Genomic DNA, 72,089 nt, shown 5'->3' with positions numbered 1-72,089 from the left:
GGGGGCACCTCGAAATGAGGATGAGATGCTTCCGGCATGGTGGTTGGATCTCGCCAACCTGGAGGGTACACTAATTGGTGGGGGATCTGACTCCTCCTATCGATGACGGGACGTACTTCCTTCGGGGAGGCTTATACCGTGGCCGGTGACGGCCCTTAGGACTCAACCACAGTTCCCGCCAATGTTGCTGTTGCGGCGGTCCGGTCATTCAGTTTTATGGTTTAAATCCGTGTGCCTTCATGGCGGGTCGGAGAGTTAGATGGTTGACTTACTTCATAAACGGGAAAATCAAAAGTGGCCTGTCATGTACTGAGGTTTTGTTAACACAGCGCTCTCTAAGACTGGCACCTGGGATATCTGCACTCTTGCATTCTCATTCGTGCTTACATATTTTAACTTTTTTGTATTCGAAGTGTACTTAGAAAGTATTAATTGCCGAAAAATTCGAATTCGAGATCTTGATGCTTTTCCGGTTTCCGATCACCTCGAACACATATTTAAGATCTGAAATGTAGATATGTACTATCAAATTTGTAACCAGATCTGTCAAGGGTTTTATCCTTTATCGGTTTGTTCTTTTTATACCCACACAAAAGCAATAACTCAAAAACGTAACAACACAGACAAATGGAATCTGATTCGCAGTGTTATCATTTAAAGTAAGATCTTTATCAAATTTTAAACCATGTCTGTCAGATGATCGTCCGTCTGTTGGTCAATACTTTCACATTCTTTTTTAAAAGGTCCAATATACATATTCGGTTTTCTGGTACTTGCATATTAACCGCATTCCAAGGTTTTAACAGTTTCGACCTCTTCGGAAAATGCGCATCTAAATTACGTTACAAAAATATAGCGACGACGAGTAAACTCGTCGAATACAGACAGAATACGTATTATATGAAATTAAGTGGTAATGAAATGATTTTTTATTTCAATAATCCCAATTATTTATTTACTTAAACTATCATGCACTTTTTGCATAGGAACGAAAAGAAACATAAAAAAATTAATTTATTATTTATTTTGTTGTTAGAGTATGATATTGAACAAAGCATGGTACAAAAGGATCATCGTCCCTATTTTTATTACCTGGTACGCCACTTATTGATTAGTCTAAAACAATTTATGGTTGTCTAATTGCTTCTGGGATAACTAATACAGCACAGCGATACATTTGTGAAAAACAATTCATATTATATACATGATTTTATAACAATTATTAATGATCTTTTATTTGTTCCTTTGATTTCGACTTGGCCTCAAAATATTTTACACATCTTTAAATTTACAAATATGTTTGAGCTTTTACGAAAATGCAATTCAAACTGCTAATGGTCACTTGTTATTACTCCTAAACGAATAAACTCGTCATAACGCAAAATGCTGTATGTGGTTAATAATACACTCATTCATTTATTAGAGCGTATGCAAGTAAGTTTCTAAAAACAATCTCCCCCATTTGGTATTATGGGTAATTTCTTTGGAAATATTCGTTAAAAATTAATATTAAAATACGCGTAAATATTCAGTTGAGTAGAATTGTTGATTCAACATAATGAAAATATCTATTTTTCACTTTGTCTTTTTTTACTTAGTGACAAAACGTGCGGACAAAGTCCAGAAAGCGGCGTGAATAGTCCCATAACAGCGAAGGAAAAGGTCATTGAAGTGTTCGAACGCGAGTAATCACCGATTCCAAGAGTGATTCCGTTCTAGGAATATCTCAACTGCGAGCGATAGTGACAGGTAAACACGAGGCTTTCAAAGTACCTCTCCGAAAAACAACCAGCCTTATCAGTTAATAATGTCTAAAGCGCAGAAAGCAAATCGAATTAAAAGAACAAAACAAAAAGAACCGTTCGAAATTGATGGATCGGAAAGCTTACGTCAGAGCACTTGGGCAGGTGTTTTGTAATTCAAATCTCGTTCTCAATATCCTGTCAACTGACGACATTTTTTATTTTTTCACCCTGATCTTGAACAGCAAGTAGCTTGTGAGTAGAAAAATAATCGGATCTGGATTCGTGTTTGGTAATTTAATAATAATTAGGGTTAAAAAAAATAGGAATTCAACATTTGATAGGAGTTTCATTTGCATGCTGATGACGCATATATTCATAAACTTATTTAGAATGAATAAGAATTTTTTCTTTTTTAAATTCTTGTTTATTTAGAACTGTTTTTTTTTTTATTCTTATTCTGGAACACATTTTAATAAATTATTTTTCAATCTAAACATAGTTAGTTATTTAGTTCCTTATTTTCGAATAATTCTTACACGATTTTTTTCGGGTTGTTTCTGTTAAAAGGAAGATTTACTATATAACCTAAATAGAATTATCTACTGGTAAAACATTCTTTCACATTTTAGAAAGCATAAATTAGTTCAAATACTTTTATCTATGCAAATAAAAGTGAGACTCAGAAACAATTCGTAAGAGATAAAAAGCAAAAAAATTGAATATATTTTCTTCAAATTTTGGAATAAAAATGCTGTGAAGAGTGATATAAGTTGCAGTTGCAGTTTCATGTCAGTTAAATCAAGATTTATTTTGTTATGAATTAAAGATTATGTTTCTATTTCAGCTCCGACATCAAACATGTAAGAAGAACAAGAAAGATTATGCTCGTATAAATAAGGATGCTCCATTGATTATTATTGTTGCCATTCTTATCAAATAAAAATATTATTAAATAATTATTAAATATTTTTTTAAAAAAATCATTTATTTATTTGCTTCCAAGTTGCCAGTTGCAATCTTTAAAAACTTTGCATCCTAGTTTAAAAATTATCAATTAGCTTTCAGCGTTAAAAAAAAATCATTTGCTGCAATTGATTCTTTTATTTTAATTTTAAAAATTGTTTTCAATGATCGAAAAAAAATTGTGTTTTATAATATTTAATCTGAGAGAACTTTTTTTTTTTTTTTTAATATTATAAATATTTTCATCTCGAATGACGCTCGATGTATTAGTTAATAATCGACGAAAGCTAAAATTAGTTAATGATTGCATCATCCTTAAATAACGTTATACGTGTTTTTACGTTCAATAGAACTTCAGAAAGAGCCGCAAAAAATTAAATTTTAAAAATTCATTTTTACTTTCTCTTATACATAGGATAAAGTATACTCTAATCGTCAAAAAATTCAAACTCGAGATTTTGATGAATTTCCATTTTTTTAGAACTCCTTGAGCTCGAAAAATACATTTTTGAAAAAAGTCGTCTGTCTGTGACAAAAATTACTAAAAAACACTTTGAGCTAGATGGATGAAATTTGGTATGCGGTCTTCAAGTCAAATGAGTAAGTAGATTTCTGTCAAATTTTTTGACCAAAATCTGCTCAGTGGGAGTCTGTCTGTCAGGCTGCATATAAGTTAACACGATAACTGTAAAACGAAGAGAGCTAGATGGATAAAATTAGGTATACATATTTACCATCTATAGTATAGACACTTAAAAAACTATGAGCCACATCTAACAACGGATTGACCATCTGTCCCTCTGTACTTTCAGAAACATGTAAAAGCGATAATTCAAAAATATAATGACTTAAATATATCAAATTTGGTATGAGATTTTATGATTACAAGTGCAGTTTTGTGTCAAATTTTCTTTTCAATCGGCTGGTGAAAAACGTGTCCTAAATACAAATTCGGTTTTTGCATACCAAGGATACCAAGGTTTTTGCATACCAAGGATTGATCGCCAAAAAAGCTTGCCAAGGATAGCAAGAAATATTTAGTAAAAATGCTAAATTCACGCCAAATATTAACATTTTGTAACTATTGTATGCCCATGCCATACAAGGCGTATTCTCTGGAACATCAGCTTTATTACAAACTATGCGAGAAAGCTTTGGAATAATCACCGCCTCTGGCTTGACAAGATGTCCCAAATTGATCATTTCTATTTATAAAAATAAGTCCATAGGGCCATGTATTTATTAGCTCATTAAGTAATTAAATATACATATACTTGAAAAGGTTAAGAAAATATATTCGAAATATAAAAAACAATTCAAACTATTTTAATCAACCACTTAACTGTTTTACCCGATTGCCATACGTGCATTGATGTATAGAATTTTGATAGTTGTAAGCAAAAAATAAACCATTCATAACGATTATAATTCAATATAAAAATTACTTCGAATACATAGATAAGTCAAGTATTCAATGGATTTCCATTGGAATCAAAATAAGAAAATATTCACCAAATAGAAGGTATCATCTTATTAGATAGTAAAGAAAATAAAACATTTAAGTGGTTAAACCTTCCATATTCAACTATAATTGCAATTTTTATTATAGATCTCAGTATCACACATTTTATTTATAGCTAGCTATATTAGGAAGAAAAACAGAAACCTCGGATCCAGTGTCAAATGGCAGCTGTAAAAAAAACTAGTACCTATATTCAATGATTGCAAAATTTATCACTCGTGAGGCTTCGGTGTCAAGTTCCAAAATAAGGTTTCTTTACATTAAAAAAAAATGTAATCGACTTTTGTAATTACGGCTGTTTATCAGGAAATAAGTGTTAGCTTTTAACAACACCAAAGATAACAGTCATGCGCGAAATAAATCTGGGATTTTTTTTTCTTTTTCTTTTTTGACTATTTTTAAGCCAAATTTTTGCGCAGTAGTTTCTGAGGGTAAAGACCCCTGAGCACCCGAGGGCAGAGGTCTGACTTCTAGCTCAAATGAAGATAGCACACACACAATCACTTGCACAACCCCTTTTTACAGGGGGGCTCATTCACGCACCTCACAGATAGAACACAAAGAAGAGAACAACCATGCCCGAACCAGGACTCGAACGCCTAGACACGGGGAAAACGCGCTACCCATAGGCCAGAGCGCCGGCATAAATCTGGGATATCAGCAATATTAGAGTGTATGCGAGAAAGTTTTGGGGAGACCATTCGGTTTGGGTAGTAATTATCGTGTGTATTTGCACTTGGACAAATAGACTGAAACATTTTCTTTGGATAGATTTCGTTAAGAAAGTTTCTAATTTGCTTTAATATCACACACTATATTTTATCTTCTAACTCTGAGCAGTTTTTAACAACTGTGTTCATAACAGATAACATAATTTTAAAAGTATATTTTTGGGATTCAGATTATAAGTATGTGTAGCAAATGTAGCAAATTTTATACCTCCACATCTCTTCATCTTATAGTTATTGTCTTAACTAATTTTAGGATATTCAAGCACATAGACTTCTTCAGAATAGATTTAGTTCATAACTTGATGACGATGTACATTTGGTGTGAAGATAAAACTCCAAATTTCATCAGACTAGTTCAAAAACATTTTTAATTTATCGTGTTCGAATATATTGACGATTACAACACCTTTTTGTTTGTATACGAAAAAATAACCAGTGGGTGTAGTCTCCTCAAAACTTTCTCACTTCTTCTCTAACAATGCTGATATCCCAGAGAACACCTTACATGGCATTGGCGTACAATAGTTACGAAATATTAACTTTTGGCGTGAATTTAGACTTTTTTCTGAATCCATCATGCCAATCGTGGCTAGTTATTTGGCGATTAATCCCTGGCAGGCGATAAATATTATCCGAAAATCGAATTTCTATTTAGATACGCTTTGCTCAACCGATTAAAATCAAAATTTGAACCAAAACTGCAATGGCAGTCACAAAATCCAATACCAAATTTGATATATTTAAATCATTTCGTTTTTTGGGTTATCGTGTTTACATGTTTCTAAAAGTACAGACCAACAGACGGCAAACCACTTGTTGGATTTGGCTCAAAATGAGAGAGATGTCCACATTATAGATGTTAAATCTGTATACCGAATTTTATACATCTAGCTCTCTTCGTTCTGTAGTTATAATTAATTGTAGAGTTTACTCAAACTTTCATAGAAACTTTCAAATTTGGTGTGAAAATCGTATACCGAATTTCATCCGTCTAGCTCAAAGCGTTTTTAAGTCATCTTTGTCATAGACAGACAGATGCACATTTTCCAAAAATGAGTTTTTCAAACAGAAAGAGATCTAAAACATGGAAATTTGTCAAAATCTTGAGTGTGAATTTTTTGACGATTAATAAAGATACTTTCTCTGTACTAGAAATAGAATTACTTTGGTTTGGTTTTATATTACAAAAACCAAATTTGATCTATGATTCACTCACAAACTTTCATATTCTTTTCATATACTTGAATATTTCACAAAACATCCATACACAAAAATGTAACACTTCCTTCAATTATATAAAATTTCTTTAGACAAATATTTAAAAAACACTATCATTTCCTCCTCCCCTCCTTTATTTTTTGGAGATTGAAAAAACTATGCAAAACAGTTTATTTACAAAGATATTCATTAAATAATATTTTAACAAATACAAAGTAAAATAATAATTTACTTCAAATTTTTGTCTGAATTTTCTGTAATGAGTTGTACATCCAAGCAATATCCTGAAACTAAGTCATGACTTTCAAGAATAACTAATATTGTCACCAAGTCATTTATAAATAAAATTTATTTTAACTTTATTTACAATATTTGTAATACTTGAAGAGTTTGAAATGTCTAAAAATCCACACACATTTATATAAATATTATATATATACATAATTGAATTTTCTGCTACATATAAAGAATGTTACATAAACATTTCTTTAGGTTCACTTTCCCTTTTCCTACATAGAGAATAGAAATTTTTCCATATAGAATAGAAATTTTTAAATGGTATAAAATTTTCTCCCTTTATATTTTATATACAAGAAAATAACAAACATCTGGCATTTAAAAAAATTATCACAAATTCGTCAAATTTTATCACAAATTATCACAAATTGATGACATTATACGCTGATGAAGAGAAATAAATATAAATTGAAGGATTTAGTTCCGAATAACAATATTGAGTAAACCGACGAAGATAAAGAGTACTTAGTCGTCACAGCATCCTTAAGGAACCATGAAATGGTCAGTGAGTCATATTTATTGTTTGAGATAGCCGATAATACTGATGTAGTCTAACATGAATGCGATGAAAGCTATTTCCCAGAGTGTTTGTTACACTGTAACTGTTAAAAGTGAGTACTTTTATACCCCTACTTATACTATTATGGAAGAGGGCAATAAATACAAAGGGAACGTATCAATATAAAATAGGCATTGCATTTAATAACAAAATATGCTAAAATAAATATAATGTGCGTATTCTACAGGATATTTGTATTTGTGCGTCTTCTTTATGGATTTTTTTTAAAAAATAATTTATATGAATCCTGAGATATTTGTTCATTAAAATTGCCACATAAATAAAAATGATGTGCGCGGACCGTCGATTGAGATTGTTTGTCGGAACTTAAAAGGAGCACAGTCTTGGATCGAAAATTAATTCATTTAGAAGATATAAATCTTTTCCCGATTTCTATAAGGTACTTTGTGTGGTCTCGCCGCGAGTCACACTTGGATATTTTAGCGCACCCACGAGTGAATTTCTAGCCACAGCAAGTGGCTAAGAAAGTCTATTTCGAAACATAGTAATATGAAAATGTTTTTTCGCTTAACTCGTTTGCCTATATTTTTAAAAGTTTACTCTTAATTATATTGCGGCAATGATGTGCTCGCAAAAAAATAAAAATAAAAAAAAAAATAAAAAAAAAAAAACGGCGACGCAAAATGCGTGAGTATATATCTGGTAAATCAACCAGACTCTCCGACCAGCCACGAAGGCGAATCCTGTCGATACTGCTACGTTCAGTGGTGGCGGGGTGGTCGGCTGTACGCAAGAACAAGAAGAAGCCACGAAGGCACACGGATTTAAAACATAAAACTGAATGACCGGACCGCCGCAACAGCAACATTGGAGGGAACTGTGGTTGAGTCCTAAAGGGCCGTCACCGACCACGGTACAACCCTCCCCGAAGGAAGTACGTCCCGTCATCGATGGGAGGAGTCAAATCCCCCACCTATTAGTGTACCCGCCAGGGTGGAGAGATCCAACCACCATGCCGGAAGCATCTCATCCTCATTTCGAGGTGCCCCCCCGGGGGTTGTGTATATCCGGTAATAAAAACAATGAAAAGTATAGTTGTAAAATCTGATTAAAAATATTTTTAAAAATTTACAGAATAAGGAAAAAAACTCTGTAAGCAAAAAAACGAATAGTATTAAAAAGCTAATTTTTTGAAGTGGTATAAAAACTGTAATTCAGCAATAACATGTTCCAAATTATTGAAGATATGATTAAAACTCCAATTAATATTTAATTAAAAATCTAATTAAAATTTTTTTAAAAAACCTTTCATAGAGAGCATCTACTACCGAATAAGCAGGTAAGGGCCATATTAATAAGCAATAATTATATTTATAGTTTAATAACTATTATTAAATGAATAGGAGAATAATAAATATGTTATTTATTAGAATAGAATCTCGACTGCCCGGGCTGATTGGAACATAAGTTTTTGGATAGTTGGCAATGCAGTTAATAGAAACTTAAATTTTAAGTCATTATTTCTTTACTTCTGATAAAGTTTTTCTAAAATGCTTATTTGAAATTGGAACAAGTTTATAAATATTTTCACGTATTAATATTTTAATAACTATCAGATTTATTGCCAGTATTGAGACAATATTAAGATTATCAATCAGAAGATTTGCAGAAATTATTAATTCTTACCATTTACTTTACATTTATTGAATATTTCTTTTCTTAAAAAAAAAATATTTTCCCTCGCTCAACAATGCCAAATTATACATTATATCCATAATAATTTTTTGCTTGGAAAAAAAAAAAAAAAAAAAAGGGTTAAATTTTGAAGTCAAAAAAATTTGACTTTGATGCTTTGAGAAATCTTTACGCTTCATATCTCCTTGAATCCGAAAAGCATATTTTTGAAGCTAATAAGTTTTTCTATCTGCGAATACGATTAATCAAAAACATTTTGACAAATAAAAATCAACATTTGATTTTGACATCGAATGTGTAGATTTGTTGTAGATGTAGATTGTCCGTCTGTTGATCTATACATTCACATACATGTAGTTTTTAGTTTAGTTTAGTTTAGTTATATTAACGTCCCGTTGTAAAGCAACACTAGGGCTATTTTGGGACGGTCCTCGTCATTTTGAACCGCGGTCAGATGACGAGGATGACACCTGAGCTGGCACCGCCCTCTTCACACCACACCAGCGGGCCACATACATGTAAACGCGATAAATAAAAAACGCAACTAACGACTTACATAAATACAATTTATTATGCCGTCTTTTGACTAAAATTGTCGCTCTACATCAAATTCTAGTTTCGACCGGTCGAATAAAAAGCCTTTCTAAAATCCGTGTTCGTTTTCTTCACTACACAACGAAGCACAAAACGCTCATACGCGAGATTCTAAAAGTAGAAATCTGAGCACTCTTGAGATTCACGACCTTGCCCAAGACCACAATTTTTATTCGGGAAGGGATAACACCTTTATTTTAGTTGCACATTAAATCCATTAGGGCCAAATGTCCTCCCACTGGTGTGGTTTCGTGTGGAGAGGGGAGTGCCAGCTCAGATGTCGTCCTCATCATATGACCGCGGTTCAAAATTACCAGGTCCGTCCCAAAATAGCCCTAGTGTTGCTTTAAAAATGGGCCGTAAATATAACTATGCTAAACTAAACTAAACCTTTATTTCAGATTTATATGACAAAGTTCAACAAAGTTTCTAACCCCCCCCCGCACGAAAACACATATAGTTTGCTGGCATCCCTATTGAAGTGCTTAAGAATTGAGTTTCCCTCCTCTAATAATAACTTCTTGCGTTATAAAAATTTGTCTCCCGACATTGACTCTTTAAAGGGTGTCTCAAAATTAGCGCAAGATTTGAATTTGTCTCCATTCGTGAAGTAAAGTGTTGGCAACCCTATTAAAAAACCATTTGACAGCTAATAGTTTAGGATTAAAGAAAATGTAGCATTACATGACCGAAACAACGAGTGAATGCAAGATTTAAATGAAATAATTTTTTTTTCTTTAAATTGCTAGATTTTTATTGAATTGCAAAATAAACAGGATAGCATTACGTATGGAATAACACATAGGGCAAATGGATTCTACGACTTTGCAGCACATATGCATTTTTTTTTTTTTTTGTCAAAATTTTTCATGACCATTTTACATAATTGAGGCTTAATTTCTTGATGCAGCGTTGAATTTCCTCCTTCAATGCACCCGTGCTTGTGGGCTTCTTGGAATAGACCTTTGACTTCAAATAACTCCAATAATGTTAAATCACTCGATCTAGGGGGCCAGTTCTCAAATTTTCGAACTGCGGCCACCAGACTTTAATTTTTTTTTTTTAAAATATTGTTCAACAATGAAAACACGTTGTTATAACGTGCAACGCTCCATTTTAACTAACCCTAAATTATCAGCAGTTAAATGGTTTTTTTAATAGGGTTGCCAGCACTTTACTGCACGAATGGTGGCAAATTCAAATTTTGCTTAATTTTGGGACACCCTTTAAGAACCATTGTGACTGTCTCACACATCTAAGAAGTCTGGACTGGTGTGGTATGGAGAGCGGGTGCCAGCTCAGGTGTCGTCCTCGTCATCTGACTGCGATTCTAAATTACGAGGTCCGTCCTAAAGTAGCCCTAGTGTTGTTTTAAAAACGGGGCGTTATTATAACTAAACTAAACTAAGAAGTCTGGATCGGTGACGATTTTTCCAACTTGCATAGTGAAAATTGGTCTGCTGATTTTAATAGACTTTTCAATAAAATTGGCGACTTTATTAAAAACTAAAAATTCCCGTTCGATTTTACTGCATTAGCTCGTTTAACAGAGACACAGATCAACAAAGATTCAAATAATTGGCAACTATTGATAAGCGATCGATAGATCGAAAAATTTTGAATTAATTTTCATATTACGATAAATCTACTTAATATCATAAAATGATCATAATCATTCATTAACTTAAAATGCGTGCTCAAGTCCAAACGCAAACACATAAATCAAGAAAATAGAGCCCATGCAATTCTTTTATTTCAGCATTGAAGGATCGATTTAGTGGTTATATATTATCCGATTGAAATTCATTCGAATATGCTCAACTGAATCGAAATCAATACTCATTTACGCCTATTGTGATGAATCGAATGATTCTTCCTTTCCCCTGGGAAATAATCCACCCCTAACGGTAGCAAATGAGCATCAGCGGGTAAACCATTTATCTTCTCCGCAATGGTAGAAGTACTTAATCAAGTCGGTTCGCACCCAAAGAAAACAGACGTCTTCGGTGAAATGTAGTTGCGCCGAAAATGAAACACCATCGTTTGTATAAATGTTCCTAAAGAAGCCACTGAATCATTGGGGAAGTCATATGTATGAAAATCATAACAAATGCTGTCATGCTTCTTTATCTATTAGATTAAGGAGCAATTATTAATTTTTTTAAACAAACCAAATATCCAGTTTCCCAACTTCAACTAGAAATCGGATTTCGTCAATTTTTATTTCATATGAAGGTATAATCCTTAAAATTGTCATTAATGACCGTCTGTCTTCCAGCCACCTCCGCACTCCAACCTCCAAATTTTTCTTGAAAATTTGAGGGTTGGGGTTGGGGTGCGGAGGATATGAAACGAGGAGGTTGAATGAAGAGGTTGGGGTTGGGGTGCGGAGGATATGAAACGAGGAGGTTGAATGAGAAGGTTGGGGTGCGGTATGAAAATTATAACAAGCGCTATCATGTATCTTTTTCTATTGGATTAAAAAGCCGTTATGCATTTTTCTGTCATAAATAAATCTACGTTTAATAAACAGCGCAGGCCAAAAATCGAATTTCCCAGCCTCAACTAGAAATCGGATTTCGTCAATTTTTATTTCATACGAAAGTGTATGATTCTTAGATGTGATATCAATAGCCGTCTGTCCCCCCCATTCCCACCCCCTAATTTTCGAAGGAAATCTCCAAACCACTATTTCTCTGTTCTCTGTGTATTCTCTACGGGTTAAAACCACGATCGAATTCCCAAGCCCTAATCACTGTACCGGTTTCCCCAATTTTTATTTCTCTTCAAAACCTGTAACGCCATTAAATTACTTCCATTACTTTCTACATTCCAGAGATGTTTTAAAAATATTTCTTTACTATATATTTTCTAGGAGGGCACAACAGAATACCCCAATTACAATCACTTTATTAGTTTTGCCAAATTTAATTTCATTTGAAAATCGTAGATACATAATCAGTGGTCAATACATAATCCTTTATACAGTCGCCTTGGGCTCTATTAAACATATTTAGGAAAAAATTGCTGATTCTCTAAAACATACGATAAAAAAAAAACCCAAAGTTTTACAACTAAAGAATTATAGCTGTTTAACCTAAACGAAGTGTCATATGCAAATTCGTCTTACAGAAAAATTTGAAAAAGTAACACTAAATTCATAATTTTATTTTCAAAACGGTCTCTTAAGATCTTTTAGAGACCGGAATTTATACGTAAAATCTGTCCAAAATAGTGATTTTTAAAAATTCTTAACTCAATTTTAGTCATAGAAAAGTTATTATTATTTTTTTAATTTTAAATTGTTATAGTGGTTATACTTTTTTTACTTAATATAGAACTATATATATATATAATTTTTATTTTATATAATACTAGCCGCCTTTGGCGACCAGCCGGTTTGCCAATCTTAATGTTCGTTAAAATTTTAATAATTAAATATTTTATGCAATTCCAACTTTAATAGATTCTTCAGCAAAATATTTTAAAACTTCAAATTTTGATAGTCATATAATTCACTCATAATATTATAAAGGCCTTCAGTCATAACGTGATATGTATCTCTCTAATTTTCTGTTACCCCTCGTAGAATTTATGCTTTAAATTAAAGTGTAAATGATTAATCTGCAATTAATATAATAATATTTTTGACTGAAACAAAGCATTTTTTTAATAATATGATTACTGACAATAGAGTCACTGAGCGTTTAAACTTTATGGGCACTAAAGAATATCTTTCTTAATTTATGTAATATCTCAAGAATTTGTCAACAAAATTTTCTCAGATTCATCATGAACGGATCGATTCATTAACAATGTTTAATTTTAAATGCATCAAACACTAAGAAAATAAAATGAATCGTTTAAAATAATCGGTCGAAAACAGGTTTAAAAAAACTACTTAAAAAACGATGTACTTAAAATTATAAGCATATATAAAAAAATATATAACCAAAATAAATACAATTTAATTACAAAAGCATGCAACTAACCTAAAAATAATTTAAATCATTGAAAACAGGTTAAAAAAAACTACTTAAAAAACGATGTACATAAAACTATAAGCATATACAAAAAATATATAACTAACATAAATACAATTTACTTACAAAAGCATACAACTAACCAAAAAGTAATTTAAATCGTCCGTTGATAATGGTTGCCATGCCAACAATCAGAATGCGCATGCGTGAATTTTCTTCGCCGGTTACGTAACGCAAATGCGTGAATTTTTCTACGCCAGTTGGGGTAACACTATGCAGATTATACATTTTTAATTTCCTTTATTCTATGTTATTTTAATTCAAAAGTACTTCAGAATGAATCTGAAACATGGATTAATTAACAATGTTTAATTTTGAATGCATAAAACATTAAGAAAATAAACAGAATCGTTTGAAATAATCCGCCGTAAAATGTTAACCCTAGCCTTATTACTGTTGGGAGAAAAAACAAAATAAATTGCCTTACTCATTTGGCGGTGGGGAAAATGGAAGATTTTTTTGGCGAAAAAGTTGGCGGTGGGGAAAATGGAAGATTTTTTTGGCGGGAATGTTAGTTTTTAATTAATAATTAAAATTCTAATTAAAATTTCAAAAAACGGGACCCCAGGTGCACATTCCCGACCTCTAAGGTATACATGTACCAAATTTGGTAGCTGTATGTCAAATGACCTGGCCTGTAGAGCGCCAACACACACACACACACACACACACACACACACACACACACACACACACACACACACACATTGAGCTTTATTATAAGTATAGATATTACTTAACTGATACAACCAAAAAAATGTATACATAACCAGATTTTGTAAATTTTTTGCAACATGCATTCACTTAAACAACATAAAATATAATTCTTATCAGCATTTAAAATATTTTTCCAATTGGAATTATATATATATGTCACACAAATTGAAATTAAGTATTGGTCCATGATAAGCGCGAACGTCTTGTATATCAAACAAATAATAAATCATAAAACCTTTGTTACCCTTTTTTATTACTATTTCACTCTAGATTTTTTTTTTTTGATTATATAAAAGAAGAAACTGACAGTAATTTCTTTCGGTCTTTGGGTTCCATATAAAAAGATATAACAGTATCAAAGCATTAAGATTTTGTATAAAACAAGAACAAAGTTTGAAAATTATTTCTTAATAAATATATATTTTCATTCTCTTTTACATTTAAGTTTTAAAAAATGTAAATAACTCATTCAACAATAAAGAAATGTAAAATGAAACTCATTACTCTCGAAATTATTTTTGAAAAATAATGACTTTAACTGTTAACCGAAGACTATAAAGTGCTCATTTTATATATATATATATATTCTCCTCAAATAAATAAACAAATCTTTAAAAATTTCTCTTTGTAATAGTTTAAAATAATCCTTAATGAAATATTACTCAGTTTAGGCACAAAATAAAGTATTTATAATGTTCTTACTATTTTTTTCTTCTAAAAAAAACTCGTTCTTTAAAAAATGATAATATAAATTATAAATTGAAAAAAATATAGAGAGAGTTTGAAATGTAACATTACTAAACAAAATTGCACCACAAATGATGTTAATATATTAAATTAAGTTCCTTTTCACTGTTTTTTTTTTTTTTTTTTTTTTGGAAGCAGAAATTGCAAGTAGGAATTCTCGAACGGCAATAAATGAAATTATAATATTAAACGATATTAAAAAATTAAATGAATGTTTGGAGAGGAGAAAGAAAGTAAATATTAACTAGAATTAAAATACAACTTTTGTAGTTCTAATGAAAGAAACAATGTCAATAAATGATTAAAAAAAATAAGAAACATAATAAATATTATGAGATATTGAAAGATATCAAAATATTAAAATATCGCTTTTTCTTGTTTTTAATTTTGAAGAACTTATGCGTCTGTATTTGCTTCGTATGCATATGTTACAATAACTGTTGATTATGTATAATTACTGGTAATTAATCATAATCACCAATAAATTTAGTGGTAATTATTGGATAATCACCGGTAATTATACATAACTACAGGATTAATCGCAGTTACCATAATATATATAACTATATTTCTGACATTTCTAACAACCATAGCAATAATTCATGGGACGCGTTTGACTCATACTAATCTAAAAATAGTTTTTAAGGCGGTTTGGAAAAGAAACAACCTCTTTTCGCTAAGACTACTACGTAATGCAAGAAATATCGCCCACATAGATGTTGCATGCTGACTATCAACAATCTATTTATGTATATTAACTGGCAGTGGCGGACTTAGTCTGAAAATATATGTTGCTATATTATGGAGGGGTACCATTCACATTAACAATGCTGTCCTTCAGTTTTTATGAAGGACAGATGAAAATTTTAAAACGCATTAATCGAAAATCTAATTACAATACACTCCCGAGTATCCGTTCGCGACTATCCGGCGGTTTTGTGGCTATATCGGACGTGGCTATAGCGGACACATAAGATTTCGTGGTCAGAGCGGACACTCCGAAAATCCTCGTGGTTAGAGCGGACACATTCCCCCCCCCCCCCATCTTAGAACAGATAAAGGGTGCAGATAAATAAGTAAATAAATACTTTTAAAAATCACAAATATAATTTAGAACAGTATTTTAAGTGGCAAATCTCTTTCACGTGAAATAACGCTTTTTTTTTTTTTTTTTACTGAAGTTTTCTGTTTTTGCAGTCGATTATGGAATTAAAAGGACAAATATATTTTTGCCAATTATTTATATTATAGTGCGAATGCATTTTAAACATAGAGAAATGTAATAAAAACTTTCAGAGAAATATTTAAAAATGAATAGTAAGTAACAGTATAATGAAGGGAATGAACGAATTTCAGGGATTTTGTAGAAAACTGTATTTTAGAGTCAAATAAATATTAGAACAGGTGCAATTGCCATAAAATCAATTAGTTTCATTAATGTAAGTAAAAATAAATACTAGAATTAAAATATATAAAACAGATACAAGTAAATAAAAGAAAAATAAACACAAGTAAATAAATATTAACTAACCTTTATTATAAAGGCATAAATTTCATTTACCATAGAATTTAGTCCAACCTAGTTACAAAAAGATTTTAGACATTTTTCTAAATTGTTTGATGTTTCGAATTCTTTTAGGATGTTTTCAATACTTTCATCCAATTTTACATATACTTTTTTCCTTTTTATTTCAGGATCGCCTAACTCTCTGGATTTCAAATTAAAAGGCACTTTTTGTGTTTCTTCTTTTAGTATTTTAACTAATAAGTGGACATAAGGCTGGTTTCTGGTAGTGATTGCATTTAATTTGCAATTCCACCCTTCAGCAGAATTATTTGTCCTATGACGCTGTCCATATACATTCCATACTTTAATGGGCATATTTGGAGAAAGGCCTACTCTCTCAAAAATATCGGCTTATCTCTACAGCAGGTGCAAAGCTCGGAACTACACAATAGATGACATATGACTGATTAGGGAAACAACACAATAAGTGCAAAAATGTCAGCTCTGCCCACCCAGCTCCCCTCACATGTCCGCTGTAGCCACTGTCCTCTCTGGCCACGTAACCTATCCGGCTTAGTTTTCTTTTATCGTAATTAAATGAAGAAGGAAAGGCATCTATTAAGTCATCTATTAAGGACTTTTTCAAAAACCTAAAAACTGTAAGTTTTGACTCTTATCTCAGGGTTACCTTTTCATATCTTTGCAATTGTTTATCAATGCAAAATAAAACCAGTTTGAGTCCATTTTCTTAAGAAGTCGGCAGTATGATTTACGTTAATATTTTGTTTTTGTGTCCTGTGTTTCAGTTGGACATGGCAGAGTTTATGTTAAAATGTGAACAATTAATATTTTTTAATTTAATTTGTCTCTAATAAATGCTTGATATGTGCAGTGCAGTATATTAACTACCAATACGGAGGCTTCTGTTTTGAATTGACACGTTACCGGCAGCTGCTTCTATGATTCACAGGGCGGCGGCTGCGTTCGGATTGAGATAAATGGAGGGCTTATTTCTCAATAAGAAGTGAGAAAATACGCATTATAACAGTGAGTTTTGGATAAAAACTTTGTCTTCTGGTATTGGTGAACAAAGAAATGAATTCATAGGACTCCGGCATATCCGGCATACCTTTCCGCCACATTAGGCCGGGTACTCAGGAGTGTACTGTATTAAAAATAAAAAGAAAGCACATAAAGGATTTACACGCTACAGAAATTCATATATATTTCTCAAGCTTTCCTTACAAATATTATGAGCAAATGGAAAGTTTAGTGACAATTAACAAAACGGCCAAATTTTATTAATCAAAAATTATGCTCCCTTACATAGAACATATTAATTTATCTTTTGTTCTTTCAATCTAGATGAAGAAAAATATTGTAGATATTTTAATTCATTTTATTTATATTTCTCCGAGATGCTAGTTGTATTGCTTAATAAATTTTGTGTCATTCTTTAAAAATTATTAATAACTTACAGAAAAAAAAATAAGCTTTCAACAGATTTCCAAAATCGTTTGGTACTGCCTATAAAAAGAAAGCTTGGTACTGCCTTAAAAAAATTTAAAAGTTGTTAGATGTAAATGAAATTGATATTTTAATTATAAATAATACGTATAAGATAAAAGGATTTTAATAGTAAAAATATAATTTTATTTAAAATTAATATTTTTTAATGATAGTATTTTTTATATAAAATATTAGATGTATTTTTTAAAAAAATAAGCGATATTTTTCTGCGTTTACTTTAGAATTGCGTCAAGTGCAATTATTAAATATATTGCATCACGTACTCATCCAACAACAATTGAATATCAATATCAATGGGTTTTTTTTGGAGTCACGAATGTCTGAAATGTTGATAATTGATCAACCTCGGGGTCAGTTTTTACTTTCTCGTATATGCAGTATGGAAAAAGTATAGAAACGGACAAAAAATTCGGAATCAAGATTTCGAAGAATCTCCACATTTTAAATTTCCCTGAGTTCACAAACATATTTTTCGAAAATGTTCGTCTATCTGTCGGTGACAAAGATTACTCAAAAACTTTTCTATCTAAATGAATGAAATTCTGTTTACGATATTTACTCCAAATATTGCAAATATCTATCAAATTTTGAATGAAATCTGTTCTGAAGAACTCTGTCTTATCAGTTGACAGAATATAAATTAATACAATAATTACAAAACAAAGAGAGCTAGATAGATGAAATTCGGTACGCAGATTTAACATCTATAGTGTAGACAACTGTCAAACTTTGGGTCCGATCCAACTACGAGTTGACTGTCTGTCGGTCTGTATTTTCAGAAACATGCTAACGTGATAGCTTTCAAGAGCAAAATTTCTGATTTAATCGGTTCAGAAAAACGTATCTAATGAACAAATTCAATTTTTGAATACTATTAACCGCATGCCAGGGATTAATCGCCAAATAACTCGCCAAGGATGATACGAGAGATTTAATAAAAATGCTAAATTCACGCCAAAAGTTAATATTTCGTAACTATTGAACGCCAAAGCCATATAAGGTGTTTTCTGGCTTGATAAGTTTATTAGAGAGTATGCTAGAAAGTTTTAAGAAGACCATTCCAGCTGGTTTTTAACGATTACAGTAATGTTTGTTTGAACATTTCATAAGATAAAGTAAAAACTAGCCAAATATCTTCATATGCCAAATTTAAATAAAGCTTTTAAAATCGAGTTACTTTTTCTGAAATATTTTCAAATGCCGGTATTGATTTCTAGGAAAATATTCTCTTTTTGAGTACTATGATCCTAAAATTGATGTATCTCATTCCATTTGGTATCTTAATCTATTGCTAACATAACTGAATAATACCACTTTTAAGGAAGTTTATTGACGGAAGAAAAATGAGAAAAAAATTTCTCAATGTGTAATTTTGTTTGAATTGTATCCGTGTGGAAAATGTATATTACTTTTATATTAGAAAAAAAAGAATACCGTTAATAATATCATCATAATTTACTATGACAACTTTATATGCTTGTTTAAAAAAGCAAAATATATAATCTAGAGGCGGTATCTCATGAAGGTAATAAAACATCGACAGAACCCTCTACTCCAACCCTGAAGGATTGATTTAATGATTATCTATTATCCAGTTGAAATTCATTCAAATACGCTCCACCGAATCGAAATCAATTCTCATTTTCGGCTATTGTGATGAAACGATTGATTTTCCTTCCCTGTATAGAATATATACCTAACAGAAGCAAATAATTTTCAGCGAATGAATCATTTATCTTCGCTGTTGTGGAAGAAATGCTTAATCAAATCAGTCCGGCTAGTAGGAAAGCAAAAATCTTTGATAAAACTTCGCTATTATAAAAATAAAATACCATAATTTGTGAATGGATGTTCTAAATGAAAAATGTGAACCACTGAGACCGCTCGTGTACCCATATTTCTTAATGTTTGCCTTCAATTCAAAGTTCTCATTCTCCTATCAAAAGTTATGTTTGCGATTCATACGATAGGCAAAGATACAACTTTTTATCATGTGAGAACATGATGTTGTTTTGGTTTGGGTTTTTGAAGCCTCAAAATGCATGGACAGAAAATCGGCGATTTATCTCTTTTGAGGCATCCATTTTCGCTTTTAGGCTTAATTAGAAAATGATAATAGGCTTAATTAGGCTTTAGGCTTATAGAAATAGGCTTTAGGCTTAATTAGAAAATGATATTTGGCGACTTATCGCCAACAAAAAGTTACAACTTGGCGCGAATACCCCGATTCTCTTGTCTGTCCAATAAAGAGCAGGGCCGTAAGAATTTATCGCTCAAAAATGACAGACAAAAAAAAAAAAAAAAAAAGGGAATGAATGCGAAACAACAAGGAGAGGTATGTAAAGTTATATATATATGTACATAATTTTTTTTAAATTTCCAATTGTTCTCGCTCGAGATTGGGAGCTCGAACGATTTTGAGATGAAAAAAAATCATCGTTTTCTAAATATCGACGCATGCGTAAACTGATAATCATGTTATGGTTTCAAATCGGTTTAAACTCATTTTTCACGAAAAAAAATTATGGCCTCGAGAAAAAAAAATTTACAACTGAGATGGTCAAAAACTATTGCTTTTCTAAATGTTATGATTGACAAATATGAGTTATGTGAGAACATGATGTTTCTCTATCAGATTGACTTAACTAACCACTGATTGACCACGTGACTTAAACTAATGCTCTCACACGATAAGTTGATTTTTAATTTTTTTTTTTTTTTTGGTAATGTTTTTTTTTTTTTTTTGGTAATGTTGATTTCGCCGCTTACCCTGAAAGTAGAGAATAAGTAATTGTTATCGTAGACAGATATAGGGGTGGAGCAAGAACTAACCTACAAAAAACGCATGATAAGAATAAGTAAATGAACCTTTGCAGACGAAACAGCCAAGTTAAAACAATTGTTCTAACATTTCATTAAAGGCGAAAATGTAAATATTAAAAATAATTCTGATGTGGCATAATCTATTTAGAATCTAGCGTTCAGGAGTCAGTCAAAACTGTTTTTGATGTAGTTAACTTGTACTTAAATTAACAATTTCGGTTGACGGTTTTTAATTGCTTGATATTTTCTACTTGCAATTTAGCGAGTCAATGATTTTTATCTGATAATCGGCAGTTGATATTGCATTTAGTCAGCATGAGCTGACATGCTCCCGAATATATAAAATCTGCTAAATATTTTAAGATGAATGACTATATGCGAAATGAATTTTTCTGAAAAATACTTGTTTTATTGAATTTTTTTGCATAAAATAGATTGAAAAACATCTATGAAGCAAAAATTTATCAGTTGAAAGAAATTTGTATATATTTGTAAAACATACTTTAAAGAAACATTCGTGAAGTTCTTTAACAATTTTTATACTAGGAATTAAGTCCAACTTAAATTATTAATAAAATTCAGAGGAATAGTCGACTTATCTTCGTCATGATATTTTTGTTGCCCAAGCCATGGTGAGCTTAGTGCAACATACGAATAGAAAGGCAGAAAGTAGAGAAAAGATAGCGCAAGAAGGTACTTTGAAACTTATATAGTTTCTGAAAGGAATTTGCCGACTCAACGAAAAAAATATTAATCCGTGGAAAAAATATTAGTCTGCGCAACTCAGAAACCAAAGTTGCAGTGAAGTCGGATTCGAATGGTTAGGCAATTATTTTTGGATCAATTAGAAATTATTACATCTGCTAAAAATCAAGCAGATCACTTTTAAAATTTATTATCTATTTCTGAGCAAAAAGTAAGCTGTATTTCTATCTAATTTCAAAATACCGGTTCCACTGATAAATAACATGAAATTTTCAATTTTTTTAAAAATAGATAAAATATTTTAAAACAAACATATAGCTTATTCTGAAATCCATGAATTACAGAACATGCTGAAAAATCTCTACATGAAATTTGAGCAAAAAAATGTACATAAATTTTTAATTTTGGAGCCTTTTTAAAAAATGATTTTTTCAAAACCTAGAATGTTAGAAAATAGCATTTAAAGATTTAAATATAGAATGCAATAAAATAACTCAAATTATGTTATACAGGATACTATACTGAATAAAGAACATTTATTTTTTTTAAATCTATATTTTCGCCAAAAGTCGATATATTAGCGTACTGAACTACTTTAAATTATACTTATTTCATGTTAAATGTAATTATTATTTTAATTTAATAATCAGAAATTTTAAACAAAACCATCCATTCCTTATTGTAAATATGGATCTTTGGGTGAATTTCAAGCCTAGTGATATTTTTAAAATTCACTCGCTTTATATGCCACTGAAACTGATTCCCAAATAGGGTCTCATTCAATTTCTTTCATTTCTGTATAGTTATTTACCGAATAAGTATGCATATGCCTCTGTTGTTATATAGAATACGATCAGATTAAACAGATCAGATTAAAATAATTTTTTAGAATAGTTATGATTATTGGAACTGTTAAATCCTACATTGTAGATTTGATTATAAAATAACTGAAATATGCTTAAATGTTTATGAAGGTGATGCCATGGGCTTTATATGGATAGAAAGGATTATTAGATAGGTAAAGTAGGCCACTATTTACGGCCTATGATTTTGAGGGGCGTCAAAGCCTCGAAATTTTTATGACATTTTCAAGAAAATACAGATTTGTATTTCCATGTGATTAAAAGGATCATGTACTCGATCATATTCAAATTAAAATCAAACATAATTTAAATTTAAAAAATTATTCTGGGATTTTTTTTCTTTAAATCTGAGTATGTTAGAATATGTTGAACAAATTTTGTTACTTTTCGCATTATAAAATTTTTCCGTTATTATTCTTTAAACATTGAAGCCAAGTATCTGAAAACTGAACCTCATTAAAAATTTTACCATTTTAATTTGTCTTAACATTTGTTATTAAAAAAAACTGCTTTCATAAAGACTGAATTAAAATCAAGGAAAAAATATCTGGCTTTAAAAATGGGAACATCAAATATGGGATTCAAAAATTGCACTGTTAAAATTTCTACAGAGATTAAATTCGACTCGTGACATGGCGGCTAAATGTTGTATCAACTTAATTCGAACCTAAAACGCATGTTTTCTAAATATTATAACTCATGTTTTCTAACTAAAGGACATTTCGGTTAAATATCAAAGATTCCAATGGTCTCCTCGGTTAAATATCTTGTCGACTAAGTGTCATTTAATTCTTGATGGCTAGACTCTAAAAGACATTTCATTACATGTTATAGACTTTAAGACAAATGTTTTTTAAGCTTCATAAACATCATGGATTTGTAAACAAAATATTTTATCGACTAAGTATCATTCATCCCACAATACACAGTCTACGAACTGTCATAGACCGTGACCCCCGAGAGATAGGGAGTATCTCTCGGGGTCACACATAGACTCCTAAAAGATCTTTCGGCTTATATACCACAACAGACATTTTAATATGCAAAAAATATCATAGATATATTTTTCTTTAACCAATTACTTGTAATAAATACCCTAACAATATTGAAACTGTTTCATTTACTGATTTGTATTGATTTCAATTCCCTTAAGGATTTACGTATTCTGCAAAACATTCTATAAATAAGTTTTACATATTCCTCTTTTATACTCTCTTCTGTTTAAAATTGTTTGAAAGAGTACTTCTTATCTTGCCCCCCCCAGGGCTTTTGCGACTGCGTTATATTGGATTTTATTTTACAAAATAGGGAAGAGAAAAATAAGGAGAGGGTTGAGAGGAAAGATGAAAGGACGAAATATTTACATTTAACAATAAAATAAAGTCCGAAAATGCACACTTCCCACCATGTCTTACCCCTCAGCGAGATAGAATCGTCCAAAAGTGGTCTTCTCCGTATATTAAAACGAACAGTTATTTGTCTTTTTGGATAAACGCTCGTGATTTCACGAATCGACTGCTACCATTGCTTGAATAACTAACTCCAAAACAAATCGCTTAGCAGTTAAGATTCCTTTATTAAAAGGTAGTTAATGAACGTTGAAAATAAAATTGTGTGCAAAAAAATTCGAGGCATAAGTTATTATTCATTTTTCTAACTGATTATTCTGTTATTAACTTACAATTAATTAACGCAGACACACACGCATATTAGCATTAAAAAAAATTTTTTTTTTTAATTATTCTGCAAAAAACATTTTTTACCCCACCAATTATATTTTAAATTATTTTTGGGATTTAGATTGATTTAAGAAAAGAAATTAATTTGAATTATCTGATAAAAATATCTTTAATCTGTTAATTATTTAATAAATTAAAATTTATAAATAAGTCCAGATATTTTCTATGATTTGAAACGTGACATTATTTCTTGTTTTCAGTTTTATTAAAAAATTTGGAGAATTTTTCAAACATTAAATACTGGTACATTACTATCTCGACAAAATGATAACTATAATAATTAACTTAATTTAGTTAGTTAATTTATTAGTTACTTCAAGCTATGAGCTAGTTCTCCGGGAATAATGGTTTCGTTAGATTTGGATAAATTGTTTAGTTGCAACCTCATGTTCCCTCGAACTGTGGACATGAGGTTACATCTTACCAATTTATGAAACAACGAAAATTTTTTGAATCACAGGGCAACAAGTATTGTTGAAAATCAAGTTAAAAAATATTTTTAAAAAAATTGCCAAAATTTAGCTAAAATTAGCGCAACTATTCAATTGGTGTCATAAAATGGGTAATTTCTTTAATTTTGAAAAGGTGTAAAATTTATTCTCCGACAATATTTTTGAAACTTATCGTGGCAAAACGCTAATATTTAATTTAATTTTAAATAAATTAAAATCAAAATAAAATTTTCAAAAAAAAAATCGTTCCGAGGTGCACAATCCCAGTTTCCAAAGTATATATGTGCTGAAGCTGGTAGCTGTAGATTGAACGGTCGGACCTGTAGAGTGCAAACACTACATGCATTTTAATTATTACTATAGAATAATTAAGTTAATTATAATAAACAAACACAGAAAATATTAGTTATTATTTTTTACAATTTTTGATGCTATTAGGAGATAATAGTTCTAATCAGAGATCATAAAATAGTCATCCATAAACATTTAAAAATTGATTGATTTGCCAATAATTACATTTATAATAACAATAAATAAATCTTAGATGCGGATTCCTAACTACAAATGGTAAACCAGCGTCAGTGTGGTAACTTCCAATACTGTTTTTCTGGTGAAGGCCTACAATCAAAGATGCAATGTTTTTAAACAAACAAAATTCCTTACAATTATTTTAGATTATAAGGAACGCATCGTAGCCTGTTTTTCCTTTTTTTAAAAAAAATATATTCACAATGGGAAATAAAAATTACTGGCATAATTTTTTATATTTTATTAACTTCTATTTATTTATTTTTACCTTTTACATAGGAAAGTATATATGATTATAAAGGGATGATGCAGTCAAGTGGAAAATATTTCGAACTCACGGCGCCACGAAAACTGAATCTTCGGGCCTTGACCGAAATGTAGAAATCAGATCTATATTCTAGTATGCATTTTGTCTCTACCTGGATAAATATCGTATTCCCATAATCATATAAACTGTCATTATCTCATCTTCTCGATCAACAGCATGACTAAAATTGAAATTCAACTAACAGAAAAATTGTTGTTAAAGATAAGTTCACATAGATTAGATTCTAAAATACTTTTCAATGCATGTATTTGAACAAAAACATGTTTGCAATAAATAAAATCAACTTGTGCTTGTCGTGCAACATAAGAAATCATTGATAACAAGCAATGTTACCAACTATTTCAGTTTTTAAACATCCGTCGAACGAAGAAATAAATAAATTTTTCTTAGCCATCTATGACTTCTGACTTTTTCTTTTCGTATCATGAACGAACATGTGGGCTCATGTTCATAGTAGATGTGAAAAAACACCCAACAAGAGTGGTTGGTCTTCCCGAAATTTTCTTGCATATTTCCAAATAAATGCTATTCCCTAGATCCACCTTGGCATAAAATTGTGAAATTTTGGCAAGGGCAAGAGGGATCAAATTTTATTTTCTGAGTCCCATACATGAGCGTTTTGTGCTTCATATCTTCTCTTTATATAATAATTGTCTACAGATTTCAGTAACGCTCTTTTAAAGTCTAACCCATTTTTTGTGTGTGAATAATAAATTTGAGCAAATTGAAAGCATTTATGAACGATCATACGGATAGCACCGAGTTCCTTTTTTTTTTTCTTCTTTTTTTTTCTATTCAGAACATTTTTTTTAAATTGTGCATGTGGCAATGCATTTTTTTTTTCTATTAGTAGATCACTATTTGTTTCAATCCGATTTTAATGATTAGTTTTAGTTCGAGTGGCTCAAAATATTATTCAGCTATGAGATTGCAAACTTTACATTTTATTTACATTTTTTAATGCTGGATTGTAGCAAAGGTTAATACGCTGAGGTCTGGTAATATTGTTTCGCTATTATTTTTATTTTATATTTGGCATTGCATTTCCACGGAAATGCAGATTATCAGCGTTTTCAGAATTTAATTTTATCAGTCTGGAGATCGATACATTTTCTTTTAATTAATAATTCACAATATTTTTAACGTAACAGCCACTCTATATATAAATTCATTCATTTTATTGTTTATTTAATTATAGTTATTTTATTTCCCGATGTTTATGTTTGGCAAAATTCATTATTTTGTGAAGTTCAGCCTCTGATGTTATTGTGTCATGTATGATTTGCTTCCTTTAGTGAACCTCTATTTGTTTCAAATTGATTTCAATAATTATTTTTGATTTAAATATCGGTGAATGTTTTGAATAGAAAAAAGCACAACACAATTTTAAAAAAAATATTCTTAAACTCTAGCCAATGTGCATGAAATTTTCAACTTCATCTTTCTTCAGTTAATCTATGATAATCATATATGAGATACTTTTCACTCGATAATAAACCGTCTAGACAAGAGCATTTTTTTAATGAAGAAAACCTGTAGTTGTGTATTAATCGTTAATTAATCTATGACAATCATGTACGAGATATTATTAACTGGATAAGAAACCGTCTACGCAAGGACATTTTTTTAAAGAAGAAAACCTGTAATTGTATATTAATTGTTGATTTATCTATGGCAGTCATGTATGAGATATTGTTATTTGTTTAACAGTCCATCTAGGAAAGGACATTTTTTAATGAAGAAAGCCTGTAGTTGTGTATTAATAGCTAAATAATCTATGACAATCATGTGTGAAATATTGTTAAATGGATAATAAACCGTCTAGACAAGAGCATTTTTTTTTAATGAAGAAAACCTGTAGTTGTGTATTAATAGTTAATTAATCTCAGACAATCATGTATGAAATATTGTTAACTGGATAAGAAACCGTCTAGGCAAAGACATTTTTTTAATGAAGAAAGCCTGTAGTTGTGTATTAATTGTATTTTAATGCCACTGACAACTATAGTTATATCAAAATTTGTCATAGAACTATAATTTTAGCACCAAGATCACATGCCAGATTTCACTTTAACTAAATAGCTGTAACAGCTACAGAACGTCCCAAAATATAGAATAATAGCATTCGAAAAAATCAAGAGGAAAAATACTCTCACTATTTCTTGAGGATGTATTTTTTGAACTTGCATTTTCTTTATGTATTTCGTTTACGAGAAAATAAAACTTATAAAAAGTAAATAATTTTATAAATTAGCTTTTAAATAATCCAAAACTAATTTGGAAAACCAAAAAAATATAAGGCAATGGCTATATTTGTGTAGCATTCGTTTCACTTTACTTTTATTAAAGTCATAAAAAAAAATTCCATTTTTCGAACTTATGATACATTTTCTTCAGGGATTTCCTTTACGAGAAAATAAAACTTGTCAAAAGTAAATCATTTCATAAATTAGCCGTTAAATAATACAAAACTAATGTGAAAAACCAAAAATTTAAGTAATGCCAATGTTTGTGTAGCATTAGTTTCTCTTCACGATTTTTTAAAGTCCTAAAACACGCTTCCATTTTTCATTCTTCATAAGGCCAATGCTTCTCCATCCCACAAAGGATGTTCGTTGTACACGAAACAGAAGTAAGTGTCTGTTCAAGTTTTAAGAAGGCCACACGCAGCTTCTGCTCTCGAGGATTTTATTTTTGATGTACGAAAGAACTATTTTAGCTTGCTAATTTATTTATTGGATTCTTTTTGATGCGTGCGTATCAAAGTGCTTTCATTTTTACCAGACTGTTGATATCTCACTTCTATTTTTCTTTCTTTTTTTGACCCAGAAAGGCGGCCAAATCAAAAAAAGATTATGCAAATACTTCTGATTAAATCTGTCCTGTTCATCTTCTGTGTATCAAGTTCAGTTTCAACGCATGAAGCATGTCTGGTAAAAACTTGTTCAAGTAATTGTCGGGTCAAGTGTGTCCATTTCAAACACTCAATCGAGTAGTAAATTTATTGCGCAATTAAAGTATAAAAATAGTAGCAGTTCAAGATAAAATTCTCGGACGATTTCAAAGATTTAAATATTTTCAACTGATGGAAATATTCTACAGATGAATTGAATACAACATAATTTATAAAAATATTAACAAGTTAATCTTATTACAAAAAAGCAGTATTTTTTTATTCTAAAAACAATTAATTTACAAATTAAGTTACAGTTCTATCAGAATACAAACGATAAAAGTAAAAGTATGTTCTAACAGGAAAAAAAATAATTTTTTTTTCTTTGGAAATGAGGTTTAAAAAAGAAAAAAAATTAATCATTTATGGGGCAAAAAGAATTTAATATTTTTTACAGTATGAAACACATAGTACGAAAAAAACAAAGTGGTTTTTCACAATAATAACAAGTTAATCTTACTATAAAAAATGCAGTATTTTTTATTCTAAAAACAATTAATTTACAAATTAAGTTACAGTTCTATCAGAATGCAAACGATAAAAGTAAAAGCGTGTTCTAACAGGAAAAAATACTTTTTTTCTTTGGAAATGAGGTTTTAAAAAAAATTGAATCATTTATGGGGTAAAAAGAATTGAATATTTTTTACAGTATGAAACACATAGTATGAAAAAAAAAAAACAAAGTGGTTTTCCTGAATAATAACAAGTTAATCTTATTACAAAAAAGCAGTATTTTTTATTCTAAAAACAATTAATTTACAAATTAAGTTACAGTTCTATCAGAATGCAAACGATAAAAGTAAAAGCGTGTTCTAACAGGAAAAAATACTTTTTTTCTTTGGAAATGAGGTTTAAAAAAAAATTGAATAATTTATTTGGCAAAAAGAATTGAATATTTTTTACAGTATGAAACGCATAGTACGAAAAAAAAAAAAAACTAAGTGGTTTTCCACATAACTTTCCCACAAACTCTTTAAGAAAGATGTTATTCTCCAGCATAAGACTGCGAATGTGTATCCTCGTCTTGTGTAAGAATGTCCTGCATGGAATTATGGAATAATAGATACGAAATATGGATCTTTGTTGTGAATCTCTCATTTTTACAGAATCTGTCGTGTGAACTTTGGTAATTTTTTTCCCTCGAATATGCCTGACATGCGATTAATACATAAATACCTGGAAATAGAATTTGAGTTGTGAATTTTTTTTCCAATCGCCTGAAATCAAAATTCGACATAAAATTATTATTGTAATCACAAGATCACATATCGAATTTTATGTATTTAAGTCATTGCGTTTTTGAGCTGTCGGGTTTACATGCATTCGAAAGTAATCTTGTGATAGATGGTAACCATTTAACCCTTTCTAGGGCCGTGGGAAGTATGCTTCCCACCAAATTTATTAATCTTTATATGAAATTATGTAGGCTGGCATTAGTTCCAACTAGGGATTGCAATACCAGTATACCGGGATACCGAATATCGGTATTTTGAGCCATTTGTACAATTTTGTAATACCGGTATTCACAAGTTTAAATACCGGTTTTTCGGTATTTACTAGAAATTTTTAAAATTGTCTCCACTATATATTCAGGAATTGCCAACATAGCAAAATAGTAAACGTTTTTGTTTTTATGTCTCCCTAACGGGTGAAATTAATTAACTAATGAATGGCTTAATTAATTGCTTAAATCTAAATTAGCGAAACATGGATTATCCCTGAAAGAAAATATTGTATCCTTAACGACTGATGGAGCAACAATTATGAAAAAAGTTGGAAAGTTGATTGGTGCAAATCAGCAGTTGTGCTATGCACATGGAATTCAATTAGGAGTAATAGATGTATTATACCAAAAAAATAAAGAACAGTAGAATCTAAATACTGTGGATATAAAAATTTCGGATTCCAACTTTGAAAAGAGTAAGAGTGAGAGTGATATTGACAATGAAGATAATGACAATGTAATTGTTGAAGAACATATTGCTGATGAGGATGAAATATTAACCTATCAAGAATTGCTTCCTATAATTTATAAAGTTCGAAAAATTGTTAAGATATTTAAACGTTCCCCTATAAAAAGGATATTTTACTAAAATATATACTAACTGAAAATAAAACAGAATATATGTTAATATTAGATTCTAAAAGACGTTGGAATAGTTTACTCCTAATGATGGAACGATTTTTGAAACTGAGAAGTCCAATCCAAAAAGCAGTCGACTTGAACCTGTAAATTAATTTTTCAGATAGTGAATTCGACTTAATATCCAGAATTACATCAGCTCTACTTCCAATAAAACTGACTATTGAGGCAATGTGTCGGAGAGATTCTAATCTATTAACAGCTAATGCAACAATACATTTCATGTTGCAGTCACTGAAAGAACAGTACACATCACTATTTGAAGAATTATATAATACATTGAAAAATAGCACAGAAGAAAGGCATACCGAAAAAGAAAATGTCTTAAGGTATTTATATAATTATAATGGTTTTAAAAATGAAAATGAAAAAGAAGTAAAGAAAATAACCTATTCAAATCTGATTAAGTTTAGAGTAAATTTTCTTAACATTTTTTACCCACAGCCCTATCCACATTCAGAAGAATTCGGTTTAATTATCGAAGATATGATGTCATTACTGTCGATAGTGAAAAGGAATTGTCTCTTAAACAAAAATTAGAATTAGCGATAAATAAAAAAATTTCAACGAACCAAAATACAATACAGAAATCAGCTATATCCAAAACAATTTCAATAAACCATAATATAATCAGCTATATCCAAAAACAACCCGACGAGAAATCGATTTATTTGAAGATGAGGGATTTAGAGGTAAATACTTGGAAAAAGTATATCGCGTATTGTTAACAGTACCACTAACTAGCGTAGATGCCGAAAGAGCGTTTTCGACAGCTGGTCATTTTTACACAAAATTACTTTTCAGGCTTAATGACAGTACAATGGATGCATTATGTTTTTTAAGATCACATTACAAAAAGTTGTAATAGTATCCCAGACTGAATAGTGATATTTACACTTTTTTGTGATTTAAATAAATAAGATGTTTCTTTACTTTTTTGTGATTATATACTGTTATAATTTATAAGTTACAAATTATTTTTTGTGATATTTACACTCTCTAACAAAACTGGCAAATAAAACAAAGAAACACCTGTGTTTTCTTTCTTTTTCCAAAATTTCTAATACCGGTATTCAAACCGGTATCCCGGTATTAAGATTTAAAAAATACCGAATACAGGTATTGAACTTTTGGTCCGGTATTGCAATCCCTAGTTCCAACACATTTTTTTAGTAAGTCAGAAACCTAGATGCTTCAGTTCTTTATCTTACACAAAATGATGTGTCTTGATTTGTTACTTAATTATTAATGAACCAAATTAATTAATGAATCAAATTAAATTTATCTAATAAGTTAGAAGAATCCCTTTTCTTATTCTAATTTCAAGCCTAAAAATATTTTAACATAATATGACTAGAAAAAAAATGGCCCTTTAAAAGGGTTAAACAGATTTGGCATAAAATTTTGATTTAAAAATCTCCATTTTAGATGCTAAACATGTGTGCCAATTTTTTTTTAATTAGCTATTTATGTTTTGCATCTATCGAGCTTACTTGTATTCGAACAGCTATATAGATAGACCTCCTCTAAATGGATTTCATTCAAAATCTGACAGAAATCAACGACTGTGTAGTGTCTAAAGACCAAATTTCATTTATCTAGTTCAAAGCTTTTTTAAGTCATCGTGTTCACTAACAAACAGACGAACAGGCAAATATAATTTCAAAAATGTGTTTTTCGGACCCAGGGTGGTCTGAACGTAGAGATTCCACTAAATTTCAAATTTAAATTTTAAACGATTGCAACACTTTCCCTTTATACACTTGATATAACCCCCGGGGGGCACCTCGAAATGAAGTTGAGATGCTTCCGGCATGGTGGTTGGATCTCGCCACCCTGGAAGGTACACTAATAGGTGGGGAATCTGACTCCTCCCATCGATGACGGGACGTACTTCCTTCGGGGAGGGTTGTACCGTGGCCGGTGACGGCCCTTAGGACTCAACCACAGTTTCCGCCAATGTTGCTGTTGCGGCGGTCCGGTCATTCAGTTTCTATGGTTTAAATCCGTGTGCCTTCGCGGCGGGTCGGAGAATCAGATGGCTGACTTATACACTTGATATCCGAGAAAATAGAAAGGTCAACAAGAAACATTTTTTTTTCAGGCATGCTTGCATTTTTATTTCTACTACCATTTTTCTTATTTCAAAAGATAACTTGTCTGCAATGATTATTTTCCAGATTGATCCAAAACGAAAATCAGTCATTTTGGATTTTTCAGGAAACTTATTCCCTAGTCAATATAATTCATTGCTTCGACGAGTAACTTCAAAAATAGAAAAACTTACATCATTCTATTTTCGCTTTGAAACCAGGCTGTGTAGCTGCGTCGATCATCTAGAAAGATATACCATGATTACTGTCTATTTTCAGGTACAGAAATTTTCTTCATTCTTACGCAGGCTACAATCAATTTTGATTTTTCCTAAATAGTGTAATGTCTTGATCTAGACTGATATAGACTGACTGAACTAGACTCAAATAACGAAGCAGAATTTCCAGACAATTCTTTATTTTACAGCCCTATATATACAAAAGAACAACTTCTTCTAATCTTGGTTAAATAAATAGTTATTTACACCTGTAGTAGGAGATACAACAGTCAAAGTGAAACTCAGTTGGTTCTCGGACTCCGAACTCGTGGGCGTAGTCCAACAGTCCGCTTGCAATTCGTTTCTTCTCTCTCCGTAAAAAAAATCTCCGCATTTTATTTCGGCGTCAATCTCCACCTCTTAATTTACATTGGTCATTTGAACTCTCTTTCGGCCAATCGGGGTTCAGCCATATGCTCCCTCAGCGGGCCAGTGGGTCTTGGGAAGGTCCTTTCACAATGAGAAACATTTAGCATCCAGATGTTTGGACACTCCTTTCTCTTTGAAGGTACTATCAATACCTCTTGGATACGAGGAATTCCACATGTGGTCTTTCACTGTAGTCGCTAATGAACAGATGCGAGACCACCCAGGTGATAAGATCCACCATCTGGCTATCTCGGGGAGTTTAGTAAGTAACAGCGACGACACAGCTGGCTGTAAATATCTTATCAGTACTGGGAAACGGGGAATGTTATAATAGAGAATACATAGAAATTTTCGGAGAAAATAGGAATAAAATTAATTATTCAATATTATAACGGAATTATAAGAATTAAGCTCCTAGATTAAGAAAAAAAATATCTGATAATGTTGAGCTTTACTGTACACATTTGTTTACTGTACTGTTTTACATAATTCTCTGCCTGTAAACTTATTTCAGAGCAACATTATTATACACGTCATTAAGAAATTAATGAGATGTTGCCAAATAAAACAAGCAAAATTTTGCTTTATATCAAACTGTATATTTTTCTTACGCTGTTCCTGTATATTTAGCGTGTAACACGATTTGGGATTATCATATTGAAAAAAAAAATAAAGATAAATTTTAGTCATTTTCCAAAATATTTCTTGTAATATTGAGTTTCAGATAAATATTCTTTCGTGAGTGAAGATTGCTTTAAAAAAACTTTTTCTGTCATTTCTAAATTTGCCAATAATATAAATATAGCAAAAACTATGGTTTATTTGCAAATCTATTCCGTTTTAATTTTAAATTATTCAGTACCTTTGAAACACAAAGTTCAAGACATTTACATTAATAATATTTAATTGTGGTGGGATTTTCTTATTACTTTAATTTTTTTTTTTTTTGCGTATATATATATGTGTATGTCATTTTAAAAATCCTCTTGAATCTACTTTCATTTTGTGTTAGATTTCATCTATTCCTACCAGAAAAAACTTCAACGCACGAGCTAAGAATAAGTTGAACGATTAATAAAAAAAAAAAAAATTAATAAATAAATAAATAAATTGAGAAAAGCACGATTCAAATTTAAAAAAAGCTTTATTTGTATTAAGCTAATTTTTTTCTAAAGCTAAAATTTTTTATTCTTTAATGTATATTAAAGTTTCATTGTTTGCAGATTTGAAGGATAGATAGGTAAATAATTAGAGTATTGTAAATTCAACAAAACCGAATTACAATGTAGTTTTTTTTTTTTTTTTAACCAGGTTGTTAGTATAACTTTTATCAGCAGGTCCCATGTGGTCTAGTGGTTAGGATTCCTGGCTTTCACCCAGGCGGCCCGGGTTCGATTCCCGGCATGGGAAGCTTAGGTTCCATGGTGTAATGGTTAGCACTCTGGACTTTGAATCCAGCGATCCGAGTTCAAATCTCGGTGGAACCTACTTTTATTAAAAACAATCATCAAAAGTGTCTTTATACAATTAGTTTTTATTTCTTACTTATTATTTAAAACAAGTAATATAAATTTTTTAAAGTCAAATCCTACTTTCGCAAGAGTTGAACTGGCATTCTTCACCTTCATGTGAGAAGTACTGAAATCCTTGGATTTTACTGATTGAACTACTGCTTGTTGATTTCAAATTTCATTACAGACTGCTAAAATTCTATTTAGAGTATTAAAAATTAATTAAATTTAATAATTAATGAATTAATATTTGAAAAACTGTAATAACATCAAGTGTCATCCACTACAAGTTTAAAAAAAAAAATGTATTTGAATTTGAGTGGATGAATAATAGGGTTTGGCGGTTTTCAAACCCGGTTTTAAAAAACAGGTTTTTTAAAGTAAATTTGTCACATTCGAAAACCATTTTTTAAATTAAGAAAACCGGTTTTAAGAATTCATATTATTATGTAAATATTAATTTTGAACTTATTTGATTTGCTATTCATTCTATGCAACGTGCAGCAAACACATTTTTTCAACGTTGCAAGTTGCGTTGGCCAGTGCTTGTGCAGTGCACAGTTGCACCTCGAATTCGTCAATTTATGTTTTTCATGAACATCCCTTTTCACTTTTTTTTCTAGGTGAAACAAAAGTTTGATAAAGTTCATCTCTTGCTTCTCGTCGGATGTTTTGTCTATCGGTATGAAGTCGGTGCTAATCGAAACGTCAGCAATTTGACTGGCTCGTTTCGAAGAACGTGTGAAAGCAAAAAATAATTCCCCGTTTTCTGCTTCTTCATCACAGAATTTAATGATATCATACAAAATTTTCTTCGTACCACTCCTGAAAGCTTTTTTTACCCCACTTGAACTAGCCATATCAATACGAAATATTCAGTTAAAATAAAACGCTGTCAGAAATGACATAACACTCACATACACGTGAAAAAAAATAGAACTAAAAAAGTATCTAATGCGAGAAATCCAAGGTCAAATGTGCTCATCGTTCCGCGTCTCACACCTTAATGAAATGGAATTGTCGAAATGTGGTCTCAGAATCCGATCCATCTCGAAAAATATTTTATTTTTCCCTATTCATTTTTTTTTTTTGACAAAAATTCAAAAACCGGCTAAAACCGTTTTTTTTTTTTTTTTTTTTTTTTTTTTTTGGAACTATCGAATTCGAAAACCGGTTTTTCAGAGTCGGTTTTTGTATAAACCCTAATGAATAAAAAGTATTTTATTAACGATTGAAAATTTGAACAAGATATATATAAAGAGAGTGTGAGCTAATAGTAGGAATTAAAAAAGAGATTAAAACTAAAAGAGAAACTGGTAGTTTTTTTAAAAGACTGCCACGTTAGTCTTAGCGAAACATTTTTACAAAGTAATATGCGTAGGAATATAAATATTTAAAATAATGATAACGCTACTAACAACAATGTAGTTTGAAATATCATCTTATATGAAATATTGAGATTGAGGAAATATTTTTATTTAATTTAATATAAACAACAATATATTTTGCGTTTTAAATTTTAATTGATCTCTTAATAAAAATGTTTGCGCTCAATCAGAACGAGCTAATTATTAACTCATCACAACGAATAGTAAATGTGTCATCATCATTAAATTTTCATCTTTGATTTAATGAATTCCTTGAGCTCTTTTTGAAAAGCTTTGAGCTCTCCTTGAGCGAAATTACAATACTAAGAAATTTAGCAGATAGATAAAACGAACTTTGATTCTTTAACAGCACTCTGATGCTGTTTCCATGAGGAAGGTTCGAGTATTTAGCATATATAAGATAATTTGACATTTAAAAATAGTTTGAATGACGGACGGAAGTTATGTTTGAGAGATTTAATTCATATTAAAAACAACTACCATTATCTCTTGAGAGGCAACTGGCTACCAAAGGCGGTTAGAAAATTAAGACGGAAAAAAGTTGTATTTGAACCAAGTTAAAGGAGAATTTATTAGAATTAAATCACACATTTCTTTTATATAGAAATGAAAAAAAAATCTTTATAGACAAATTCAGGTTTGTATTCATTTTTCTAAAAAACAATTGGGATAGATTACATCTTTTGTTGAACGGGAACAATGCGACGATTACTTCAAATGAACCCCGAAACATGCTATTTCCCCATGTTGCTTTATCCAGTCATTCATTTTCCTTTTTTTTTTTTTTTTTTTTTTTACCTGGTATCATTTTATTATTTCGAAATGGCCGCAACTTCATTACACAACCGAGATCCGACTAAAAAGACAACGCCCAACTTGGGACGGAAAACCATCATTTTAATCTTTTTAATAAAATCATCCTTTGACACAACGCATTTTTGAATACTCAAGTATTGTTTATTAATTTCTTCTGGTATAATATTATTCAGAGCACAAAGAAAATTTTGACGGAAAAAAATTAATTAATTAATACATACTAGATGTACTTTCAAGTAAGAAAAACATACAACATATATATATTCCAATGGGGGAAAAAACATTCATCTGTACCCACCAGGTTTCGAACCTGGGACCTTCCGCGTGTTAGGCGGATGTGATAACCACTACACCATGGGTACATGTCTCAGCGTTCAAAAAAAAGATTTCAGTTTGTTTAGTACTGAAAAAACCAGCAAAATTGGGCGTGATTTTTAAAGCTTCGAAATACGTTATTAAATAATTTGTTATATTACAATATAGAGCACTTGTTTTAAAATGTTTACATATGTACATAATTATTCATTTTTTTCTTTATACTTATGATATTTGTGAATATTTTTTGAAAAAATAATAATAATAATAATTTCTTTTGGCGAATCTGCATTCAACTTCTTTGGGGGCATTTTTCACATTATTTTTAATGTATTCTTTTATTTTACATATTCGGAAATTCAACAGGATCAACAATGTCAACAGCATTAACAACAAAAAAGGAACACGCCCAACGTGGGGCTCGAACCCACGACCCCGAGATTAAGAGTCTCGTGCTCTACCGACTGAGCTAGCCGGGCGACGATAAGCGACTTTTACGGATGACTGATAATTTATTCTCCAATCAAGCTGTAACACTTGTTTAGTTTTAGTTTTATAGTTAATCGGTAGACCGAGATATTTCTTTTTTCACTACATGTTAGTTTTTATTGATGCTTCGATTTTCGGATATATATTTGTACTACTTATATAGTAGACCGCTTTTTTTTAACTGCAGATAATAAAAGTAATAAATAAATAATTTAAATCACTTTAAAAGAAAAAAAAAACGAGATTCCCAAATAAAATATTTACTATTGAAGACTACCTTGAATCGATACGTTCAGGTAGTGATATTTTAATATAATATATGTATTCAAATATAAACAATATTGCTTTTATCGTCTTTAAATTAATAGTTACAAAGTAAACTTGTTTTAGTTTTTAAAGTAGTATTTTTTTTCGATTAATTGAATATCCGGTTAATTCAGGTCGAGTCTAGTTGTTAATTCATATGATTATAAGTTCTGCTGTATGTTCATAATGATTTTGTTTTAAAAAATGTCATATCGTAGTATATTATATATGTGTCATACAAACGATGTCAGATTCCTTGTTGGTCTCGAATCATAGGAAATTTATGGTATAAATGGAAATAATTGTGTTTGAAGTTATTTCCGAATCGCAACTAAAAATAAATGGTAGAAACTAAAAATAAATTGACAACAGGTTTCAAAAAATTTAGACAAAGAGGTTTTTTTTTTATTTAATTCAGTATTCAATTCTTTAACCTAGAAGCGATGTGAAAACCGAAAAAGGCATAATTTCAAAGGAAACTGTTAGACAATGATCAAACGATTATTTGGCCTCAGCGATGAGTAATGTTTTGAAAAGATGACGTTAATAAATTACGTTTATTATGTGAAGTAATTCTTTAAATGATTGTATTAAATCATTTTGAAGGAGCAGCTGTTTAACACTTAAATTATGCCTGGTATAATTTCAGTTTTTTTTTTTTTTTTTTCTTTCTATGATTTTATTTTGAATAGACTGAGAATTCGCGTCCTAATTAATTTCATGAGCTTCATAGATTAATATGCTGCTAAAACAAAGAAATACATTCTATTCTAGGCTTCCATAAATTGCATTTATTTTATTTATTTATTTATTCTTTTGATTTTGATAAAACCAAGACGCCTAACTCTTAATTCCTCTTCAATAATGGTTACGTAGAACCTTCTGTTTCAATTCGAAAAAAAGGCAATTCTTGATTTAAAAAAACAAAAACAACTCTAGAACGAAAATTTAGGATATCTAATAACTCTGGACTTGGTGTTTTTTTTTTTTTTTAACAATGTACTTTTCATATAGATGGTATTATACGTATATTAAATAAAGAAAAAGAAAATATTGAATTGTCAAAAGATTCGACCTCAAGGTTTTGATTAATCTTTAATTCTTTTTTCAATTAATAAATGGAATTGTGCTTACTAGTTTGTTTATTTGTCTGCAAGCTCGACAGGGAGCTGCACAAATGATGCTGGATAGGCATCAAAATCGTAAATTTTTCGGTTGAATATATATATAACTGGGAAGTCCGTCTGTCTATCCGTTCGCGCAGAATCATCTTAACAAATTTGCACACCCTAGGCTAGATTCATTTAATGCATCACTATTTATTTTAAGTTATCTACCTAATAAAATAACTATAGAATACACTAAAAAAAAAAACGAAGGCAACCGTTTTTTTTTTTTTTTTTTTTTTTTTTTTTTTTGAACAACGGCTTACAATCTTAACAATCGGCACTTTTCCGAAAAAAAATTGTGCACCACTTGATTTTTTGTTCTCTTGGATCGTACGAAGGCTATTCAATAAGGAATGACCATAAATTAATAAAAAAAAAAAAAAAAACGATATTTATTTTCCAAATTTTGATGGCCTTTTTCAAAATATTTCCTATTATATGTAATTTATTTGTCACCTGTTATTTACTCTTTAAAAATGTGCTAGGAGCTTTTTTTTTTTTTTTTTTTTGACAGGCTATTCAGTCCCGTCGTCATAGCTTTAACGACTCACTTTGATGATAGAAAATGCTTACCCGGTGATGTACATGCAGATTCGTGGGGGGAAAAAGATATGATTGATTGATTGACTGACTGATTGATTGTTTGTTTGTTTGCATTCTCACTAATGTAATTATTCTATTCAACTTAACCTTATTCGGTTCAGCGTCGAGTTTGACTGGACATTCTGAAGTGTGCATCGTTTTTCAAAAAACAAAATCTCTCACATTAATTTTTAGTAATTATAACTAACCTATAAATATATTTCTGAGCTTCCTAAACACTAAAGAGAATGGTTTTCATTTACATATGTATAATATTATATCTTATAACTTTACGGACTGAAGAGGGTTAAAAATGTTCATGTGAATTACTATAATTAATTTTAAAACCATCTCCTAATTAAATTTCAGATTTAATAAATCCGAAACTAGCTAGCAACTAGCTGTAAAATATAATTATTTATTTTTGAATAAAAGCTAAAAGGAGATCGAAATTAATTAAATGTTTTTGTTGTCATATTTTGGATTTTTATGCTACTCGTGAGTTAATGCAGGATTCTGTATTCTGATTAAACGCCATTTCAATCCGATCCTATGCATAACTCTAAGGATAACCAGTCAGTTGAATCAAGTTTGTACCCTGTTATTTAAATCCCAAATGATGCTCATTTTCAAGAATTAGTTTGCATCATTTTACTGGAAACGAAAAACTAAAATAACAGTCATTGAAATAAGTAATATTATAATAATCTCCGTTCTTGAAACTAAATAAGTTAAAACAATTTCTTCGCATAAAAATAAAGGCATTTTTTTTATTTATTGCGAGTTGTGTTTATTTTACTTATAGTTTCTTAATGAGATATCTTCTCTCCCAAAATGAGTTACTAATCGTAGCCAAAATTATACATCTGAGGAGTTTATTATGAAACATACTCTAATTCAACCAGTTTATACAGTTAAATTGTGCGTAAACACATAATTGATCTTTCAAACTTAATGTTATTCGGAATCATTGAAGCAATTCGGATTGCCATCTTTAATTTTAAATAAAAAATTTCTCCTTAGTCGCAAATATTTATTTTATTTTTTCTTCTGGAATATTAATAAACTGGATGGAATGATCCCAAAAAATCTTTCTTGCATAGACTGTAATAAAATTTTCGTCCCATAGTTTTCCATCATTTAAAAAATTTTTAAAATATGGTCTTTTCAATGATGCTAATTTAATAGAAGTGCAAATTTTTCCTCGATTTTAATAATTTAAAAAAAATAGTTATTTGTTTAATTTTCAATAGTAGATTATATTATGACTTTGAAATTCAAACCGTTTTCATTGTTCAGTGAAATATTTCATCCCGTGATTTTCTTTTATTGTTAAAAGCTAGAGAAGAAAAATTCTGTTTAATGTCTGTGTCGTTCATAAGACAAATAAAAAAGTGAAGTTACAATATCACAAAATTTAGATGATAGATGAACCGGACATTTATACTTTTAATAATTATGTGATGTCATGGGATTGGTCACCATTAGAAAAGTTCATATATATAACGAACAGAATATATGTAAGACAATTAAAATAATATGTCTTTAATGTCTGATAACTTGATGGAATCTAAACTGTTGTATTTAAACGATTTAACTAAAATGAAATGTAACCAATATCTTTGGCAAACCAGCTGGTTCAAAGGCGGCTAGTGTAATGATGAAGCTCATATACATAACGAATAGAATAGATGTAATATAATTAAAAGAACACGGTTTTAGTGTCTAATAATATGACGGAATCTAAATTATTGTATCTAAACGATTTAACTAAAATTAAATGTAATGAATATCTCTGGCAAATTAGCTAGTCGTCAAAGGCGGCTAGTATAGTGATGAAGTTCATATGCATAACGAACAGAATATATTAAATAATTAAAATAACACAGGTTTATTGCCAGAATATGTGATGGAATCTAAACTGGGACATCCAAACAATTTAACTGAAATTAAATATAATCAATATCTCTGGTAAAGCAGCTGTTAGTCAAAGGCGGCTAGTTTAATGATAAAGCAAATATTTAGTTCACGCACGTAAGCTTATTCTCTTCAGACTTGGGAGCACATTCCACTCCCTATTCATTAGTTACAGAGTGGAATCTATGTATATAAAACACTAACGTACGTGGTGCAGAAGTCACTCTTATTATAATACTTATTGCCGAGAGGCAACAGTCAAATGAAAACAAAATTACTAAAAAAATTTAGACTGCTTCATTGAATATATTTACAGCTGCATTCAATTGGGCACTTCGCTTAGCTAATTGATGGAGCTGCAAAATATTATTAAATGTTTTGGAAAGGATTCGCCGTATCAACAAAATAATCAATTTAGTGGGGAAAGAAGCCAAGAAATAGGCAGCTTTAAACGGAAAGTTTAATCGAGCGCAAATATAGGCTTAACCGTCACCATATGAGTAATCGCTGACTTGCCTGTGGAAATTGGTGTTAATATCTTCCAAAACAAGTATCTCACAAAAATTGTCTTTGTATCAAGACTCAAAAAATTACAAAAATGAACTTGGTTTCATTAAAATAGGTATAGTTAATATCTCTCAATTTTAACAAAATTATTTATTTCAAATGGATACATGTTTCTAAATGTTAAGTTGAAATTCAAACTCAGGCATCAAAATATTCAATCGCGTGCTTTTACCAATCATTAACACCGTAATAGAATTTTCACTTTCGCTTTTATTTCATAATATATACACTTCATGTTTTTCATGTTTTATGAATTCATGTTTTTCAGTTCGTATCAAATAACAAGGTGAATTTAAAAAAAAAAAAAACATTCTATTACAGATTAAAAAGGCAGTAATCAGTCAGTAAGTTGGTCGCCAAAGGCAGCTCGTTTTTTTAATACAACTTTCAATGATTAGACTTGTTCTGTAGATGCTAGAAAGAAGAGTAGCTTATTATTGTTCCCACCGATGAAAAAAAAAAAGTAAAACTTTACAGAATGGAGCTGTTGCATAAGAATCGCTGTATACTATTATGTAACCAGTGCTGCTGTGAAACGAATGCCAAATTCGTTCTGGTATTTTGTTCCACGGCATGATGATCACACACACACACACTCAGCGACCTTTGAAGCAAAGAATGCGACAGACGATTTTATCAACCAAACCACTGAGACTGGCTGACCTGAAAACCTGGCTCCAAATGGTGGGAAAATAAACAATGGGAAGAATAAAAAAACATCAGCAGTTGATAATGAAAAATAACAAGGAAAACAAAACAATTAAAGAGATGAGAAACAATAGCTAAGTATAAATCATGCTATGATAAATCTTTTTGCCTTCACACATTCAATTAAGTAATGCGGAAAGAAGATATCGTATTATTAAAACATCATCTCTGTTATTTCTTTTAATTCCTTAAGTGGCAGCATTAAGAGTGTTTAATTAAATCATGACTCCTACTTTTCTCTGTTTCATAAAAAAATGATGAAATTTTTATGAAGGAATACCACAATCAACGAAAAAAAAACGTTCGTTCAACAGATAAGAATATTTTGATTCCAAAACAAAATAGAACGAGAACTTATAGAATTATATAGAACTTATAAAATTATAGAACGAACTTGTAGAATTATTATTTCTTAAACAACCTTTTTTTTTTTTTTTTTTTTTTTTTTTTACCAGTTGTATAGAGTTCCAAAGGTGTTTACCTCAATCTCATTCAAAAATTTTTAAAAAAAATGTCTTTCTATAATTTAAAGTTGTTTTATCTACTTATTGAAAATTGTTAAAGCTTTGAACTGTTCACTATTTCTATACAGATTTACAATATCAATTTTTCGAATTTTATAAATATTTCGAAGCATTTCTCTCTTTTTAATTAGAAAAATTCAATTTGATATCGTTATTTAAATAGAAAATGTCTAATTAGGGAATAAAAACAATTTAAAAATAAATATGACGAAGCATTGACGCAATATTTCATACTGTGACAAATTTCTTAAATAATCTATTTTTTTTTCAGCTGTTGAAAAATGTGAAAGAAAAAGGTTAATCATAATATTTTCGAAATATTAATATTGTTTCTCACTAATAGCGGTTGCATTACTGGGAAACTGGTTTAGTTAATTACGAATTTTAGAGTTGCATTGTTATTATTTATTGTTATCTGTAATTAAATACATTACACACTTGGCAAATAAAATAATAATAAAACCCAACCGGAGTATTTTTAGCAATAAAATGTAATGGAAAATATATTTACACTATGTATATTTATTTAACGAATATTAAACCAACTAGCAAAAAATTTTAAAGAGTTTTTTTTTTTCAATGATAGGATTATTTAATTCAAAATTATTAAAATGAAGGTATCAAATCGTTGATCACATCCTAAATTTTTTTATATGTTGACAAATGGAGAATGTAATGTGCTATATATTATTTATTAAAGTTTGCAATTTGAAAAATTATTCATATTAGAATATTATTTATCATATTTTCTCAAAAAAAAAATTTTTTTTTGATTCATAATTCACTTTATTTTTTTATATACTTTTTGCACAATATGCATAGGTCAAATAAAATGAATTATAATTATGAATTTTTACTTAGAATGAATGATTTTAAGAATTCTTGGCACCGTTAAGGAAGTTAGGTTTTATTCGAAAGTGTTGCTGAACTGCTCTAAATAGAAAAAGTCGGTGAATATAACTAACTGTTAGATGCCACCATTGAGTTCGCGACCCCCAGTTTAAATATTCTTATTTCAAAGGCTGCATTATAAAAACGATGAAAAATCTGAGAATTTGTGTGACGAAAAAATAAAAATCGCAGAATCAGTTCTTTCTTCGTCTTCGTATTTTTCAAATTATGGTGCATTTTGTATTTAACTTCGTTGAAAGATGCGAGAATACAATATTTAGTATGGATAATTTTCCTTTCACTGATTGGATTAAAACATTTGTACAAACAGGGTGAAGATCTTGCATCTAAATTCATTTATATAGATCTCGCTCTTTCCCCGTTTCAATTATCGCATTTGTTGTACAGACAAACACTGTCTACATATTATATTTATTCCAACTATTCGGCCAAATCTACAGTTCTAAAGATAAAACTCATATGGAAAACTTTATCCATCTAATTAGTAGCGTTTACGAATTATCACTGGTAGCTATAGAAACGACCCGTTTTAAAGCAACACTGGTGCTATTTTGGGTCGGGTCTCGTCATTTTGAACCGCGTCAAATGACGAGGACAACAAATGAACTGACACCCCCTCTCCAGACTTCCGCAACATACCAATGGGATTATTGTGTTTCTATAAAAGCAGGAGGATAGACTTATTCCGTCCAAGGCATTTTACTCATTTCGGTTTTGGGAGTCATGTCATAAACTTCATCTACTTTATAAATTTTACCATCAGTTTATAAATTTCGTCTAACTGGCTGGTTTCTTTTTTGAATTATCAATCAGGCAGAATTGAAAGATAGATAGATGCAGTTTTAAAGATTTTTTTTTTTCAAACTTAATGTGATGTATAACATGGAAATGCTTCAAAATCTCGAGATTACGATTACAATGCTCTTTCTTTTTTGTGAAGTAAAACTAGTAGAAGTGGTCGCCCCATAACTCTCTCGCAAATTCTCTAATAAAAGTTTTATTCCTCCCCCACTGCATAAAATGGTGGACCTTGAGTAACACTGTAAAAACCTTCCTTGGCATTGGCGAACAATGATAGCAAAATATCGGTCTTTGGCGCCAATTTAACATTTTTGGGGGGATGGGGAGGGATTAATCTCCGGCATTTAACAATAAGTACTCGAAAACAAAGTATATGTTTTTGATGCTTTTTTTTTCCAATTGATTGTAGCAAAAACTTGACACAGAAACTACAATTGTAATAAAAAAAAATACATACCAAATTTTATTTATTGAAATCCTTGTGCTTTTGTGTTGACGCATTTGCGTGCTTATGAAAATTCAAACCAACAAAAAGTCAACCATTTAACGGATCGGATCTGGCTCTGAATTCAGAAGACATTTATATTTTAGATGTTAAATATGTGTACCAGATTTCAACCATCTAGCTCTCTTCGTTTTGTAATTTTCTTTTTAATTTATATTTGGACAGCCAGACAGACAGATTTGCTGATTTCTATCAAATATTGAGCGAAGTTCAATCAGCGGGAGTCCTACTTGTTGAATTTCGCTCAGCATTTAATAGAAACCTACAAATGTGGTGTAAAGATCATATACCAAATTCATCAGTCTTGTTCAAAGTTGTTGTTTTTTATGGCACTTGCCACGGACAAGCCCGCTGTTACTAAAACAGCGATTTAAGCCTGAGGGGGAGCGTCTCTTGTTTTTATAGTAGCGCCAACCGAGGCCAAGAGTACGACTTTGCTACTTACGCATGACTCATTCGCTTGCACAACCCTTTTTACAGGAGGGCACATTCACACATCTCACAGATAGAACAACGGAAGAACAACTATGCCCAAGCCGGGATTCGAACATGGGACACCCATATCACGGGGATGACGCGCTACCCCTATGTCAGGACGCCTGCTTATTCAAAGTAAAATTGTAAATTGCACTAACGATACTATACGTATCAACAGATTTGATACCTTATATATCTACAGATACGATACCCTGTATCTACAGTTCTGATCGTATTTGTATCTTAATATCTGATACTATTTGTATCTACAGTTTTTATACTATTTGTATCTACAGTTTTTATACTATTTGTATCTACAGTTTTTATACTATTTGTATCTTAATATCTGATACTATTTGTATCTACAGTTTTTATACTATTTGTATCTACAGATCTGGTGCTATATCAATAGATTCGATACTTTTTTTGTATCTACAGATTCTATTCTGTCTTTATTTGTAGATATAATACTATCTATATCTAAAGATTCGATACTCCCTGCATCTACAGATGTAATACTATGTGTATCTACTTATTCGATTATATTTGTATATATTTTTTAATTCGATAATATCTGTACTAAAATTGTTCAAGACTATCTATAGAACTGATCATTGGATCTAGCAATGGATAATTAAATCATTTATATCTGTACTACAATCAAATCAGTGCTAACTGTATCTTCAAATAGTATCAGATTGACTTTACCATGGTTTTTAAAAAAATTCTATCTACTTTCTACTTTAAGCAAACCTTTCACTTTCCGAAATTTTCCAAAACACTCAGCAATTACTTCTCCGTGCAAATTTGACAAAAAGGCGGTGGACTTAAAGGTATCGGATGAAACAAGGGTTTTGCATGTTTTGTTGAGAATACGATCCCTGTTTCCAGCTCCCCAGTGCTCTTGGAAAAGGGGGTGGGGGAGTAGAGGGCTCCATTAGCAATTGGAGAAGCACAGATCTGGAGGAGATTAGGTTTCGGAACAGAGCAGAAATAGCTTCGTTATTCCCCTTTTTCTGTTCGGTCTATGATTGGAAAAAGGGCGGCCTTTTTACCGATTTAATTTCCCTCCAGAACTCGATAAAATCCGAAATGCTGTCTAAATAAAAAAAGAAAAAAAAAGATTGATTTAAACTTTGAATCGAAAGTATCGCAAGATTGTTATATTTCGTTTGGGTATTAGTTTGTTTATTAGTTACTCAAGTGAACGATATAAGATTTTTCCTTTCTTTTCATGTACTTGTCGATGGATAATTAATTCTTACTTCAGCAATATTTAGAAAAGGTAAAAATATTTTGCTGAAAACATAAAATGGCGTCAGGGTTTAAACGATTTTGAATTTCAGTCTTGATCTGGTAAGGTAAGGCATGGTATGTCTCTGGTATAATGGGGTGAAGTAAAATAGCGTATAAGTCAAATTTATTTTTCTCTGGCATCATTTTTTCATTTTCTAGCTTTTACGTTTTTATTGATTTTTTTCCCCCATCATATTTGATTATCGGATTCTTAGTATGAAGAAGTAAGCAAAAAGCATCGAATTCTTAGAGTAGAAAAATAAAAAAATAGTTAAAAACAATCAAGGAAAATATAGCTTTAACCCTGTCATTCCTAAGATCATTTTAGTTAAGGTACCTCAGAATACTGGAACGTCCGAGTTTCTCTTTCAAAGAAAAGAAAAATTCTTCATTTGCCTCAAAAACTACAAAGCTACCCGTGTTCTTAAAGAATTGTTATACAATAGAGAACTCCTCTTTTTAAACAAATATCAACTAAGGCATTCTTTGTGTGTTCTTAGAAAACTCCTCTTTCCCCCAAAACCATCTGGGTGAGCGATTCTAACGAACAAAGCATGCACCATCGGTATTTTTAATCAATCACAACGAAAGGGGGAAGTGGTAATGATGTCGTGACTACTGGAATTGGTTCCATCGCTTCTTTAAAAGAGAGTTTATGGCATTTCAGTATTGATAAAGATTAAAAAAGTGGTGCTGTAGCTTTGCAACCCTAATGGACGAGCCATCATTGTATTTATATAATCTCCTGACTGCGATGCACTTCTGCAAAAATTTTCCGTTCTTCAAAACATGTATTAAAATCATTTTTATAAACATTTTTAAGGTTCGCGGTGAATTTTCTTTCAAAGCACTAATGGAATTGAAACAAGGATCACTTTTTTTTACAGATTTTAACCTCTCAAATAATATTTTTTAATAAGTTGTATTTAAAAGCTTGTTGCTGCATTATAAATGATTTTATTATAGAAATTGCATTGCGAAATGAAACGTTAATGCATATTGTTCGTTCAATTACATTCGCCGTTTTGAGAAATTCGACAAAATTCAAATTCTCATCTCATTAAAAACAAATTTATTTTCAGACGATAATATGAAATTAAATTCAAGTATTGCCATATGTTTATGCAAACCATGGAAATACTGATAAAAGTTTTCAAACGATTTTTAATATCGATGCATTTTAAATAAAGTGTTTTCTTGCACTCGTTGATCGTAGTATTATATTATTCAATACATTCATTATTCAAAATAGAAAACAGTATTTGTTGACGCCATGAAGCGTTTCGACTTGCGAATGTTCCATCGTAGTTTTATAAATCCAAGTCTGCTTTAACGTAAAATCTTTTGAAATTCAGAAATAAAGTACTGGGGAAAAAATAATGGCAGCAATAAATCAAAACAAGATAAATCACTTAAAAAATGTCGTAAATGTCTTTAAACAAAATAAATACCGTTTGAAAAAGCGAAGAATAAGATACGAAATAAAAAAAAAAAGTATCCAAGTCAAGAGGAAAATGTCACGCATTCGAATTAGAAAAAGAAAGAAAAAAAGAAAGAAAAATGAAGGAAGAAAGGAAAAGAAAAAATAAGAGAGAAAAGAACAAGATCAGAATGCTGTTTAAAAAATGCCCTTCAGTCTTGAAGTTATCTATTTATGCTCACAGATAATGAAATAAGAAGAGGATAATCTACGAGTTTTTTTGTATTTTTTTTTCTGACAGCTTTAATATTTTTCCTTATTGACATTCATTATTAATCGTTTATGATTTTTGAAACACCTTTAATCCTCATGATAATTGGCGCTGAAAATTCTTCTCGCAACAAAATGGAATGCCTTTTTTATGCGTGTGAATTGATAACGCTTTTTTTTATAGGAACAGAAAAAAAGAAAAAAGAAAGAAAAGACATCTTAAGGATATTTGAACTGTAAACCTGAAGTATCGCAGCATCGGAATATTTTGGGCTTGATTCATCTGCCTTTTTATCTTATTTTTAAAATTATGACATTCTTTTTTTTTTAATTATAGCATCAATATTTTTTTTAATTATGGCATTGATAACATGAAAACAAAAAATACTTTAATATTGTTATAATGTATGTGTAGTATATAAATGGAATTACCTAAACAATGAAAGTAATGATGTAAAATATACATGATTTCTTTAGAGAATTAGAGAAAAACCATTGTGCGAACAACAAAATTGATATCACAGAATAATTATTTTTTGGAATTTTAAAATGGTATAAAAATAATTTTTGTGAATTATATACACCGAAGTCCTAGCCCATTTTTTCTTATTGAGCATTATATCCTTTAATATTCTGGTTAAATATTAATTAAAACTCTAAATATTTTCTTAAATGGAGTGACAAAAACAATGAATGTTCTCATGTAAAACTAATTTGGACAAAATTCCTCTTTCGAATTAAAAATGTAATAAATAATTTTATTTATTAACCTTTAAAATATGAGAAATTAATTTTTATAAAACAAAAAAGTAAATGGTGTAAATATGAAATATTACGAAGTGATCTGTTAATCAGTTACAGATGATTATAAATAATATTGGTATAAAATCTTTTTTTCTTTTAAAAGTGGAAAAAAAATTGCACCGAAATAGAAGTAATATCAACGAAAAGCTAATTTCTTGAATTTTAAAAGGTGTAAAAATAAGTTTGTTTGTTTTTTCTTTTTTAGGAAGGTGTAGCATACACCAAAGTTATTGAGAAAAATCTTTAAGAGCTAAATTAATTTTTAATTAAAATTCTAAATATTTTTTTTTATTAAAGTAACCAGATAATGAAAGCATTGTTTTGAAATTTTCTTAATTTGTTAGCATTAGACAAAAAGAAAATTGTAAAGAAATAAGTTTGATGTCAGTTAAAAGTTTTTTTAAAAATATATTTAAAACGGTATAAAAATGGTGTTTTGAATGACATACTCCCAAGTTATTGAGGGAAAAATTTAACATTTTGATTAATTTTGGTAACTTTAAATCTTACAGTATTCAGCAGAACGTTTAGAACGATTTTTACATAACGCATATCAAATCAATCAAACCACAATTTATGATTAATAGTCAGTCTATAAGCATTATTATGATAAGATACTTCAAAAGAGAGGATTCATAAAGGATAAAATGTCGTAACAAATAAGCGATTTTATTTTTGTTTCTTATGGCACTTGCCATGGACAAGCCCGCTGTTCGAAGACAGCCGATTTTAGCCGGAGGGGGACGCCTCTTGTTTCTATAGTAGCGCCATCAACGACCAAGAGAACGACTTAGCTACGCACACGTCACAAACCTTTTTACGAGGCGGACTTCATTCACACATATCATTTACTCACAGATCGTAATTTAGACCGGAATCAGAGAGTGATCACCCCTGATCCAGTGCCGCCAGTGGTATTACTCTCGACATGGAGGACTTTGTGACCACGACAGATTTAACGCGCGTCAGCCGCCAAGCACGCGGAGAATCTTCGGCCGGCGGGGTTCGAACTCGCAACCTAAGGGACGCGAAGCCGACGCTCTACCAACCAGGCTATCCCGGCCTGATTTTATTTTTAAAGGTGTAATAATGTTGGCAATGCTTTTTACTATAATGCTATATTAATAAAATAAAAAAAAAATGCTTTTATCAGTATTTTCTGTGAGTGATTTAATGAATTACTTCGTTATAATGCATATTTACACCATTTTCATTTTTGATTTCAAAAAAATGAATTCGTAAATTTCAAAATCAATAATGAAAATACTTTATTTTTTGTATTTTTAATTGGAAAAATTAATCATCTGTTATTTCTTTCCTTACAAAATATGCAAATGAATTCTCCATCTATATTGGTGCGGCACGATTGTTAATGTATTGAACGTGAGCAGGAATTGATTACAATTTTTATTTAATTAAATTTAATTAAAATCTTGAGCTTAAAATTAATTGTTAAAAAATCGCACAAGAAAAATTGTTTTTCTTGTGCTCTTTAAATCATATTTATTTATTTATGCAGTTGTGGTTGAAATATTATCCGGAAAACGTTCACCTTTCTGAAGTCTTGTATATTTTTGGGCTATGATGAGTTTTTGTGTTTTAGCTTGTCAGCGAAATTGTACTTTGAATCGTACTTCAAATATAAGAATCTATATTGAAGTGCGCCTATTTCAGACGAACAGTTGCATTTGCGGATAAAAATAATTACAATAAAAACACAAAAATTTTTAATTTAAATCATACGGTCTTTATGAAAAACTTCGATAATAATAACTATGGATTTAATATAAGCAATAGTAATTGCAATTTATTTACAGATATTGAAGACAAACATGCAATTGAAATTAAACATTTTTTTTTTAACTAATAATACAGAACTCCAAAGAAAAAAAAATCTTTTAATATGCAGGTGAGTTGCCTGGACAACCGCATCGTTGCCAGCTATGGAATAAAAACTTTTCTTTGGATTCTAAATTTGATGGTCTAAAATAGGGTCTCTCCAAAATTTCTCGCATACTCACCATTAAGTTCTTATCCCCTCCCCTAGCCACATATACAGACAATTATGGATTGATTCGATGGTTTCAATGCTTTAAGCCATTCCATTTATGAGTTATTATTATGTCTATATGCATGCCAAGGTACAGACAACCTGTACCCTGGCATGCATTTAAACGGTCACAGGCGGTCAATCTTGTGACAGATTTGGCTTAAAATGAGATAAGAATCTATATTTAAGAGGCCAAACCTGTGTGCAAAATTTTATTTGCTTAACTCTTTGCGTATGGAGTTATCGAACTCAGTTATAATCAAACAGCCAGACAGGCAGACTTCCTGTGAATAAATTTCGATCAAAATTTGATAAACATCTACAAATAGGGTCTTAATTCCATATAAAAAATTTCAACTGTCTAGCTCAAAGCATTGTGTTCACAGACAAACATATATAATGCTAAAAATGTTATTTTCGAATTTAAGAGAGTCTGAAATGTGGAGATACTACAAAATTTTTTTGACGATTACTATACTTTTTTTGTACTTCGTGTACGAGAAACAAAAAATACATTTTTCGACTCTGGAAGATAAATGGAGAATCATCAAAATCTCGAGATCGAATTTTTTAATTATTACAATACCATCTCTTCGCATGTTTCATATACAAACCAGCACCAGTAGTCTCTACAAAAGTTCCTCGCATAATCTTTGATAAAGGATGTTATCTCACAGAACGCCTTGCATGACAATGGTGTACAATAATTAAGAAATATTAATCTTTAGTGTGAATTTAGCATTTTTTTTTTTTTTTTTTTTTTGAATCTGCCATGTTATCTTTGCCGGGTATTTTGACCATTAATTCCTAGCAAGCGATTCATAGTATCCGAAAATCGAATCAGTACTTTTTTTTTTTTTTTTTTCATAAACGATCCAAACAAAATTTTGACACAAAACTACACTTGTAGTCACAGAATACTATACCAAATTTGATAGATTTAAATAAAAAATTTAATGTTTCTGGAAACACAGGCCAACAGTCGGTCAACCCCTTGGATGATTACAATACTTCTTCTATACTAAGTATGCAAGTGAAATATAACAAGCAAATGAAGATAAAATATTTTAATTTTAATAAATTTTAATTTAATAAATTAATAAAATATTTTAATTTTAATAAATTTTAATTTAATAAATTAATAAAATATTTTAATTTAATAAATTAATAAAATATTTTAATTTAATACATTAATTTTATTATGATGTCAGTCAATCTTTAATTGTATGCGTAGAAACAGTTATCTTACTAGTGAAAACGAAGATTTTATTGAACTCAGTAAAAAAAAACTTCAGATTACTTTTTCAACAGTGCATAATAAATATTTACATGCGCAAGAAAAGCATTCGTGGAATCATAACCGTCGCAGAAAAATGATAAACAAATAAATTCTAATTTTGAATATTATGAAGTTACGAATAATATATGACTTAATCAGAATACGAATTATTTTTATACATTCTACTTTTTTACTCATAATATATGTTGCAAGAAGAATAGCAGGAATATATTATTCACAAAATATGTAGAAGCGAATCGCAATGTTGAAATATGAAGCTTTCTTAGACAATTTATGTATTCTTTTTCTAGTTTAATTCTTTTTCTTTTATTATTTTATACATTAATTTTCTAGTTACATAATCTTTTCCTAGATATTTCGGTAGAATCATGCAAAAGAAAAATGATCAATTTTTTCTGTTTTAAAAATAACACTGACGAAGAATATTTTCCAATTATATCATCTTCTTTAACGATTGTTTCCTAATCTTATCATTAAATTTTTATAGTATAAAATTAGACTTTTCAAGTGTTAAATAAACTTGAAATTTAGGACTGATAAAGAATACGTAAATGTTGAATTTTGATGAGTTTTTTTTTATATGAATTTTTGTTATATACCGTCGTTTTTGTCACTCCTGATGTAATAACTGATTCACATGATTATGTTTAATTTATTTTGGTTTGATTTTATTTTTTTGAATAGAACAGCCTGAAAATAATATCAAATGTTTGAATATTGCATTTTATTGATTTATATCAGCAGGGCTAGCCTTAGGAGCGCTAGGGTCTATTTGGATATAATAATAATCAGCAGCTTTGGTTTCTACTAAAATTACAATACAAAATCCCTGCGTCCTTTTTTTTTTTTTTTTTTTTTTTTTTCCTGATTTTAAAATTTAGAATGAATTAAAAAGAAAACTTTTCATAAATATGGTTACTCAGACATTCTTAAAAGAGATATAAAACAAAGTGCTAAAAAATATCTTTATTTGTATGATGAGTATGAAATGGTGCTGTTCTTTTATTATTATCGTTATCAGTATTACCGGAGACTATAATTACATATTTAATTAATCAAAATTTGTATTTTTTTTTTTTTTTTTTCATTTTTTTAAAATTTTTCTAGTGGTGGAGTTTCTGTTTTGTTTCAACATTTGTTCTACTTTTTTTGGACATCTTGAAATTTATATTTTAATGTTACTTAGACTTTATGAAAATTTTGGTTAGTTGTAAACTCCACCATGACAACGATCCACATCATTTGTTGGCTATAAGTTCTTTATCATTGTCCTATGGTCTTTAAAATCCTTTAATCCTAGAGTCCCCATTTTAATCCTACAGCATAGTTATGTGATAATATATAACAATATTTGCATGAAAGTAATATTAAGAACACAAATATTCCGAAAGAAAAACTAATTGAAGCATGGAGAAATATTGATCCCAATATCGGCAAGCAAATAGTAAATTCAATATCAAGATAATTGAAAAAAGTAATAATAAAAAAAAAACGGCGGCCAAAAAAAAAAAAAAAAAAAAAAAAACTAAAGTAGTGTTTTCAAAAAATAAAAGTATTTTGTCAATTAATTTATAAGTATTTGAATATATTTTTGACTGAAAATGTGTTGTAAAAGTATCCTAATGTTAATTATTTTAATATTTACTCTCACGTTTACTTAGTATATAAAAAGTGTAGTAATTGTCAAAAAAAAAAAAAAAAAAAATTAAAAATCGAACTCGAGATTGTGACGAATCTTCCCGTTTAAGACTTCTCTGAATAGGAAAAACCCATTTTTCGAAAATGTCCGTCTGTCTATCTGTCTTGTAATGTCTTGATCTAGACTGATCAAATAACGAAGAAGAATTTCCAGGCAATTCTTTTTTTTACAGCCCTATATACGCAAAAGAACAACTTGTTCCAATCTTGGTTAAATAAATAGTTATTTACACCTGTAGTAGGAGACACAACCGTCGAAGTCGAAGGTTTATCTTGAAACTCAGTTCTCCATCAATACGGAGAAACACCACAGGGAACTAACAGGTTGTTAGTCAACACGACCACTCCAGGGGTAGTTCTCGAACTCCGAACTGGTGTGCGTAGTCCTGGGTTGGCAATTCGTTTCTTCTCCTCCCCTAAAAAAAATTCTCCACACTTTATTTCGGTGACAATCTCCGCCTCTTAATTTACATTGGCCATTTCAGCTCACTTTCGGCCAATCGGGGTTCAGCAATATGCTCCTCAGCGGCGCCAGTCGGTCGTGGGAAGGTCCTTTTAGTGATGCACCTTTATAACTGACTATTCTGGAACACGGAGTTATCATAGTCCTTTCACAATGAGAAACATTTAGCATCCAGATGTTTGGATACCCCTTTCTCTTTGAAGGTACTATTAATATCTCTTGGACGAGGAATTCCCACATGTGGTCTTTCACTGTAGTCGCTAATGAACAGATGCGAGACCACCCAGGTGAAAAGGTCCACCATCTGTCTATCTCGAGGAGTTTAGTAAGTAACAGCGACGACACAGCTGGCTCTAAAGGTCTTATCAGTACTGAGAAACGGGGAATGTTACAGTCTGTGACAAAGATAACTCATAAATGATTTGGTTTAGAAAGATAAAATTTGATATTCGGTCTCAACACCAAATTTGCAGTTTTCTGTCAAATTTTAAGAAAAATCCGTTCAGAGGAAGTCGGTCTGTCCGTCTGTCCGAATATAAGTTAACACAATAACTACAAAAAGAAGAGAGTTAGATAGATAAGATTCAGATTTAATATATATAATGTAGGTACTTGTCTACAAATTTTAAATCATTTTTTTTTTCCATTTCAATCGAATGGGAAAAACGTGTCTAAAGCACCAATTCGAATTTCGGATGCTATTGACCACATGCCTGAGATTAATCGCCAAATAACTCGCCAAGGATGACACAGTAGAATCAGTAAAAATACTAAATTCTCTCCCAAGTTTAATATTCCGTAACTATTGTACGCTAATACCATGTAAAGCGTTCTTTGGCATGAAAATTTATTAGAAAGTATGCAAGTAAATCTTGAGAAGACTACACCCATTGGTTTTGGACGAAAATATGCTGTAAAATATCTTAATGTTAATTCCTTTAATTTTTAAATTTAAGAACACTGTATGAATAGCATTTGCATTTTGATGCGTTGTAAGATTTAAAGACAGGATTCGTTTGCAATACATAATCTAATTATTCTTTTATTTGATGAATAAAGTGTTTTTTACCTTTGCCCGAGTATGTTTTTCTTCGAATGTACGTCCAAAAAACATGAACGATTTTTATTTTTTGTTCACACATATTTGAACAGCTGCATGAAGCGAATATTTGTGAATTATACAAAAATCGAATAGATTATTTGTTTTGTGAACAAATTCGTTCATTACTATAGAAACACTAAGATTTTTCTTTCTTACTAAAAGAATCGAAATATTTTAAAGCATAATGGATAAATCTACCTTATCAATAAAAATAAAAAATGTTATAAATCCTTTTTTTGTTTCAATTTCAGTTCATAAAATGTTTAAAAATAATGTTTTATGCTTTTGTGTTGGCAAAATATCAATAATTTTAAAATAAATATAATTTTTTTTCTGTTTACCTTTCCTGAAAACAAATACGTTTTAACCCTTTCTAGGACAGTAGGAAGTATGCTTCCCACCAAATTTATCAATCTTTGTATGAAATTGTGTAGGTTGGCATAAGTTCTGACACATTTTTTTTGAAAGAAACTTTGATGCTTCAGTTCTTCATTTCAGACAAAATGATGTGTCTTGATTTGTTACTTAATTATTAATGAACCAAATTAATTAATGAATCAAATTAAATTTATCTAATAAGCTAAAAGAATCCCTTTTCTTATTCTAATTTCAAAGCTAAAAATATTTTAACATAATATGACTAGAAAAAAAATGGCCCTTTAAAGGGTTAAGTATTCAAAACATTTCATTGTATATCTTACTAATATGGGCTTGGTTTCGTACATTATTCAAAAATAGTTTATCTATAACGGTATATTATTTATGATACTCTTTAAAAGTTAGCACTCAAGAGCCGGTATTGTTTTCTAAATTATGCAAGCGCTTTATTTCATATAAATTTCAGTATTTGTATTTTACAATTTTTATGGAAAATTGTCCCTCTTCTAACAGTTATATCGGCATATTGAAAATCCTTTTGTGTATGAGTGTGTGTATCGTTTCGACGACTTTTGAAAACATTCAATGGCGATATTCTTTCACATTTTAAAAACAGCTGCTGAATCTGCAACATAAACTAGGAATTTTCACCTGTACATTTGAAAATAGTTTCTTTGACTGAGAATTGTTGGGGGGGAAAAGGAGGGGGGGGGAATAAAAAAACAAATGTTTATTTTGAAAGAATCTCATATTTACTTGTTGCCATCTAAAGTGAATTCAGAGTGATTGCTTTGTTTTTTTCCCTTCGAAATAGGAATTTGATATTTTAAAATTCTGCTGCAGTTGTTTATTGTGTTTTGTAATCTTATTGATAGGATGAACCGATTTGTTATCTCTTGCATAAATAGAAATTCCTGTGAAATCATACAATGATTTGTATTTTATCGTCTTGGAAAGTTGTATATTGTCAGCTATATATATGAATAAAGCGTCAACTATATGTTGTTAGACTTAATTCTTTTACTACATTTGTTTCTGATGATATCCAGCAACAACATTAGCAAAGAAATTAATAAAGGGTTTACAAAATTTAATGAATTTCCGTTATTCAAACTCTTTTGAACTTTTGATTCAAAACTAAGTTCTCTTCGTTCTTTTAAAAGAGCGAAAAATGAATCAAATTTGGCAATTGGAATTAGGAGTATGAAATTTATCAAAAGGAAAAGAGGTGGGGCTACAGTCAGTGACGGATGTCAGGGCCGAGAAGAGAAGTAAAGGCCGATTATACAAAAAAAATATATATATATATTATTCTAGTTTAAAAATATATATTTAAAATGCAAACAAATATATAAAATGCAAATTCTATAAATTATAAAAAAAGTATGCATTATAAATAGCAAATGAGTTCAAAAATGGAAAGTATTAAATGGAATAATGAATGGAAAACACCCTCCTATAATTTTGGTGATTCTTTTGAAAAAAAATTTTTTTTTTTTTTCGCTTAGTGAAATTTTAATTTTGCTTAATGAAATTTTTGAATTATGCTCTTTAACGGAGGTCCTCTACATTATTATTAATTCTTTGTCAAATAAAATTGGCAATTCCTAAATGTTACATTACATTCATTTCAGTATTGCAATTATAAGCTTGTGTAATATTGTATTGTTTGCCAACAGATTCTGAATTTCTAACCAATGGATTTGCGCATGCGTTAGGATGGGTTTTATTCGACATAATAGGGGTTAGAGGGAAGATGAAAGGAGCAGATGTTTACATTTAGCAATAAAACTAATTCCGGAAATGCGCTTTCCACGTCTCACCACTTAGTATGGTAGAATCGTCGAAAAGTGGTTGTCTCAGGAAATTGAAACGAACAGTATGTAAATATAGATGCGTGCAATCATGATCCATAATAAACAAAGGGTAGAGGGATACATTTTCGCAAGGTTAGAAAAAGCCAAATAATTAACCTAAAACCAAATTAGCCTATTGATAAAGTTAAAAATCTTTGGCAATTAAAAATGAATTCATCATTTTTTTTTTTTAGAAAAAGAGTTCATAAAATATACTTCCTAAGATGTCAAAACGCCGAAATCCATTCATTGTTTCGTTAACAATTTAATCGTGGGTCGCAACAATCAAAAATTCTGAATAGTCCTTTCGGTTAGGCTTTGCACAGAAGAGATTGTTTGGTTGCAACATAAAATGAATAAAACTATTTGTTTATTTGTTTGAGAAAAGACACGGGAAATTCTTGCAATTCTCTGTAAGAGTACATTCTTTTTCTTTCTCACGTATATGTCCCTTGGGGCCGAGGAGGTGTGTGTGTCCATAATGTCATATGTGTAAAGGGTTTCTCTTGTTGTTGCGCAAAGATGATAAACTGACCGGTCGGCAATGGTGTAATAGCTTCTTGTGGCAAAATTTGCGAAAAAGGGTCTCGAAGCACACAATACTTAATAGATTTATGGCCAAACCGGATGAATTGGTTTACTTTAAATGTTTTTAATTCTAATTGGTCAACAATTCAAATTTTTCCTCTGACCCTTTCGAATTTTTATTACTATAATGCTAAAATATCGTCCGCAAGACAAATTTACTTTGTTTAATTTAAAGTCAAACCTACAATTTATAATTTTTTTTAATTACTGAGTTATTTTCATTAGCTAAATACAACCGCATTTTCTGCCCACAGCGATATTGGATAAATGACTTTTTTAAACTTATCATTCCTTCGCACACTTGATTGCAATTCAATATATACAATAAAATTTCAAAATATGTAAATTAAAAAAGAAATGAGTGAATTTATTATAATTTTTATTACGAAATTATTAAAGTTTTTATTAATAAATATTCTTCCATTATTTAACACTTCATAGTTTATTTATTCGTTATGTACTATTTATTAAAACTGTTAAATATGACGACTGGATCACTCTTTGCTTCCTTTAATTTAAAATGAAATTTAGTTTAAAATCTCAATGACTGTCGTTAATTAAATATGTTTCTTTGTAATGGAATTTACATTCGCTTCTGCATGTGGTTGAGTTCTAAAATTATGCTCTCTCTAAGAGTAATATATGAGTAATTAAAATTATGCTCTCTTTAAGAGTAATATGCTATACAATCTTTAAGAGTAAATACAATTTCAGTTTTTTCAAAATTTACATATGAATTGATCTATCATTTTAATTAATTATAATTCCACATGAATTGTACCACTTGATAGTGAATTTGAGAATAAATACTTTAAAATTCTGTAATGAATATAATGTGTGTATTAGCGCTCTGCTTGCCAGACTGTTCGACCAACGGTTACCAAATTTGCATATATATATATATGGAGAATGGAAATGTGCCTCAGACCGATTTTTAAAAAATTAAATTAATTAAACATTGAGCCGAATTTCGACATTTTTCGCAATAAATTCTGACATTATTATTGCATAAAAATTAAATTTTACACTTTTTCAAAATTTTAAAAATTATCTTTTTTTTATACCAGTTTAATAATCGTGCAATTCGCCCAATTTTCAACAATGAATTGCATTGTTGCCCTGAAAGTGAAACTGGTTACATTGTTTCGTCAAATATTGAATCTTGTGATTGAAATATTGAATCTTGTGATTGAAGTATTGAATCTTGTGATTGAAGTATTGAATCGTGTGATTGAAGTATTGAATCGTGTGATTGAAGTATTGAATCTTTTCATTGAAATATTGAATCTTTTCAATTGGAATATTGAATCCAATGTTGAAAATTAAAGAACGAGGTTTCTGTTTATATCTGTCTAGATTCAAGAACGAATTAAAAAGTGAAGTTAAAATTCCGCGAAATTTTGAACATAGATAAATCGGACATTTACGTATTAAACAGAGCAATGATGTCATGGGACTGAGCTCTAGTAGAAAAGTTCATCTACACTATAAACAGAGCATATGTAGGAGACAATAAATATAACTGCTTTAATGTCTGACAATTTGACGGAATTATGGATATGAAGTTATGTCTACACGATTTAAAGAAAGTTGAATATAACCAATATTCCTGGCCAGTCGGCTGGTCGCCAAGATTGACTATTTTTAAATAAATGCACCCCATCTTAATAGTTTAACCTCCAGAAAGTCAATATTCCGGATAAACTTAGTGGTCGTTAAAGGCGGCTAGCATTTAATAAAATCTAATGCAATTATTCTGATCCAAAAATAATCACCTTCTATGCTTAATTCTGTTTCAATATTACCTATTCCGTTATTGGATCCGTTATTACAAATATTTTGATCCAAAAATATTCATCTTCTATTCTTTATTCTATTTCAGTATTGGCTAATCCGTTATTAGATCCGGTATTGCAATTATTTTGATCCAAAAATATTCATCTTTTATTCTTTATTTTATTAAAATATTGGCTATTCCGTCATTGGATCCGTTATTGCAATTATTCTGATCCAAAAATATTCATCTTTTATTCTTTATTTTATTTCAATTTTGATTATTCCGTTATTGGATGTATCGAATAAATATCTAAAACAAACAATCACTTGCTTGAGATTTTGGAAATATATTAATAGGAGACCTGTGGCATTATGTTTTAACTATAAAATTACAAATTAACTGCCTCGCGCTTGATTAAGTATGAACTTTTTATTTGAAATTTTACAAAGTAACAATGAAAATTAATTATCATTATTGAAATATATTATTTTAAATTAAAAGTCTATTTTTTCATTTTATAATCTTTAAAAAAATTAGCAGTTAAATTATTTTTAATTGTTTTTTAAATGTTGAATAACTGCTGGAATAAATTCCGCTTGTAGCACAAGTGCGAATACCTCAACGTGTTTTGCTTACGGCAAGCAAAAAAAAAGTATGTTTCATCCCCGGAAAATGAGGGGGTGAAAAAAAACTCTCACAATTCTACCTAACAATCCATCCGCATTACAACCATGCATCTTATGCACTCAGATACCCACAACCACTAACAAAAACTGTTATTACTCACTTTTTTTTTTTTAGGGGAACGTAAAAAAAACACAAAAAAACCTAACAAAACAAAATAATAAAAAAAAATGCACTCCAACTACTACTATAAACCAAACGACAGCTGATCATTTTAAGATCAGGGGAATTCACCCCCCTGGCTTTTCTTCACGGTCATGCCTCAGGTGAATAAGGGAGGGGGAGACAACAGGGGAGGGAAAGGATAGTGAAAATTTCGAACGGCGCCTTTGTTCGGAAGCCTGCTCCCCTTGGAGGTCAGATGAAGGTCGTGTGTTCACGCTAAATCGGATCACGTAAGCGAAATGTGATTTGGCAATGAAGATCTCTTTTAATCATGTAATTAGAAGTGTTCCGAGGGGGGGATGGGAGGGGAAGAAAGAGTGTCAGAAGTGGTATTGTTAGAAAAAAATTAATAATCCACGCTCTGGTAGCTTGATGTTTTGTGTAATAAGGTAATAGTGATTACTGGTTGCCTGCTGATGAAGTAGTGGTTAACTGAATTTTAAACGCTTGGTAAAGAGGGAGTAATGGAAGGTTTGTTTTTTTCAGCATGGATTATTCTGTTGAATACATCTTGTAAGTTGGATGTGATAGAAGGGGGGGGGGGAATGAAGACGTATGTTAGGGATGAATATCTTATTAAATACGGTCATTTCAGAAATAATTTTATTGTTTCTTTAAATATAAGGGGATTATTAGCAGGTCTACCACGTTGTGGGAGGTTTGATAGACCAAAGTATCCAAGAATGTTTCATTTTATGCTTCTCAAAGTGATATCGCTGCAATTAATTAAAAAAAAAAGGCCTAAGAAGAAAAAATATTGAATGGTGTCCTATTTTAAGATGTCATTTAATACTCGATGTTGTACAGTATAGTGGCGCGAAGACAACGAGTGGTATTTGGCCATGGTTTTTCGCCAACTCAAGGCATTTTGCTTGCAGAAGTAAGGACGTTTTTATGGCTTCAGAGCAATTATATCTCAATACCTGGATTTCAGTCGCCACGTCACTGGTACAATAAAACCTCTTTGATACATCGTGCGGGAAATTGCTTCTTGAATTAAATTGAAATATCAAGGAAAACTATGAAATGGAGTAAATCCATTACATTTTGTCTCATGGAACCTCCTACGAACAGCACCTGGGGAGCTCCTATTTTCTTATATGCTCTTCAATACGCCACTGGCACAGTAAAACTTCTTCCAAAACAAAATGTTAATAAAAGCAATGAAGTGGAGTAAATCCATTACATTTTGTCTCATGGAACCTCCTACGAACAGCACCTGGGGAGCTCCTATTTCCTTATATGCTCTTCAATACGCCACTGGCACAGTAAAACGTCTTCCAAAACAAAATGTTATTGAAAGCAATGAAGTGGAGTAAATCCATTACATTTTGTCTCATGGTATTTCTTATGAATGGCACCTGGCGTACCCAATTATTAATTACTTTACGGATGTCCGCTCCAAATGAATCAAGATGTGTGCACTGGATCCATTAAAACGTATGTGCCGAATCAATCACGATGTGTGCGCCGTGTAAATTAGGATATCTTAACTTAGATTTAAGGTGTTTCTTTATCTATCCGTAGATTTCCGCTTTGCTTTTTCATTAAATTAAGAAAAAGTCAAAGTAAAATATTTGCGCGTAATAATTTCAATTCATCCTCATTCTAAAAATAATTATTTTCTAATTACTTGAATTCAGACTTGCCTTTCATTTCTGTGTGGCACTAGCTCTTATTTTCCCACGCTGAATTCCATGCGCTAAAAAGAAATAAAATTACTTTATCCGCATATTCCCATCGAAAATTTTATTTCAAAATATTTTCCCACTTCTCTTTCCGCTCCTTTCTTACTCCCTGTTTATTCTTTGGCGTTGTCTGATTTTGACTTTCGGGAAGAAATCTTCATTACTGATAAAAATGGAATTCTTTTTTCAGCATTCCTAAGGATAAAAAGTATTGTTATAGGACTTTACTCTTGCTTCTCCTTAAATTAAAGAATGTTTTACATACATGTGTGAGAAAAATTTATGGAAATTACTCTGGGCCCCATACGGTAAGTCAATCATCTAACTCTCCGACCCGCCCTAAGGCACACGGATTTAAACCATAAAACTGAATGACCGGACCGCCGCAACAGCAATTGGCGGGAACTGTGGTTGAGTCCTAAGGGCCGTCACCGGCCACGGTACAACCCTCCCTGAAGGAAGTACGTCCCGTCATCGATGGGAGGAGCCAGATCCCCCACCTATTAGTGTACCCTCCAGGGTGGCGAGATCCAACCACCATGCCGGAAGCATCTCATCCTCGTTTCGAGGAGCCCCCCCCCCGGGGGTCATACGGCAAAGGAAAATTGGAAATAAACAATAACTTCAGCCCAGAAATATTTTGTAATTTGGACTTGATATAAAATATATTAAGTACTACTAGTACATTCAATCAGTCGGCTTTATAAACTATAAATATTTCCATATTCTCAATAGTTATAAAAACTATATAGTATATTTCCATACTCTATATATTTATGTACACCATAAAAACCATATATATTTCCATACTTTCTATATTTATATGCTCTATAAAAACCATATAAATTTCCATACATTTTGAAATCATTACACAATAAATTATTCAATATGCTTGATTTCTTTGAAAATCGATCTAATTTTAAACTAGGGAAAACAGTAACAACAACAACGAAATAACAAATAGGGCAGTTTAAGTCAGATGGGGGGAGTTTAAAGAGGGACTGACGGACGGAAAATGGGGAATTATTTAACTTTATGGGAAACGAAAACAACCTCTTTGACATTTATACGCTACCTATCTCTCCAACATGCTCCGACGCCATTCGTTATCGTTGTTTACTGCTTATTACAGCTCTATTTGCGAATCGGGAGATTTATTTCCCGCATGACTGTTATCTTTGGTGTTGTTATAAGCTAACACTTATTTCCCGATAAGCAACCATAATTACAAAAGCCGATTACATTTTTTGTATGTAAAGAAGCCTTATTTTGGAACTTGACACCGAAGCCTCACGAGTGATAAATTTTGCGATCATTGAATGTAGGTACTAGTTTTTTTTACAGCTGTCATTTGACATTGGATCCGAGGTTTTTTTAGCGTTGTTTTTATGGTTAGCTATAAATAAAATGTAAGATATTGAGATCTTCAATAAAAATAGCAATTATACTTGAATACAGAACGGTTTATTTAAATATTTAAATATTCCTTATTTAGTTTTCAAATATATTTTCTTCACTTTTTAAGTATATATGTATTTAATTACTTTACGAGATAATAAATACGGGGTAATAAATACAGGACTTATTTTTTATAAATTTAAATGATCAATCAGAGATACCATATAAAACAGCGGCGGAAATGGTCTCCCCAAACCTTTCTCGCATACTCGCCAACAAGGTAATATTCCGGATATTCCTTGTATGGCATAGGCGTACAATAGTCATGAAATATGCACCTTTGGCGTGAATTTAGAAATTTACTGAATCTATCATGTTGTCTTTTGGGTTTTTTTGGCGATTAATCCATGGTATGCGGTTAATAGTATCCAAAAATCGAATTTTTATTGAAAGCGTGTTTTTCCCAACCGATTGAAACAAAAATGTAACACAAAACTTCACTTGTATTTCCAAAATTCCACACCAAATTTGCTATATTTAAGACATTGCGCTTTTGAGTTATTGATATTATTTTTTAAAAAATTTTGGAAATTTTTTTTTTAAAAACGGATTTGGCTACAACTTTGGTACGTGTCTATGCTATAGACCAGGGATGGCGAACCAATGGCACGCGTGTCATCGATGGCACGTGATGCAAAATTTCGGGCACGCCGCCGATCAAAACGGTTTGCAAAACTGCCTGCGTGTGACTTCATTTGATAAACTGAATTTGTTTCAATTCGATTGGTTGAAAATCGAAGAATCTGAAATGCAACTGATTGATTTCCAGTCTAGTTCAATGTGGATTCAAAAATGTATTGAAACCAGGAAAAAGTTGGAATGGATTGAAACAGAAAGATTAACAAGCAATATAAGTAAGAATGCCAGTAACGAAATTTTGGAAACATGGAATTCGATTCAAACATTTAACTGTTTGAAGAAGCTGCCTCATGCTATTTTAAGCATATTTTCATCTATGCCTGCGAGTCATTTTGAGAGAGGAATAACATTAAAGACCGTTTGGCAGATGACTCCAATTCGTGCATTCTGAATACCTTACATTCCTAATATAAATTATTTGTCCTCTAATCTGCAACAACAGAAGTCACATGGATGCTACTTTAATTTGAATTACACGTATAACTAAAACGTTTACTACTAAACAGAGTAAAATGTAGTAAGTAAAGAGTAGTAAATAAAGAGTTTTGAGTTGTTAGTATTTAGTTTTATTATTTTCCCAAAAATCCCAGGTCAAAATTATTTGACTGCATGTTTATACCTCATTAGACATTTCTTTAGAAAAAATGACACGTTGATCCATAAAGGTTCGTCCACCCCTGCTATAGACGTTAAATCTGTTTACCGAATTGAATTTATTTTGTAGTTACCGTGTTAACTTGCATTCGAACAGACAGACTTCATCTGAACGGAGTTTGTTCAAACTATAATATAAATCCTTGTTGTTATAAATCCTTGTTGTTATAAATGTTATAATGTTGTTATAAATCCTTGTTGTTATAAATGTTATAAATCTTTGTTGTTATCAATGTTATAATGTTGTTATAAATCCTTGTTGTTAAAAATGTTATAATGTTGTTATAAATCCTTGTTGTTATAAATGTTATAAATCTTTGTTGTTATCAATGTTATAATGTTGTTATAAATCCTTGTTGTTAAAAATGTTATAATGTTGTTATAAATCCTTGTTGTTATAAATGTTATAAAGTTGTTATAAATCCTTGTTGTTATAAATCCTTGTTGTTATAAATGTTATAATATTGTTATAATTCCTTGTTGTTAGTTATTAATATATACCTTGTTTGCTATAAATTTAATATAAATTTGGTATAAAGACCGTAAACTAAATTCCTGTCTAGTTCAAAGCGTTTTTTAGTTATCTTTGTCACAGACAGACAGACTGACATTTTCCGAAAAAGTGTTTTTCGGACTCAAAGAGATCTAAAACCTGAAGATTCATCACAATATCAAGGTCGAATTTTTTGAAGATTGCAAAACTTTTTTTTATAGAAAGTAGAAATCAAAAATCAGTCTTTTTAGTTTCTCGTATGCGGAATAAAGAGAAAGTAGCACATAGTATATATAATTGTACGTAGTATATAAAATCGTCAAGAAATTTCAAATTCGAGTACATAGTATATATAATGGTCAAAAAATTCGAATTCGAAATTTTGGCGAATCTCCACGTTTTAGACCTCCTCGAGGTCGAAAATCACATTTTCAGAAAATGTCCGTCTGCCTGTCTGCTAGACGGTTGCAATTTAGTACACGGTCTTTACACCAATTTTGCTGATTTCTATCAAATTTTAAATAAAATCTGTTCAGAAGTAGTCCCTCCGTCCGGTAGTTCAAATATAAGTTGACAAGATAACCATAAAATGAAGAGAATTAGATAGAAATTCAATAAACAGATTTAGCATCTATAATATAGGCACCAGTCAAACTTTGAACCAAGTCCAATAACGGGTTAATTTTCTGTCGGGCTGCACTTTCAGAAACATGTAAACGGAATAACTCAAAAACGTAATGATTTAAATGTAAAAAATTTGGTACTGGATTTTGTGCCTACAAGTGCAGTTTTGTGACAAATCTTTGTTCCAATCAGTTAAGAAAAACGTGTCTACAATCCAAATTCGATTTTTGTGTACTTTTAATGCATGCCAGGGATTAATCGCCAAATATCTAGCCAAGGATGATATTAAAGATTCAGTAAAAATGCCAAATTAAAAAAAAAAAGATTAATATTTCGTAACTTTTGGATGCGAATGAATGCCATGTAAGGAGTTCTCTGGCAAGTCTATTGGAGAGTCTGCGAGAAAGTTTTGGGGAGACCACACTGGTTTAACCGAGTTTTCAATTATCCGAAAAGGATTATGATTCTAATCGGTTCTGATAATGAAAGTTTCATTTCATAGAATTTTTTTGCAATGCAGATGCTTTGCGGTTACTGAGCGAACAGCTGCCACAGATGCATCTGCTTAGAAATAGATTTGAAATGGAAGATATCGAAGATAAATTGGACTTGATGCAGGAAGTAACGTTAAACACAACTTGAGATATAACAATTTTCACAAAACTGTTATGACAAATGTAATAAAAACTGCAACAAAAGTTAATGCAGTATCTATTGAGCAATGGATTATATCCAGCTAAATCTGGACGACAAACTACAACCATTTAAACAATTGCAAATTAGAAGATATTGTTTTTAATATGTATATTTAATAAAAGGAATTAAAAAATATTTTTATTAGTGTACTAAAAAGATGTTTTCTTATTTTACTTCTATTTTACTCTTATTAAGTTTTCAAATTTATAATTAATATTATAAATATTACGAATTCTGATATAAATTATTTCTGAAATCTGCTACTAGATGGCACCATTGGCATGGAATCAAAATCTAATTAAATTAATTTATGAACTGAAAAAGTAATTCTGAAAACGTAAGATTAGTGAATTGTTATGAACACACAAGTATACAAAACTTTAAAACTCTAGCACATCAGAAAGCGAGGGAAAAATTGATTACAAATTGCTATATTATCAAAGAAAAAAATGAGTAAAATTAAATAGAAGTGTTTGAAAATGCGTTTGCCGTAATATTGATTTCGGCAGTCAGCAATATTTGATTTTCGGAGAGACCGCTTGTTTTGATATGAGATCTTTGGCCTATGCCCTTTCTATCTAATTCTCAAAGAATACTTGGCGCTTTTGGCGATCAGCTGGTTTGCCTAGATTAATGATTATTAAAAATTTCGATTAAAATATTGTGTGTCTGAATCTTAATGCTTCCCTCAGCAATTTTTTTTATATATATATTTAACTCGGCAAAATTAAATTTACTATGTTGCCTAAATCTCAATGTATGAAATGCTTTTAATAAAGTTTTTTTTTTTTTTTAATTTTGTTAAACCTGCAATTAAGTTTTAACTTCAGAATCAAGAAACGGTGACAATTTTTTTAAGTGCTCCCGTTTTAAATATTTCTGCTTTTTTCTGTGATATAATTGGACATATAAAAATATACCTAGATAGAAAATTAGATGAATGCGTGGCATAAACAATGAACAGAAAGATTGAAGGCTTCTAAAATAGTATAAGTTTATATATTTATCAAAATTTGGAAATTTTTTATTGAGAGAAACCATTAAAAAATAGTTAAATAAAATAATCACTTCAAATTTTTAGCAACCATTAATCCAAGTGAGCCAACTAAAAGCGGTTAGTATGAAATATTAACAGCATTTATATATATATATATATATATATATATTTAATTTTATATATATATATATATATATAATTAAAAATTAAAAATATATACGATATAAAAATTGGTTTTATTGAAAATATGTATTTTTAATTTTAAGATTGAGTGAGAATTATTTTTGTTTCTCCTATTTTCAAAAATTAACGCGCGATATCGCCAGAATTTTATTTAATTTTTAATTAATTAAAATTCTATTCAAAAATTTTAAAAAATCACTGAGAGGTACATTTTTACCCACCAAAAAAGTACTATGTGAGGCAAGTTCGATAGCTTTAGATCACACTGTCTGTCTTATAAAGCGCCAACGCACACACACACAAGAATAAATTCACCCTTAATTTTTAATTAATTAAAATTTTAATCAAATTAAAAAATTCACTCTGAGGGGCTCATTCTTTTCACCCAAATTATATATGGGACAAGTTTGATAGTGTTACGAATCTGTGATGCGGCTTCCCAGCATAGTTAGTTCCATAGGAGGTCCCAGAGCTTGGCGATAAACTTGGCGATCATTTGGCGACGAATTTGGCGACTTTGGCGCCAAAATAGATTCTACCCGAAACATCGAGAATTTTCCCGATCCGTCCAGTAGGAACTGAGTTACGCCTCGAACGTTCCTGATTGGTTGAGAGGCTTCTAGCCCCGCCTCCTGAGACCTATAAAAGGAGGCTGCCGCAGCAGCCAGAGTAGTCGTGAACCAGAGAGTAGTCGAAGAGTAGTCGGAATCGAGGGTGAAGAACTGGTCTTCCAGGGATTAGCAGAGCAGTGATGGAGTCAAGCTAGTGCTGAACTAAGCTGTGCGCTACTGTCTGCAGTAGAGTCTTGTTGTATGCTGCACGTCTCGGCTGAAGATAATCGTCTTCTGTGCTGTATATAGTTGTCGTCTTTGTGCTGTCCTGTGTGTCTTCGTGTAAATAAACGTCGTTGTTTCTTTTTCTATTGCCGCCCGCTGATTGAGCGTTCTCCACACCATATAACTCCCACTATCCAAACGAACCCCAGAAATTTCGTAACAATAGTTTTAGGTCACACGGTTTGTCATAAAGCGCTAACACACACAAACTACACCCTTAATTTCTAATTAATTAAAATTTTTATCAATTTTTATAAAAAAAATTGCTCTGAGGGGCACATTCTTATTTCCCCAAAATATATGGGGGAAGTTTAATAGCTTAGGTCATACGGTCTGTCTTATAAAACGCCAACATACACACATTAACACAAATGCACACCCGTGGGGAATCACATACCTGATCGTTATTATTAGTACAGATAAAAGGAATTTCTTCATATTCATTAGCATCGATATAACTAGAAAAAAAAGCATAAATAAAGGAAAAAACTGAAGCTGAATTTTAAACAACAGGCTTAGGACGTTTCATTTCACCTTAATTGGGAGGGGAAAAAAAATTCAAGTCCGTCGAGCTACCTTAAAAATGCGTAAGGTAGGGTAAAAAAAAATTATGACATGATGCCAACTTGGCGGTAAACAATGATTGTAAACGATTTTCACTATAGTAGGGAGTCAAAAGGGCGTTTCTTCAACTCTCTTCAGTCGGGCGTGAAATTTTTTTTTTCACAAAAAAGTAAATAAATAAATGAACAAAAAGGAAGTCGTGACGGAGCATCTCCCAGAAAAAAGACTAAATTATTTCTTTCAAGTGAAATTAATAAAAGAAAGAACGAATAAAAAAAAATTCGAAAACATTCCCAAAGTAGCAATTACCGGTGATTTTTTTTTTCCAATTCCGTCTTTTGTAAAATAAACAATAATGGAAATAAAGACCATTAGTAATTGTTTTTCGATCGGAAGTTCACGTAACAACGGCTCTCGAGTGCAACAAACTAAAATTAAACTTGATGTAGAACGCGAATTTGTTGTTTTATTGTTCTTGAAGCGAAATTTTTCATCTTTCCAAGACGGAGCAGGTTTATCAAGATCGCAGCTCTTAAATCAAGATTTCATCTCTGCGAAGCTGGATTAAGGTCAACCTATGCGAAGTCAGCTTAATGGTTTAAACTTAACCATTAAGTACTTATGCGTGATGTTTGCATTCGAGTGTGTGATACGAAACTGGTATTTAGAGATGTTAAGTTAAGGGAACTTTTACAGGGGTTTTCCATGACATCAAAATGTTGCTGTTAGAACTGCTTGGCTGTTAAATTCATTATATAAGTAATTTTCACAATGCTATTGTTACAATTTATTAATTTGTTATAATAATGTCTCGATAAAAACTATGCGACGGCTATTTTGTTTCATTTTATTTCATTCTCGAAATGAAAGACCCATTTTTACGAGAAACAAAGTCTATCTTGGTTTAGTTTAGTTATATTAACGTCCCGTTGTAAAGCAACACTAGGGCTATTTTGGGATGGACCTCGTCATTTTGAACCGCGGTCAGATGACGAGGACGACACCTGAACTGGCACCCCCTCTCCACACCACACCACACCAGGGGGAGGACGTTTGGCATGACGGATTTAATGTGCAACAGACCCCCTTACACGACGGTTCTTCGGTGGAATCGGTTCTCGAAGGCTATCTTGGGTGCGGATCCATAATTTTCTACTGTGATCAGTTGCAGTGAGGACATTTGAGTCGGCACTCTCTCCTTTTTAAATACTTTATACAGGCATTTTTCATATTTTTAATAATGACTGTACAATAATGTAATCTAATGTACAATAAAAATATAATAAACTGTAATAAAAATGTACAATAATTCTTTT

At 30.6% G+C, this 72,089-nt stretch overlaps 4 non-coding genes across 4 annotated transcripts; 2 read left to right on the top strand and 2 right to left on the bottom strand.

Annotated features, from left to right (window-relative positions):
• The first annotated feature begins 34,441 nt into the window (after window positions 1-34,441).
• Window positions 34,442-34,513, top strand: Trnae-uuc (transfer RNA glutamic acid (anticodon UUC)). The gene has a single exon. It is a non-coding gene; the product is annotated as a tRNA-Glu (tRNA).
• A 5-nt stretch (window positions 34,514-34,518) lies between these two features.
• Window positions 34,519-34,590, top strand: Trnaq-uug (transfer RNA glutamine (anticodon UUG)). The gene has a single exon. It is a non-coding gene; the product is annotated as a tRNA-Gln (tRNA).
• A 2,517-nt stretch (window positions 34,591-37,107) lies between these two features.
• Trnav-aac (transfer RNA valine (anticodon AAC)) lies at window positions 37,108-37,180 on the bottom strand. The gene has a single exon. It is a non-coding gene; the product is annotated as a tRNA-Val (tRNA).
• A 359-nt stretch (window positions 37,181-37,539) lies between these two features.
• Trnak-cuu (transfer RNA lysine (anticodon CUU)) lies at window positions 37,540-37,612 on the bottom strand. Its single transcript has one exon. It is a non-coding gene; the product is annotated as a tRNA-Lys (tRNA).
• Between the last annotated feature and the right edge of the window lie 34,477 nt (window positions 37,613-72,089).

The sequence above is a fragment of the Argiope bruennichi genome, chromosome 4, assembly GCF_947563725.1.
Source record: "Argiope bruennichi chromosome 4, qqArgBrue1.1, whole genome shotgun sequence".
In the NCBI taxonomy this organism is placed as follows: domain Eukaryota; kingdom Metazoa; phylum Arthropoda; class Arachnida; order Araneae; family Araneidae; genus Argiope; species Argiope bruennichi.
This window is presented reverse-complemented; position numbering and strand designations above follow the sequence as displayed.